General features: G+C 34.3%; 6 protein-coding genes, 1 long non-coding RNA gene and 2 pseudogenes across 12 annotated transcripts; 6 read left to right on the top strand and 3 right to left on the bottom strand.

The window, feature by feature from the left end:
• The first annotated feature begins 492 nt into the window (after positions 1-492).
• Positions 493-7,698, top strand: LOC107942996 (transcription factor ILR3). 2 transcript variants are annotated; one of them, XM_041104805.1, is made up of 5 exons: positions 493-879; positions 2,206-2,268; positions 2,778-2,855; positions 6,918-7,080; positions 7,222-7,698. In XM_041104805.1, the coding sequence occupies exons 1-5, from the start codon at positions 740-742 to the stop codon at positions 7,489-7,491; spliced, it is 714 nt and encodes a 237-aa protein (XP_040960739.1). In that variant the 5' UTR covers positions 493-739; the 3' UTR covers positions 7,492-7,698. The 2 variants fall into 2 exon arrangements, with proteins under 2 accessions (XP_040960739.1, XP_016732214.2); XM_016876725.2 differs by lacking the exon at positions 2,778-2,855 and having other exon boundaries at positions 600-879.
• On the top strand, positions 2,862-3,872 carry LOC121223402 (uncharacterized). Its single transcript, XR_005920738.1, has 2 exons — positions 2,862-3,330; positions 3,648-3,872. It is a non-coding gene; the product is annotated as an uncharacterized lncRNA (long non-coding RNA).
• A 1,448-nt stretch (positions 7,699-9,146) lies between the features above and the next one.
• On the top strand, positions 9,147-12,973 carry LOC107942993 (disease resistance protein At4g27190-like; annotated as a pseudogene).
• Positions 12,974-13,121: 148 nt separating this feature from the next.
• Positions 13,122-18,962, bottom strand: LOC107942995 (autophagy-related protein 18f). Its single transcript, XM_016876724.2, has 8 exons — positions 18,085-18,962; positions 16,943-17,398; positions 16,446-16,865; positions 15,886-16,122; positions 14,966-15,793; positions 14,548-14,714; positions 13,959-14,324; positions 13,122-13,390 (listed from the first exon to the last, which is right to left on the bottom strand). Exons 1-7 carry the CDS (start codon positions 18,280-18,282, stop codon positions 13,961-13,963), a joined length of 2,670 nt encoding a protein of 889 aa, XP_016732213.2. The 5' UTR covers positions 18,283-18,962; the 3' UTR covers positions 13,122-13,390; positions 13,959-13,960.
• An 11,136-nt stretch (positions 18,963-30,098) lies between these two features.
• On the top strand, positions 30,099-32,241 carry LOC121223401 (protein transport protein SEC13 homolog B-like; annotated as a pseudogene).
• Positions 32,242-33,342: 1,101 nt separating this feature from the next.
• On the top strand, positions 33,343-34,976 carry LOC121223400 (protein translation factor SUI1 homolog 2). Of its 2 annotated transcripts, XM_041104803.1 has the most exons (6): positions 33,343-33,699; positions 33,790-33,899; positions 33,994-34,149; positions 34,230-34,432; positions 34,524-34,577; positions 34,757-34,976. In XM_041104803.1, exons 3-6 carry the CDS (start codon positions 34,113-34,115, stop codon positions 34,796-34,798), a joined length of 336 nt encoding a protein of 111 aa, XP_040960737.1. In that variant the 5' UTR covers positions 33,343-33,699; positions 33,790-33,899; positions 33,994-34,112; the 3' UTR covers positions 34,799-34,976. The 2 variants fall into 2 exon arrangements, with proteins under 2 accessions (XP_040960737.1, XP_040960738.1); XM_041104804.1 differs by lacking the exon at positions 33,790-33,899.
• A 6,751-nt stretch (positions 34,977-41,727) lies between these two features.
• On the bottom strand, positions 41,728-43,062 carry LOC121223399 (uncharacterized). 4 transcript variants are annotated; one of them, XR_005920736.1, is made up of 4 exons: positions 42,802-43,062; positions 42,354-42,613; positions 42,174-42,257; positions 41,728-42,091 (listed from the first exon to the last, which is right to left on the bottom strand). XR_005920736.1 is itself a non-coding variant. In XM_041104802.1 (3 exons), exons 1-3 carry the CDS (start codon positions 42,624-42,626, stop codon positions 41,999-42,001), a joined length of 450 nt encoding a protein of 149 aa, XP_040960736.1. In that variant the 5' UTR covers positions 42,627-42,793; the 3' UTR covers positions 41,728-41,998. The 4 variants fall into 4 exon arrangements, 1 of the variants encoding a protein (XP_040960736.1); XR_005920737.1 differs by having other exon boundaries at positions 42,386-42,613; positions 42,802-43,050; XR_005920735.1 differs by having other exon boundaries at positions 42,174-42,613; positions 42,802-43,037.
• A 443-nt stretch (positions 43,063-43,505) lies between these two features.
• LOC107939859 (protein translation factor SUI1 homolog 2) lies at positions 43,506-45,264 on the top strand. The gene is made up of 5 exons (XM_016873241.2): positions 43,506-43,786; positions 44,385-44,465; positions 44,557-44,762; positions 44,856-44,909; positions 44,995-45,264. Exons 2-5 carry the CDS (start codon positions 44,429-44,431, stop codon positions 45,037-45,039), a joined length of 342 nt encoding a protein of 113 aa, XP_016728730.1. The 5' UTR covers positions 43,506-43,786; positions 44,385-44,428; the 3' UTR covers positions 45,040-45,264.
• A 4,319-nt stretch (positions 45,265-49,583) lies between these two features.
• Positions 49,584-50,388, bottom strand: LOC107939876 (dirigent protein 22). The gene has a single exon (XM_041104801.1). It carries the CDS (start codon positions 50,302-50,304, stop codon positions 49,744-49,746), a length of 561 nt encoding a protein of 186 aa, XP_040960735.1. The 5' UTR covers positions 50,305-50,388; the 3' UTR covers positions 49,584-49,743.
• Positions 50,389-54,121: the final 3,733 nt, after the last annotated feature.

The following is a 54,121-nucleotide window of genomic DNA, read 5'->3' as shown; positions in this document are numbered from 1 at the left end:
AAATTAAATAATAACATATGAAATATGTACGATGTTAAAAATTAAAAGAGATAGATTAAATTGCGAGTAAAACATAATTCAAATACGTAAATACATCATATTAAGAATACTAAATGCACTACAATTGTTTATCATAGTGTTGTCATCAATTTTGAGTTATGTTGAGTTAACTTATGGCACCAACTCAATCCACAATATTTTCAATATATACAATTGATGCAGATAATAAAGTGTATATAATAAAATTAAAATGTATAAAAAATATCAAAATAAAACTTTAGTTAAGTGATACATAGGTCCAAATACCACTATATGTATATTTTTATCTGTTTTTTAAATAAAAAAATTATAATATCCTCAAATAATATAATTTAAAATAAATACGATAAGATATAAATATAATATCTCTAACTGAGTTAGTGTTAATGTCGACCGACACGTGACACCAACTCAATCATAGTATAGCTACTGAATGGAATATGCATAATGTGTGTGAGATATACATCCGGATTTGATACTCCATACCCGAAGGAACTTCAGACTTGGTCTAAGTTGCCAACTGGGCTTTTAAAGCCCAAAAAAGGGTTCCAAGGTGCTAATGCCCATCCCCTCCCACCAATCCTCTATGTCCCGCCCTTTGTTTTTAGTTTTCTCTCTTGCCAAACAGAAACTCCATTTTCTTTGCCAAAAGCCGGAAATCAAACCAAACCCTTCCGCCTAAAAGCAAATTCAGTGGAGAATGGTATCACCTGAAAACACCAATTATTGGTCTAGCTTCGATTATGCAACCTTGATCAACGATATCCCTGCCCCTGACGGACCTTATTCCGGATTTTCTTGGCCCACTCGGCCAATCAATGCATCTTCTAATGTTTTCAGGTATGACCAAAAAAATCCCTCTTTTACTCTCTTTTTTTTCCCTAATTCAGTTAGGGTTTTGAAAAGTTTATTTGAATCTTTGATCGATTGCCGTTGTTTTTATATTATTTTGATCATCTAGTGTGATTTCATTTTGTTCAACCTGATTTGGGTTTCTTCGAAATTGTGATCAAGTTTTTTTTTTTAATTTTCCACCGTTTCTTTCTCGTTAAAGTTATTGCTTGTAAAATGAAGTGAGGGTTTCATTAAAAAAAATCGTATAGTTTTATTTTTCTTAGGGTATATGATTGTTTAGGTTAGCTCGGTGTAGTTAAAATAAGGTTATTAGCTTATTTTTCTGTATATTTAGTGTCCTGAGAATTGATTTTAAGTATAGGTTGTAAAGTTCATCAATTTTTCATCTTAACTGAAGGTTGTTAGTGTTTTTAATCTAGACAAGGAGACGGTATGTGTTTCAAACAACCTATTAATTTGGGCATTTGGTTAAGTTATGGTGCTTGTTATGCCATCCAATTTGACAGTACGCGGCTCGAGTGCTCAAGTTGTCATGGGTTTTATGGCGTTGTGATCTCTGTAGTTGTAATTAATGACCATTCATGCTCTCTTGGGTCGTAGTTCATACATTCTACCTCATGTTATTTTTCAAAGTATGTTGTGTTTTACACCCAACCTCTGAAACAAAATTATCATGAACTTGTGTTATTTTTATGCTTCTCAGAGGATTCTTTGGAAAACAAAGCAACGTTATGAAATTCATATTTGAACAAAGCTGCTTGTGGAAGCATCCTTTTATAAATTTCTTCCAAACTGGTATGATGAGGATGCTGTAGGGTGCCCCTTTGGAGTGTTTTGCCATGTGCAGTAACATTTGTTGCTTTATTACGCATGCTTTTTACCTAATATGGGATTTGCTTCACGAAACCTTGAGATGTTTACCAAATAAGAATTTAGGTCCATTTAGAGGGTAGGGGCATATCTGGATAAACCTTTTAAGTGCTAGCAGGAGCCTAATTAAATTCTTAATGCTTGTTCACCACTGCCATGTTCACCATTAATTTGGTCCTTTATCCACCTTGCCTTGAAATTTTTATTGAAAGAAAAACCTTGTTTCTGAATTTTTTTATTTTTGTTGAGCAGAAGTTTTCATTTGGAAGATTTATAACTTCCATTCTAGTGTAGATCTGTAGTTCATTGTTTATTTGCAAACAAAATTCTCTCTTTTTTTTTCTCAATAGTAGTGGCTCAGATGTCTTCAGTTGGATATTTTGTTTCTTTTGTTTGTCCTGACTCTTATTTTCTTTCTTGTGTGGTATGATCTGCTTCTAGTGTGGAAATTGACGGCTCGTTTGAGGATTCAGATGGCCTTAAGGAATCTGGTTCAAAGAAGAGGTACTTTCTTTCTTTTCATGATCTCTATGATTTATTAGAGGGGGAAAATTGATTTTAGAAACTACCATTAGTTTCACTTTCGTGATGAGCTAGTCTTCACTGTTTATTTCCTCGTGTGTTTATGAAAGTTTTAAGAACTTATTTAATTGGTGTACTTAAGTGAGTATAGAATACCTAAAGGAATCATATAAAAATATCCAAAACATTTTAAGGCTGAGGCATAGTTCTGGCAAGTAGATAAAAGGTAATAATATATAGGGGCATTATTTTTGCGGAGCTAAAGCATTTTAGTTTGTGTTAGTTTTGCAATACCAAATAGATTCTCAACTAAACTGAGATTATTGCCATTCTAGCAGCATTGATAAGATGATTCCGATGTGGCATGATCTTGACATTCTTGTTGAATATTCCTTTTGTATTTCTCATTTATGTAATAGACTCGGTTGCTAGTGCTACAAATGTATCAATTCTGTTAACAAGAAACTGACAAGACACAAGTGTTAATGCAGAGTTAGATCTGAGTCTTGCAATGTTTCAAGCTCCAAAGCATGCAGGGAGAAGTTGCGTAGGGATAAGCTAAATGAGAAGTACTCCCATCTCTCTTCTTGTGCCTTTTCTTTGCTTTTTTTCCTTTCCATGCCAAGCAGGAATGTTCATGTAGGAATATTCTGTAAATATTTTAGGAATATTTTGTAGATATTTTCTTTATTAAAATCCCTTATTTTAAGGGATCATATCTCCTATTTAGTATCTTTCCTAACTTAGAGTTTCCTAAAGTAGTGTCATAGGTTGTATATAAAAACTCTGATTTATGTTCTATTTAGTATAAAAAATACTCTGATTTCTACATGGTATCAGCTTAGGTTACGATTTCTTTTTCAACCTAGACCATGTCCGAAACTCCTTCTCCTACTTCGGAGATTACTTCAAATCCAGAAAATTTTTCTGGTTCCGATGCTCCATCAGATTCGTCTGGTCTGACTATCACCTGCCATTGATTGAATGGCAACAATTTTCTTGAAGGGTCTTGTGAAGGTAATCTGGTCATAAAAGATCCAGAAGGTAACCTTTCTTCTACTGCATTTTTCTCCTCCCAGTTGACTCCTAATTGGATCCTCGATTCTGGTGCTACGGATCATATGACTAGTAACAAGGCATTGTTTCACAATTTTTTCCATACATTTGGTAAAGCTGTCAAAACGGCTGATGGTACCTTGTGCAAAATAGAGGGACATGGCACTGTTATTCTCAATGAACAGATTGCACTTAAAAATGTTCTCTTTGTACCAAATCTGGCGTGCAATCTCATCTCTGTTAGTAAATTGTCCACAGACTTGCACTGCTCTGTAATTTTTAATGATCGTGATTGTACTTTGCAGGCACTGAACTCGAAGAAGATGATTGGTAAGGCCAGCTTGCATAATGGTCTCTACATCCTCCCTACCTCTCCTAAAATCGAGATCTCCAAGTCATTTACCGCTTTAGGAAAAGTTGATACTGTTATGTTATGGCACTTTCGTTTAGGCCATCCTAGTTTCCAATACCTTGCAAAATTGTTTCCTGCTCTATTCATTAATAAAAGGCCTAATTCTTTTTCTTGCAAAGTTTGCTCTCTTGCTAAACATACTAAATCATCTTATTTTCCTTCTACATACAAGCCTTCTTACCCTTTTGCTTTGATCCATAGTGATATTTGGGGCCCTTCTCGGGTGAAGAATGCTGATAATTGTAAGTGGTTTATCACTTTTATTGATGATCACAGTAGGATAACTTGGACTTATTTGCTGAAAGATAAATCTGAAACTGCTAGTGTTTTTGTGCAATTTTATAACATGGTTCTCACTCAATTTGGGTCTAAAATCCAGCTCTTTAAATCTGATAATGGCAGTGAATTTTTTGCTAGGTCTTTAGGTGATTTTTTTAAGGAAAAGGGCATAGTTCAGATTAGTTCTTGTGTTGGAACCCCACAGCAAAACGGCGTTACCGAAAGAAAAAATAGGCACCTTCTTGAAGTTACTCGTTCTCTTCTATTTACCACTAATGTTCCTAAATATTTGTGGGGGAAGCCTTATTAACTGCCACATATTTAATCAACCGGATGCCTAGTAAGGTTTTAAAATTTCAAACGCCTCAATCTATATTTTTGCAGCACTTTCCTCATTTTAAGCCTATCTCCTCCATTCTGCCACTTAAAATTTTTGGCTGCACTGTTTTTATCCAAAATATTGCTCCTAATAAGTCCAAGTTAGATCCTAAGTCTTTAAAATGTGTATTGGTTGGGTATTCTTCACTTAAGAAGGGTTATAAATGCTATCATCCTCCTTCTAAACGATTTTTCACCACTATGGATATAACATTTTATGAGCAGGATTCCTATTTCACTCAGGCTGAAATTCAGGGGGAAACATGGAGTGATTTTCAGCCACAACAGGTATCTCCTTCTAATCTTCATTCTCAACCTTCAGAATTGCCATCTTGTTCGCCATTACCTGCAGATCTGTCACCTGTGAATGCTCCCATTGATTCTCCTGTAGTACCTATGACTAATTCACCTACACCCACTTTAAACACTCTTCCTGAAAATACACCTACTCCAATTGACAGTCTTCAAAAAACACCATCACCCAAACAGCTTCGTGTCTACACAAGAAAAAGAAGACATATCCCTGAGACTGTTTTGCAATCTGATTCTTGCCGAGAATTGGATTTGGGTCCAGCTGCCGAAATGGAAGAAGAAATCAGTAAGTCCACTACTCTAGATGACTTTCCTATTGCTATTAGAAAAGGGGTTAGACAGTGCACCAAGCATCCTATTGAAAAATTTACTGGTTATAATTCATTGATGCCGTCTTTTCAAGCATTTACAGCAACTTTGGATAAAGAACAGGTTCCCACAAGCATAGCTGAAGCTCTAAAGGATCCAAAATGGAGAAGGGCTGTTGAAGAGGAAATTTGTGCACTAGAGAAAAATGCTACTTGGACCATTACAGACCTTCCTCAAGGAAAAAAGGTTGTCGGCTGTAAATGGATCTTTGCTGTAAAGTATAACTCCAATGGCAGTATCCAACGATACAAAGCTAGACTAGTGGCCAGAGGTTTCACGCAAACATATGGGATAGACTTCACAGAAACTTTTGCACCTGTGGCAAAGCTTAACACTATTCGAGTACTCCTAAGTTTGGCTGTAAATTGCGATTGGAAATTACACCAACTTGATGTAAAAAACGCATTTCTTAATGGCAAGCTTGAGGAAGAAGTCTATATGCAATTGCCACCTGGCTCAAAGTCTATTGAAGGTAGCAACAAGGTTTGCAAGCTCAACAAGTCTCTATACGGGTTAAAACAATCACCCAGAGCTTGGTTCGAGAGGTTCACTAAAGTCATTCTTCAAAATGGCTACAAGCAGTCCCTTGCCGATCATACGCTTTTCATCAAGGTAACTTCTACAAATAAGAAAGCTATCCTAATTGTGTATGTGGATGACATCATTCTTACTGGAGATGATGAGGAAGAGATTAGCAATTTGAAGAAGTTGTTAAACAGGGAATTCGAAACCAAGGACTTGGGAAAGCTAAGGTATTTCCTAGGAATGGAGGTGGCAAGATCAAAAGAAGGACTTGTGATCAACCAGAGAAAGTATGTACTTGATTTACTCAAAGAAACTGGTTTTCTTGGCTGTAAGCCGGCTGATACACCAATGGAGGCAAACTTGAGATTCAATAAAGAAGATGAGTCCTTAGTAGACAGAGAGAAATTTCAAAGGTTAGTTGGGAAACTAATCTACTTATCCTTGACAAGGCCAGATATAGCTTTTCCCGTAAATGTGATAAGTCAACACATGACTAATCCTACTGAAGAGCATATGGCAGCAGCAAATAGAATTCTCAAGTACTTGAAGAAAACTCCAGGACACGGCTTAATGTTTAAGAAGACACAAAACAGAACTGTTAAGATTTTTACAGACTCTAGTTGGGCTGGAGATCTCACTGAAAGAAGATCCACTAGTGGGTACTGCACTTTTGTTTGGGGTAACCTTACAACTTGGAGAAGTAAGAAACAATCTGTTGTTTCAAGAAGTAGTGCTGAAGCTGAATTTAGAGCACTAGCTTTGGGGATATGCGAAGGAATTTGGCTACTTAAATTACTAAAAGAACTTGGCACAAATCAGGAGGATCACTTTGAAGTTTTGTGTGATAATCAATCTGCCATTCAGATTGCCAAGAACCCAGTTCAACATGACCGAACAAAGCATGTTGAAATTGATAGGCATTTTATTGCTGATCAAGTCAACAAAAAGACAGCCACTCTTTCTTACATTCCTTCAGAAGGACAGATTGCAGACATTCTTACCAAGGCTTTGCCAAAACCTGTGTTCAATAAATTCCTATTCAAGCTGGGATTATACAATGTATATTCTCCAGCTTGAGGGGGAGTGTAGGAATATTCTGTAAATATTTTAGGAATATTTTGTAGATATTTTCTTTATTAAAATCCCTTATTTTAAGGGATCATATCTCCTATTTAATATCTTTCCTAACTTAGAGTTTCCTAAAGTAGTGTCATAGGTTGTATATAAAAACTCTGATTTATGTTCTATTTAGTATAAAAAATACTCTGATTTCTACAGTTCAACATTTTGTAAATAACAGGTTTATGGAGCTGAGTTCTATTTTGGAACCTGAAAAGCCTCCCAAGACAGACAAGGCTGCTATTTTGGTTGATGCTGTCCGAATGGTAACCCAGTTACGAGGTGAAGCCCAGAAATTGAAGGATTCAATTTCAAGTCTCCATGACAGGATTAAAGAATTGAAGGTGAGGATGCCTTGACGTTCATTTATGGTAATATCATAACTTTGGGAAGCTATTTTCTATTCGGGAGCTGCCAGTATCTCGGAAATGATTTAAGAAACATATGCATTTCACCAGATTAAGCTGTATTTCCTCATTTTTTAGGCTGAAAAGAATGAACTTCGTGATGAAAAGCAAAGGCTGAAGGCCGAGAAGGAAAAGCTGGAGCAACAGCTGAAGGCCATGAATTCACAACCCAGCTTCATGCCTCCTGCACCTGCATTCCCTGCTGCATTTGCTACTGCCCAAGGTCAAGTTCCAGGAAACAAGTTGGTTCCTTTCTTTGGTTATCCTGGAGTTGCCATGTGGCAGTTTATGCCGCCTGCGTCGTTAGACACCTCAGAGGATCATGTACTCCGCCCTCCGGTTGCCTAAGGTGGCAACCTACAATGATTTGGGTTTGCATTTTGATACAAAGAAGTGTATGCAGTTGGTCATTATTCTCAGATGTTCTAGTTTTAACTGAAGAAACTAACTGGATTTATTGGGTGACTCAATTGTAATGTAATGATTTGAAGCTGGTAAATCACTTGTAAATTTTTAGTAATTTCATCTGCTAATACATGTATCCCTCTTCAATTATATGCTTCCATGCAGAGATGCTGTAGGCCTTTTCCACTTCATGTATGGAAATAGGAGCTAAATGCAGTCATTGTTAACACAAAATACTACAATTTCTACACTTTTGATAGAATTAATGACCTTTAAAATGAGTCATATTTTTATTATTGTTATTATTTTGAAACAATTATAATAACTTATTTTGTGAGGAAAATTATTTACAGTTGTTGAGTGTAAATTCTAATTTTTTTCCCTTTAATTTTTATGTTTTCAAGAATGTCAAAATTACTTAAAAATTAAAAATACAATTATACTCCTTGCTGCGTGTAGCATTATTTCTATTTTTTCTTTAATTTTGTCAAAAATTATATAATTTGAAAATGTTTATAAATCTTAACTTTGAATTTTATTTGAACATATTTTTTTTATAAAATTACATGTTAAATTCTAGGTGTTATTTTGTAAAAAATTTTCATTTAAAAAATTTTAAATTTATTTTATTTTATAACCATATAAAAAACTTGTAAAATTTTAGCATATAACTTTATAAAAATTAAAATTCTTACATTTATAAATTGTTATACTTTTACGCTTGAGTAATTTCTATGTTTCCTATACATGAGCATTCCACATCATAATGGAAAAGACATCATCGCGATGTCATTTAAAATAGTCACTACATTAAATCTAAACTCATTAATATTTTTATCTTTCTAAGCTCATCAATCTTAAATATGGTCACATTCGAACCATACTCTAATCTGAGTTTAGGCTGGACTCTACCCAAGAAGTACCTTTCTTGATCTATAAATACCCTTTCTTCTAAGAGGAGAAAAAAGAGTGAAAATATAATGCCCACACTTTCTCAAATATGACCTCAACATTCTAAAACCACCATTCTTAATAACTCTTCGCACCATCCACAATTGAATCACCCTCACTTTAGTGGCTCTCCACACTCTTATCATGTAAACTACCATTATTATATTACTTTATATTTGATGTAACTTAAATTTTTAAGAAAATTGTTTGAGTTATTAAATATTTTTTCTTTCACTAATAAAACAGAAGTTACATTTCATAAAGTAAAACCTTACTTAACAATAAACTAATTAGTAGTTAGTACTTATATTATTATAGCTATTTCAAGTAAAGGAGGTACTAGGTTTTAGACATGATTCCTTGTTATATACACTACATTAGCTAACCTCATTTTCTTGGATTATCTGATTGAACGGCACGATTGGCATTATTAGTCTGGTTCTATATTATCAAAGTTAGTGATGAGTTTCTCCAAGTTATACATAGATTGCTAGGTTAAACAAAGTGAAGGTCAAACACATACACCAAACAAGAAAAGCCAAATTTCGACCTGCATGGAAATTTCTTTAATTTGGAGAGCGAATAACCTCAATGATACCAGCATCATATGAACTAGATTCTTTTTATACAATTAAGCCGCACTCTGAAAAAAAAAACACACTCGCAGATATTGAATTTCGAACTTTCGAGCTCGCATATGTGATTGTTAATTATAATGTGTAAAAAAGGACAGATGAATGCATTTGTGTCGTGCTTGTGCCGTGTTTTCACGTCCCAACTTACCCTATCTAAAGAAAACCTCATGACTTTGGTGCAATACCAATGGGAAGCAACAAACAGCATTGCTTAGAAAATGGTAGAAACATAGAAAAGACAATCCGTAATCATAGAGTACAAGGTACAAGAAGAGAATATACATATATTTATTCGCCTAGAAGTTTCGTAAGGGTGGTGACAAATATCTATTTCAATTTTTGTGCCTTGGTTGAACCTATGAATTTGGCGCTTTGTCGACATCTACCACTATAAATCATCATGTAAACACAGCTTTACGACTCCTCCAGCCATGGATCCCTTGGGTTCAGTCATTGTTGAAACTGGTAGATGTATTTTCAGCTTTTTCTTTACAAGCATTGCCACCGTTATAAAACTCCAACATAACACCGGACGGCTGCGGAAAGAGTTCGAGAAACTCGAGGACCGGAAGAATGGGATCGAAGAGGATGTGAGATTAGCTGAAACTGAAGGGAAATGTGCTACTGAACAAGTCAAAGGATGGATCTGGAAGGTCGAAGAGATCGAACAAGAAGTGCAGCCAATGCTTGAAAAGGCTGACAGGCTTGCTGTTCAAGGATGTGGTCCTTGCTGCAACATTCTTCCACGGTATAGGCTCTGCAGACGTATGGCCAAGAAGCAACTTGAGGTGCAGCAGCTGATTAATTCGTGCTGTTTCGATAATGTTGTTACGGACAAGAAGTCTCCGGTGCGAGCTGTCGAGAAACAACAAGGACCGTCTCTAGCCGGTCAGAGAGAAGCTGAGGAGATGATAGAAAAACTAATGGAATTGTTGAAAGGGGACGAAAACAAGAGGATAGCTGTGTGGGGAATGGGCGGAGTGGGGAAGACTACATTGGTCCGGAACCTGAACAACGAGCTGGAGTCATCTTCGTTGATGGAATCAATAGATATTGTCATTTGGATCACAGTGTCCAAGGACTTGGATTTGAAAAAGGTTCAATCTCAGATAGCCAAGAGATTGAACTTGGAATTGGATCCCAATGAGGTCATAGAAGAAAGGGCTAAGATGCTGCTTAAAAGATTGATGATGAAAAAGTTCCTTCTGATTCTGGATGATGTTTGGGAGCATATTGATTTGGACATTGTGGGAGTTCCACAAACTGATGATCAAGCCAACCGTAAGATTCTCTTGACAACTCGATCGCTCGATGTCTGCCGAGCAATGATGACAGATGAAGAGATCAAGTTAGATGTTCTAAAACAAGAAGCTGCTTGGAATTTGTTTGCTCAAAATGCTGGTGATGTGGTTGAAGTACCAAGCATTAATCCACTAGCAAGGGCAGTTGCAAAAGAATGCGGCGGTTTGCCATTAGCTCTCAAAACGGTTGGGAAGTCAATGAGGAACAAAAGAAGGATTGAGTTGTGGAAACACGCACTTCACCATTTGCAGCATTCAGACCCTCACGTCAAAAACATCGAGGACGAAGTCTATCGTCGTTTAAAGTTGAGTTACGACTCATTGCCAAGTAAGATCCTGCAGTCATGCTTTCTCTTTTGTTCTTTATATCCAGAAAACTATTCGATCAGAACAGATGAATTGATTCAATGCTGGATAGCTGATAGATTAATCAATGAACACCAGCCTTTGGAAGATTGTTTCAATGATGGGATAGCATTGATTGAAACTCTGAAGGACTCTTGCTTATTAGAACAGGGTGATTGTGCTGGAACTGTGAAATTACATGATGTGGTCAGGGATGTAGCCATATGGATATCAACAAAACAAGGCTCAGAGAAACCTTGTGCAAGTATTTTGTTTACCAACATCACAAAGCCACCGAAGCAATTCTCGGGTTTCTCCGAGCTAACCGTGATAATCCTTGTGGGTAATCCTATTAACAAAATCCATGACAATCTCTTTGCAGGACTTAGAAAGTTGAGAGTCCTTAATTTGAGCCAGTCTCATATAGTTACCCTGCCACCTTCTCTTAGTCAGCTCCAAGAGCTTCGAGCTCTTCTACTAAGAGACTGTTGTTATCTAGAGAAACTCCCTTCACTTGGAGCTCTACGTAAACTCCTGGTGATGGATCTCTCAGGAACTCGATTGAGAGAACTACCAAACGGGACGAGCAAGCTAAAGAAGCTACAAGAACTACATTTATTCCGAACACACCATCTAGAAACCATTGAAGCTGGTACAATTTCAGGGTTGCAAAGCCTGGAATTATTAGACATGTCATTCAGTGCATACAAGTGGGATACCAGATGTAATGTAGATTATGGTAAGGCTTCATTCAATGAAATACTCACTCTGGATCGGCTTTCAATAGTTAAACTAAGACTAGACAAGGTTGATTCTGTTACCCTGGATTCTGCTTGGTTGATGAAACTGAGAGAGTTCAACATTCAAATTAGCCCCGGAAGTTGTGATTCAAACAATCTAGCCACTCAACATGATGAAAAAAGAGCCATTCTCAGAGGGGTTGACCTCATGGGAATCAAAGGACTCAATGGTTTGTTAGACACTGCAAGTGCCTTGGACCTGGTTATATGTGGAGGCATAAGTGCCTTATCTGAACTCTCAATCAGCCATAGATTGTCAAGTCTGGAAAGCGTAAAATCACTTTCTATCTCAAAGTGTGATTGCATCACTAGTTTGATAAGTGGAGACAACATTTCAGGAACCATCTTACCAAACTTGGAGCATTTAAGCCTCAATCGATTAGAAAATTTGGGTGCAATTCTGGGTGGCATGGTTCCAAGAAAAGGATGCCTCAAATGGTTAAAAACCATTGAAGTGGTGGACTGTAAGAAGCTGAGGGCCCTCATATCCTTTGCATTACTTCAACAAGTCAAAAACCTTGAACAAATCAAGGTAAAAAACTGTAGCAAAATGAAATATATCATTGGAGGAGAAGTGTCAGCAGAAATGATCCCAAAACTAAGGGTCATAGAATTGAGTGATTTGCCTATGTTAAAGACCATTTGTTCAAGACTACCTGCTTGGCCTGCATTGGAGATGATTGAAGTCAGAAACTGTCCCATGCTAACAAAGCTTCCTTTTGCAACAAGCAATGGAGTAGCAGCCACTCTTAAAGAAATAAGAGGGAGTTGCAATGGTGGAATCGCCTTATTTACAGCAATGATGAGATAAAATCCAGTCTTCAGCAACGATTTCAACCACTGAAACCCCTACGCTGAAACATAGAATGATAGATGGTAAGAACAATTCTCCCCATGTCATAAATAGCAAATTCCAAAATAATGCATTTGTGTGTATATATACCTAGGGCTTGAAAAAAGGTTGACTATGTATATATTTCTCAAAAATATAATGACGGTGCTTGTGTTGAATGCAAACAAACTTGGGGATTGGATTACTGAAAAAGAATTCATGAAATGCATGTTTTATGTATATGTGTCACATGTCCTTACTTTCTTCCTTAAAAAATGTCTTCTTACGAAATTCATTTAAGTAAGGCTATTTTTTATACAATTTACAAAAAAATAATTATATTTCAAAAGGAATGTTCATTAAGATGTATAGTGCAACCATCCACATCGAATCTAATACATACGAACATCCTGCACGCCCAAGGAGAAAACACAGGTTCAAATTTGGGGTTAACATTATTGGAAACAACCACCCCAAACATAGACAATAAAACAAACATGGAAGATTAAAAAAAATCCCCCAATCATCCAAATCTAAATAATATAAACTCCAAATAGGGAAAAAGAGAAACTTGCAATTCTGTACTTGGATAATTGCAACTTGATCACTCATCCAAATCTCTAAACAATATAAACTCCAATTAGGGAAAAAGAGAAGCTTGCAAATTGTTTACTAGGATAATTGCAACTTGACCAAAACCCAAGTAGAATGGTAACAAATAAACTTTTTAAATTAATAGAATAGAAGAGTTGGAGTTAATAAGGTAATTCTATTATTTACATATCACAACTAAATATTGGGAAATTCATTGTCTATAATTTACAAAGTTAACATATGAAAAACCCAACAACACAGAACTAAACAATTCACTTCACAGTCGAAGCATCCATTCTGTCTCTTGTTTACATTGCCACCCCCATAAGTATTAAACACTGTTAATCAGACTCTCTGGAGAATCAAAAGAATAAAATTCCACACCTGTAATAGGAGATTAAGGCCAAACTTCAGTTCATGATCATGATCAGAATACAATAAGCTTGTATTCTAATCAAATTTAGCTAGAAGCATAACAAGGAAAAAGAAGGATCAAGATGATATACGTAAAGTAATCGATATTTAGCAGGTGGAATCCCGAAAAACGGCTTCGTCTCAAATGACATAACAATGGGTACAACACCATGTTCAAGCATACAAGTTCATAATCTAAAAATCTTTGTTAGTTCATATGGAAACAGTTTGTCACAGCAGTGTGTCCACCAAGTCCTATGTGCAGAGCTTTATCAAGCCATTAAATAAAACTATAAGGAAAGTAATGACGCTTTACAATGACAAGTGACAACAAAATCCGCCAAGTGAGGAAGATGGCATCATATCATCATACATCACAAGGAATAATGAACATCTAGGTGCAGGTGAAACTTGTGATCTTTATATTAACTATCACTTTTCAGTTTTATGCAAGCTTGTGCCGGCAAAGATGATTAGTTTGGACACATGTACTGTTAACATTAAACAAAATAATTTTAACTAGAAATAATAAGATTACCTCTAATCATACTCATCACCTTCATCTCCAAAAAGATTCCCCATATTGAGGTCTTCACTGTTATTATTTACAAACTTGAGTTGAGCTTCCATTCTTGAGTTCTCACTATTATTTACAATCTCAAGCCGAGTGTTGGTTTTAGGGCTGTCACTTCTATTTACAAAGCCCTTAGTTCCTAAAGGCATCTGATGACCATTCAATCTAGTTTCTTCTATGCCATTTTGAAGTTCATCAACTGCATCACCATTTTTGGTCATGCAATTAAGAGAGCCAGAAATACTTCTACATGAAAGCCGGCCATTTTCAGACAGACCTGACCTCTGATGCATCAGGCATCCATTGTTATTGTTATCTACAGTTGAAACCCTGTAAACCAGATGATAAGAGTTAATAACATATCCATGGATGTTCATAAGCAAACCAAACAGTTGAAAGAAATGCCAATTGATAATAAAACGAAGAAAAGCCAAGGATGATACAATGAACCAAAAACCTCCAAGTACCAGGACTTGTATGCAAGTACAAAAAGAATTGACATGCACCCTTAGAATCAGAAAAAACAGATTAACATAAATAGCTTTCAGCACACCTTGCTTGCTGGAATTTAAAGCTTTGAAGGTAATCAAAAACTGGAACTAAGCTTTTTTTCCGTGTTCCGGTCATGCGAGTTAGCAACATTTCAATTTCTATTTCCCCAACAAAAGCATTTTCATCAGCCATGTTGATGTCATCCATCACCATTGATTGAAAGTATATCTGCAAATAAAAACAAGAAGAATGATAGGTCTCTTCAAAAAAAGAAAATATTTGGACTAAAAGAACAGGGGATGACCCCTCCCACCCCCCGGGCCAACCCTTCTTTATCTCAACAACCTCCTCCAACACCCATGTGTGCACAGACACAGAATACCCAGTGAAACTGAGATTTGATCCCAAGTCCTAGGCATAACCACCAAAGGACTATCTCCACAACCAAACACCTGACGAACCTAACAACAGAATAATACCTCTGGTTTTGCCCACAATGGTGTCTGAGCTTGATGCATCTGCAGTTCAGCTTCCGAAATATACAAATTATGTTTTTCCTGAGGGTTGGTATTTGATTTGTCAACAGTGGATGGATCAGTGGATGTAGTTCCCTCTTTGATTTCTTCAGGATATACTTTACCAGTGTCAGATGTTCCATTCTCGCCATATATGTCTGCATTATCTTCTCTCTCTCTTCGGGTTTGTTTCTGACAAATAGTCCACTTCTGCATTGCCTCGACTATTAACCTTCCATCAGATTCTGTAGTTGATTCATATGCTGCTTTTAATCCAGAAACAACTGGTGTCAGATCATGGTCAGGGGACAGTCGCAAAGCATACTGTATCATACATCCAGAAGGAGAGAAAACCAGAAGGTGATATTTTGTCTTCAAATAGTTGCTCTCGGTAAACAAAAGATTATTGCCTTTGCAGTTATGGAAAGAAGAAGCAATGGCCCCTGAAAGAGAACCCATCCTGCCTGTTGCAGCCGCTGCAGCACCACTTACAGTGCCTCTCCAACCATTATTTCCATTCCTTATTCTGCTAACAACAGATAGTGTCACCGGAGGGCCAGAAACACAAAAGCTTGTTTGAGTAGGTGTTTGCGCTCCTATATTAGGTGGCCAATGAACTTGTGGCTTAGTCATAACACCCAAACTGCTACTTCTAGGAGCAAAACCAGCATCAGCAGACTGAAAACTTACAGATCCACCCATTGAATTGATAGCAAATAGATGGCTTGTCCCTCTTGAAGAACTAATCATAATCCAGTTGCTATCATCACTGAAACTAATATCCTGTATTACCTGAAACCTCAAATGAAAGGGAAACAGATTAAGAAAAAAAGCAAGACACTAAGAACAGGCAACAATTATACTGACATTAATGCTAGACTCACAGCATTTGTAAAACCACGCTGCAGTCGGTAGAGATGTGAATGTGATGCTGGTACATCACAAGCAGAAGTGCTTCCTTGAAGTCCAGGCAAAATCTTGAACACGTTGATATTATGACCCTGAACTGAAGCTGTCACAAGAAGTGTGCCGCTGGGATCAAAGCATAATGCTGAAATAGGGCTCTTGTGTGTCCTAAACTGAGCAATAACAACCTTACTGACAATATCTCTGACAATAACCTGATAAGCCAATGGAAAAGGTAATAAGTCATATGTAAAAAAGGTTTGCTTGCATTTTTTTTTTCCAATAAGAGAGCACATCTTAAAAGTCATTTTGAAATATTCATTGAAGATGCAAGCCTCAGATTAAAAGATATGTACTAAATACATAACATATTTAACAGAATTTTTCATACAGGTCTTAACTACAAACATAGCAATTTGCAGATGTTAAATTAAAGACTATGCAATGGGCCAAATGTGTACAAGAGAATGAAAAAGGAGGCCCTGGAAAATACAAATCTAAGTTGCAGGTGTAATCAGCTTGGGGAGAAAATATGTACCATTCCAATGTTATCAGTATCGAGAAAATGACCATTAGCATTTCCATTTCCTTTCCAGCCAGGACTTCCTGATTGCACAGAGTTATATGAGTCCGGCAAGTATCTTGACAGTTTCTTATATCCAATGTCTCCTAGGGTCACAATCCCAGAAGCAAGTTGCTTGCTTGATTCTTTTGCATAGTGTGCTACCAGGCTCCCATTTGAAGTAAAACCAGGGAAACTTGCAGAAGGCATAAGATGCTGTGGACTGACACGTCCACAATTAGAACCTACAACTGGACTACCACTGTAAGCCAGCCATCTAGGACCAACTGCCAAGGGTCCATAACCTACACCTCCAGAACCAGGGGAGGCTGTAATTATAGGATTCGTAAGAATAGTATATTCCCTTTCTAATGTGGTGGCATCAAAACAATGTATCTGCAAAATATAGAACTTAAGTCAATACCTGATTAGATGTAAGGATGCCCAAAAAATATATGCACAAGGTAACATACCTGAGTTGCTAGTGCTATAGCAACAATTCGAGAACTGCACCTTACGGAATAAACAACTGACCTAAAGTTTAGCTTGTGTATATAAGATTGAGATCTCAAGGAATAAAACTGGACAATGGCAGAAACAATGCTACCATTCCCCGAATAATTGTTGCGTGGTATGCTTCCATTGCAAGAATGATCCTGAATACGAGCACCCACGGAGAGGGACCCATCAGAACAGACCACCAAAAGGGGACGGCTGTTTGCAAACTTGTCTCCTGATCTCTTTGCTGCTACTGGTTTTGGTAGCATTTGCATAAATGAAACAGGGCCATCACGTCTTGAAACCAAGTCACAGACATTATCAGCATCTTCAACATCCCAAACCTGAAAACCAGACCGATAACCAAGCAGGAGAACTTGTCGAATGACACCTTTCTCATCTTCTAACTTGTCAAAGCCAGCCCAATTAACCTTTACATCAACAAAAGTCACAGAGGACTATGATATTAGTCATATTTGCTCTATGCTCTTCATCTTAAAGCATATTTAGGAAAGGCTAACCTAAAAGTATACCTCCTACATGCATCAATTATTAACCGGTCAAAGTAAGTTAAACTCACAACCAAAAATCACACCACATGTCACAATCTCCCCTTCCCAAAACAGAAATAAAAGGAACATGCAAATGCGCTAACATTTTTTTTCAAAGCTTGAATAAAAAAGGCACCTAAAAGTATTAAGTTCTAGGACAAATGGTAAACTCAAAATCTTCAAAATGAGTAATAGCAAATTTAAAGCTCAAACTAATAACTACACCATACTAAACCTAAAATCATACACCCTATAACCAAAACAACACCTATGTTTCTCTTTCATTTCAAGAAAAGAAACTCAACATAGGCATATTAAAGTTCTCCAATTAAAGAAAAAACGACTTCCTCTTATGAACATTTCAACCCATTAAGAAATTCCAATTCCATATAACAAAACTCAACGTGTGCATACTAAGAATACTGAAACATTTCCCTTTTTAGGACACATTAAATTGAACTCCAATAAGCTTTCCAACTCTATAACAAATTCCGCATGGAAATTAAAAAGAAAAGAAAAAATTCATAAAAAAATTAAAAGAAAACTCCTATTTTCTTACTTATTACCTGATCATACCCAGAATCGTCTTCCCTGTCCACAATCGATGATGCTACGGAAACCGCCGACCGTGCCACAGTGGAAGCCCCGGAAGAAACAATCCTGAAGTAACTGGAAATTGCACGTAATGAACTCCGAGCTGACTTGGAAACGACACCACCACCTTGCGTTTTAGATTGCCCTTGTCCATCTCCACTGTTCCTCATAATCCCAAACACCCGATTAAGAAACCCAAAATTGAAACAATCCAGTAAATTCAAATTTATCTCCGATAATTCCCCCAATTTCTCCTTTTAACATAACACTAAAGGTTGTTCCTTAAAAAAATTAAACCAATAGCTGGGATTTTTCTTTTCAAAGGGAGAAATTAAGAGGAATTGATGAAAACCCAGAAAGAAACAACCTCTTAATTGAAGAAATTTTCGGGTTACAAGTGTCTCAATTGGAAATAAAACATAGAAAATATTTTTCACAAAAAATAATAATATAGGAAAACTAGAAAGAAACACACTTCCAATCCAAACAGAAAATTTTATTTTATTATTAAAAAATAGTAAACTAAACTTTTCTCAAAGCACTTAATTGGAATTAAACGAAAAAATCAAAAAATATTACTCAGAAAATAAAGAAACAATTTTTTTGAGGTTCGGGAAGTAAATGAAATTTTGAAGGAATAAAATTGGGAAATTAAAATAAAAAGGGATTGAGATTAAAAGGGAGTAGATTTTAGGGTTTTTGGATCGGAACTTGGGAAACAATCCGAAGAAAGAGAGGGAAAAGAGTGAAGCAATATGAAGGATTTTAGAGAGAGAAAGAGATAAGAAGTTGAATTTTATTATAATTTTAGTTGAAAGGGTTCTCTCTGGCTTTTGCAATTCCTCTTTCTAAACGATTGATTGATTAATCGTCTCTTTTAATTACGTTCATTTTCCCTTTTCTTGGTAAAAACACTTTTTCAGTCCTCTGAATTTTAATATTAAGTAAATTAATCCCCCCTAAGAAAATGAAGCAATATAATTCTTGTAAATTTTCAAAATCAACAATTAAATATGTCAATATATTTCGACAAAAGAAAAAACCATAAATATGTCAATAAATTGGCTTATATTCTCATTAGGGTAACTTTATTACATGTAAACCATACGAATAAGATGTTATTTCCAATAATAATCTTTCGTATATCATAAAGAAGAGGGCATTAAGATGAGATGTCGGAGGTAAGTCTATTGACTTGAGTTGGATCTGCCCCTCTCCTATAGCTCTTGTAAATGTTTAAATCATGTGTTGAATAATAGCGTTAGGGTCAAAATTTAAATGCATGGATCAATGAAAACTCAACAAGTGGATTCTTTAGTATTACTATACTTATCTACTCTCTTTTTTTGTTTTGTCAGAGAGGATGAATGGACAGAAAGCATTTACCTATTATTAATTTTTCTTAATTAGTCACTTTACAAATCGATAGAGACTTAATCCTTCTATTTTTTAGTAAGATTAATTTGTTTAATAATGAAATTGAGAAAATAAATTTCATAAAAGAAAATTGCAAAATGTTCTAGAAGAAAATACATTTTTATTACTTAAGTAATTATTTTATTATTTAATATAAATATAATATAATGTATCATTTGATATTTAAGTTTAACACTTTTGTTTTAATATGGTACATGTGTTATTTTTTTGTGTTCAATTTGATACTTATATTTGACAAAAGTTATATGTTTTAGTATTCAAAAGTAACGGTGTTAACTTTTTTAGAAAATAGAATAAATTTAGTGTTAATTATGAATTTGTTTAATTTTGCGTTTAATTTGTCAAATGCAATTCAATGATCTTATTTAATTCGGGTTTTAGGGTTGAGTTGATGAAAATTAATTGTTAATATTATTAGCTAATTATGTATTTTCATTAAATCAGTTCTAAAACCCAAATTAAATATTAAAAAGTTGACGTCCTTACTTTTGAGTACTAAAATATATAACTTTTGTCAAATACAAATATCATGTTAGACCAAAAATAACACAGGTACCACATTAAAAAAATGTCAAGTACCAAATTATGTATTAAGCCAATAATTATAAAATTTAAACTTAATATAATAAAAAAATTCATTAAAGCTTATATAAAATAAAACAGTAATGCATTTAAATTTGATTTTTACTATTATAATATTGTATTTTTTAAAAAAATCTTAGAATAAGTTTTTTAAGGGATACCTCAACACTCGTGAATGTACCAATTCATAAATTTCTTATGAAATCCGTGTCTTTAGCTATTAGAAGAAGTGTTGATGTAGTCTTTTGTGTGTGTTTAAATTTCTTAAGTTTAATTTATTTGAATTAGACTTAACAAAATCACTCTATAAATATATCAAACGTTAGAAAAAATGAATAATAAAATTTTATTGATACCGCATTTAAATATACACAAAAAAAATAACATAACCTATTTTTTTTTTTAACTTAGAGCTCTATAGCTTCGGAGTCTATTGCTAAAATGTTGACTTCCACTTCATTTACAAAGCATTTGATGTTCATTATTTCTATTCCATGGATGTGTTGGTTCAAATCACATTATATTAGCTTCTAATATATCATCTAAGGCATCAAAAGCCTGACACGTTTCTTTAATCCCTAACTGTGTATCTGACGACTTTTGATGGTCCTTATAGTTGAAGAAACTCACCAAATGTTATAACATGTTACCCTAAACTCTAAATCTTTAGTTTATGTTTTTTCAACATCATTTCACCAAAAAATATTGTTGTTATCTCAAAGCATTAATAACCATAAACAGTTTTCCTAATCCCTAACATTTGACAACCAAGAAACTTCTCTTGGCCTTGTAATTAAACAAATTGATAACACTCTAGAATAACGTATTTTTATGTATTAATTATGTATTTATTCTGAGTATGATCCTTCTAATTTGAGTTATTTATGATCTTTTATCTCATAGGGACTAAATTTGAGGCAAAAGCAAAATTAAGGCCCAAAAGCATGAATTTAGAGATAAAATGGGCCAATGTGCACAAGGAAAAGTTGGTGCCAAAAGTGCAAGCATGGAGGACACAAGGGTTGAAATGCAAAAAGAAGAGATTTTATTCTATTAAACTCTATTTTAATTATATTAGGATAATTAGTATTGAGATAATTATTAAGGATTATTTTTAGGGTTTTATTTTATCTTTATTTATCTTCAATTAAATGTATTTATCTTTTAGGAATTTAAGTAGGATTAGACTATCTCCCCTAGCACTATAAATAGGGGGTGAAGTGACTCAAAAGGGGATCCATCTTTTTCTGTAAACACTCTCTCCCCTAAAGTCTAGGCTTTTGTTCTTCTCATATTTCTTTTCAATAAAATTTCCATTTTTATTTTACTTATTTTCTTTTCTACCCCAACCATGAGCCACTAAACCCATCTAGCCGAAGGTTGTCAAAAATCTCCAAAAGTGTTCTTGAGGCTTAGAATTCGTACTTAGCTTTCTCAACGAGTATTCATCGTTTCTCCACACTACGGGGCTGACGCTTCCGTCCATGTCCCTTAAGAAGTAAGCTTTTCAACGTATGTAAAGGCGGCTGCTTTGTATGTTTTGGGAAGGTTGCACAGTCGGTTCGTTAGCTTATTGCGTCAGAGGTTGGCGAGCCTAAGAGATAAAATGGCGTGGGATTCGCCATTGAGAAGCGTTGATCTAGCACAAGACGATCCCACAGAAGCGATTGTTGGCTGGAGTCAGGTTCCACCAAATCGTAAGTCTAAATCATTGGAGCTGGTGGTTGTAGGCGTCCTCTTCCACTATAACTGGCTTATTCGGTTTGGGAAGAATCACCTAAAAGCCGATGATTGAACCCAAAGCGGAATGAGACAACTGGAGGCTGGAATCTCCCATAAGAATTTCCTTTCTCTCAACTCTATTTTTAATTTCTCTAATTTTCGATTCAATATTCTTAATTCTGTTTTTATTTTATTTTTTGTTTCCATATCCAACCCTTGAATTCTGTTATTGTTTTTATTGTTTGATAAATTATAAAAATGATCATATATTAGGTTACAAAACACAAAGTCAAACCATTTAAAAATGATTTGGTACAAGAATCACACAAAAAGATAGTCTAAAGGTCTCAAAAAGTCTAGTCAAAATTTTCATTAGCGTCTTAAATGGTGAAGGAAAGGCGTTTGCTTAATTGAATTCTTAACCAACATGGAACGTGGATGCAGCCAGATAGTTCACAAGGGCAAACAATGCCAATATGACTTATGTGGAAGCTTTGACATATGGCTCTAAGTCAAAATGTTGCATAAGTGGTTTAGACTCCAGCTCTTTGGTATGTGTTGCTTCTTCATATGTAGATATTCCTCTTTCACATATAAATGCAGTTGACCTATCTACCTAAACCATTGAATATATACATGAAAAGGATGAAAATTACAATATTAGATAATGATTCCATTGATGGAATGCTCACGTTAGTCCTAAAAATATATATACTGTTCTCTGTGGGACAATACTAATTATGCCTACTCAATCATGAGCGTAACTAGGGAGGCTGGCAGGGGCCCTGACCCCCTAAAATGGAAAGTTTTCCATTTAGGCCCTTTAAAATTTTAAATTAGTAAAAGTAAAATTGTGCTGTCCCCCTAAAAATGATAAAATTTTGATTCAATTCTTTAAAAATTACAAAGATGTAGGCTATTAACATGGTGAAATCGCATTTTTACTATCGTAAAAATTATAATTTAATTTCGACCCCCCTAAAATAATACGGAAACAAATCAACATGCATGACCTCCACACCACAAAGTGCTAGTACACTATCATTGATAAAAAATTAATAATTGCATTCTCTATGTATGACCTCCACACAAACTGCAAACATTTACAATAATGCATCGTTTAGTTAATATTGTAATAGTATGAATAACACATTTATTTATTACATATGTATTACAATAGTTAGACATTAAATAAAAAATAGTTAGTACAAATTTAAACTTGAAATTAGAAAGATAAATAATAACTCTTGTAAAAAATAAGACCTCTTCAAAATAAGCAAAAATTTTCGTTCTTTTGCTAAAAATAAATCATGGGAGTGACTAAATATTACTATTGAATTAGTTTGTTGCTATCACATATACTAAAACATGTGTAAAAAGTAATACTCCTACCAAACGTAGCAAAAATAAAATTATATTCATAAACACTTTTAATTACTTTAATTGAGTATGAATATAACATCAACATGCCTTCGGATCGGCTAATCGATCAATTTCCCATCACTCTAAGTCAAGTCTTTTGTATGACTGATATGATCCAAGTGACCTCTAAATCTGTTCAAATATTAGATGCAAATGACATTATAATTATTCATCATTTAATACATTTTAAGATATTCAATAGGATTATTTTTTTACCTTTGCATAAGATAACTCCCATGGCTAGAAAGAGATGGACGATAGCTATGGCATCCATATCCATGCCCAAGTATGCAAAAGTAGACAACAATATTTATTTTGTCAATTTCAAGTCATCTTACAAAGTGCCCTGTACAGATACACTCAAGCCATTGTCCCCCAACTAGAATGTACCAACCAAATCAAAATTTGACAATATACCTAAATACATGCCATGAAGTTTTATTTCTAGACTTGTCAGGAAACAACATACCTCCCATCATCCAAAGCATCAAAGCTTTGGCATATTGTTGTAGCTGTTTCAATATCGCATTATACAGAGGGGCCAATTCGACAAATATTTTCTACCCTTTAAATTTCACTTGTTTCTCATCTGTTCATTTTACTCCTTATTCAACACCACACCCAACAATAAATAATATAGCATCTTCAAGTCGCTTCAGTTATCACATGTCTATCGATTGGAAGACCAATTATTAAAACATCTTTTAGCAATATAACGCTTTTCCATATGGAAAATTATATGTATATGTTTCCAACCTTTGTCTTTCCATTAAAGCGCCAAACAACTCCAACGCTATTTTAAATGTTATTGTTCTAAATGCCACAAGTAAACCAGCCCTTTTAAGTCATTTGTGATATGTTCATTTGATACCATAAACCATAAATTATGTGGGACATGAATAGATCAATATTTTTCCTATTTAAAATATCACAAAATAAATACTTAATTTAGTAAAATCTAAAAAGAATTTGCAATGATAAAAATTGTAACAAAATCTAATATGAACAAAATTAAAAAAATCAAGTCAATAATTTGACTATGTTTATAACATGATAAGTTATGTGTTTTACATGAAACCTTTAAACAAAAATTCTTTTGAGAAGATAAGTAGAAAATTTAGGGATTTATTTTCAAGTCGGGAGAGTTTTATGTTTTTTTATAAATAAGATTTAGGTAAAAACATAAGAGAATGGAAATATCAAGGGACCTCGACACGACATCTATGAGTGTTTAAGTCTTTTATTTAAATAGATAGGTTGGGCCTACAAATAATAAATACTACATCAATGTTGACTAATTGAACATTGATATTGTAAGTTTTAAAATAACCCTAAAAGTTATATATTCTGAAAAAATGACTTTAAAAAAACTATTTTAAAAATTAATATTTAACTAAAAAAACCCTTATAAATTTTGTACTTAATTAAAGCATGAAGAGGAGAAATTCAAATTAATTTCAATTTTGACGTCACCCACTTTGACCAACCATTGTTTTATTTCTAAACTTTTTAAAGGATTAAATATAAAATTAGTATCTGAATTTATCCACTTCTCTCGGATTGGTATTTAAGGTTTTTTTTTATCCCATATTGGTATTCGAACTTTTTTGCCATCAACTAGTTTGATACTTTTTTTTAACAACATTAAGTCTGGGACAGATGTCAGTACCAAACAATAACGCGTTTCATTAATGAGATCATGATTACGTCATAATTTAAAATATATATTAAAAATCAATAAAAAATTTAAATATCATAATTTAATTTTTTTTTAAAATAATATCTAAAATATATATAAAAAATGATAAATTAAAAAGAAATCTTTCTCAAATTTTTTGAATATCTTCATAAATTTGTTCCATTTCCCTTTGCAATGTCTTTCATCTATTGCTTCATTTCTTTGTCTTACAAAAGCTTTTATTATTTGTTTTCTATTTGAGTTGGTTGTGTTCAACTTGGGTTTTTATTGATTTTATTTCCACCGAGGGTTTCTTTTTCACGTTAAAGGAGAGCATACTTTAAGAATTTATTAGATTTTGAGCATGTTCTATGAATTTATGAGATTTTGCAAATAAATTTGAAGTAAATTAAAGAACATTCATCAATAACCCACTAATATCTTGATTCAAGATAACAAACAGACATGCAAACAAGTAAAATAATTAAATGAATACTTGAAATGGATATTTAACAAAACCAATTAAAATATCAAGAAACAAAAAAAAACTCAAATTTGAAATTGTGAAAAAAAAAACCCCCAAATCTTAAATAATTTTATTTGCAATAATAGACAAGCCGTGTAACACACTGTGGTTGTGTGGACCTAATTATAAAATTTTGCAAACATTCACACGACCATGTGACTGGGTTGTGTGAGAGACTGAGACCATGTCAATAATCCTGCATCTAAATTACCAATGGCACACGGTCGTGTCAACAAACCGTGTATGACACACAATTGTGTGGTAAACCATGTGATACAAAAAATGGCCACTTTTGCAACTCATATAATCCAAACCCTTAAGCATTACCAAACGCATGTTTATTTTCATCAAAATCTTACCTAAAACACCTCAAGGATTCAATCTAAATCATGATGCCAAAACAACCTAAAGTTCCTAACCAACATGCCTTTTTCGCACCATCACAAACAAACCATAAATCATTACCAAAACATTCAACAATTATAATACCAACATGATTCATTCAAACAATGTATCTCAAAATGAAATGGTACATTCTTGCCATGATAAACATACCAAACCTTACCTTTTAAACAAACATAAGACATGCTATACACTTATCAATGTTGACCGTATAAGTCTCAAGCCAACAACTAACCTTATATCATATATCTAATAATCAACCATTCATCAACCATTATCAATTCATAATCTACCATGTTTCAAGGACAAGCACACCTCAACTACACATGTTTATACCATTTATTCCATCAAACATGCCAAATAGTCTTTAGAAACAACATTACATAATAAGTCCAAACTTTGCAACTTTCAAAACTTAACTTCAAAACTCATGATTCAAAAACATAACTTATATTCATAACATAATACCATTCAAAACACAAACTACAATAAAGAATCAAAGTACCGACATTCAAAATTGACCAAAAATAAATGCCTATATACATGCCACAAAACCAAGTTTTAAACAATAGAAAAACTACTGAATCAATAACGGGATAGTGTAAGGTTCGAACGATTCCCTAATGTGTTCTGCAAGTTAGCAATCTAAAAGGAAAAGGAAAACAAACGAGATAAACATATACAATGCTTAGTAAGTTCAAAGGTATAAAACTAAGTAACTTACCTCAAGTTATAATAATACACTACATGCTACTTAGCTAGGTAAAGTTTGCCTATCATGGCAAATCAAATATAAAAAAAGTGAGTTCAATATTTATCATACCATATAGTAACTCAATCATATAGCATTTCATTATCATTCACAAAAAAAAAAAAACAATCATTTAATCAATTCACTATCTTAATCATATCATACAATCTATTTACCCGCAATACATCCCATTTCAAATTAATGCAAAAAATTGTTTTCATTTCATAATTTGAATTCTCAATCAAATTCATATTAAATCATATGAACTTCATTCTCAAATTAAATTGATTCATCTTTATACCAAATATATATCAATTTCCAATTTAATGTCAATTACCACTTCGTTTCATAATACAAATTTTGATTCACATTCATCGATTTGTCATGTTTCCATATTGGCCCCTTGGGCTTGTATAACCAATTCTTAATATGTATATGCATCATTCGATCATCGTATCAAATAAATCTAAATATCATTTATTCTATTTATATTATACATGTCCCTATTAACCTGATTCGGACAGATATACGGATCCAATCAACCACACCAATTTGGCACCTAGTGCCTATCAAATAAATCCAAAATAATAAGTTGCGTCCAACGCTAGTCAGTAAAACCAACAAATAGATGTGCCTAGCACTGGTCGGTATAACCGAAGAATGAGTGTGCCCAACATTGGCCCTACACATAGTTGCATAACCCTGAACTCTTTCTATCCTATGGCATGCCAACTATATCCGACTCTGCCCAAATAGTTAATAGGGTAACAATTTCTCAATTTCCATTATATGCCAATTTCTTAGTTTAATGTCGTCATTCATAAACCAGTTATCAATTTGTATGCATAACATCATAATTCATCTTATCATAAAGATAATTTTATAATTACAACAACATACAATATTTCCAAATCTATTAAATTTACTCCTCTATTTCGATGATCAAACATAATCATATCAATTTGATTCAATTCAACTAATAAATCTCAAATGTCAATTCATTATATTCAATTTATCAGTCAATTTATCATTTCTTTATGATTTAATCCATATCTCACATTTTTGTACCAAATTGTAAACAATCAAAATTTTAATTAAACATATTTACCATTATAATTTTAAAAATATAACAATTTAACAAAAACATACCATATGAACTTACCTGGTCAAGACATGAAAAAAACAACTCTCTAAGGACTAATAAACAATTTTTGTCATTTTCTCAATTTTTTTCAATTTGATCCAATTTTCAATCATGCAAGCACCTTAAGCTTGGTCGAATGTAAGCCTTCAAAAATGGCTTCCTTGGTGCTTTAGTTTCAGTTTGAGAAGGAAGAAATGAAAATGGATGGTGATGACACTTATTTGTTTTACTTAATTATAATTTTTACTTTATAATTAATTATTTTTAACAAAAATTACAATTTTTCCAAGTCACAATCATTCACTTCAAATAAAAATGGTCAATTTTCCACTTAAACCCTCAAAAATTGATTAATTTAGCCTTTTAACAAATAAAAACTAATACCAATTAACTTTTACAATTTTTTACGATTTAGTCCTTATACTTAAATTAACTATCCAATCACTAAAATTTTCGGACCAAACTTCAATTCACTTATAATATAGCTCCATAAATATTCCATGGAAATATTTACGAGCTTTATTTTCAAAAATAAGGTCCCAATACCTTATTTTCTAAAATTATTGACTTTTACTACGAACCACTTGTACCTTGACTAACGACCAATTAATTAAATTGACCAAATCACAATTCACAACGACACCATATTTAAATTGTAAATAATAATTAATAAGATTTACAAACTCACTCATCATAACTATGGTCCCGAAACCATTGTTTCCGACACCATTGAAAATTAGATTATTACACTAAGGGCCTCAAACCCCATGGCTGCAGAAAATGATTCGACAAAGGGCCAAATACCGACCACCATGACTGTAACAACCAATCCATTCGCAGTCAGATATTTAGATCAACATTAGAGAAGTTCAAAAGTTGAAGGCATTTTTGTGGCTTTTAGGAAATTTTCCAAGAAATCTAATCAGAGCATTCAAAAGAGGGAATGAAGAGCAACAATTAGGTGCCACTTTCGGGCCAAAAAAGTGGCCAATAATGGTGGCATAGGCTAGGTGCTGGCTAGGGTTTAGAGGAGGAGGAAGGAGAAAATAAGAAGATGAGGAGAAATGGGGGAAATTAAAGAAAAGAAGCGGGGCAATATATGTTTATTATTTTTGTATATATTTTTAAAATTATTAATAATTTTTAATTTAACTTTTAGATGATGGCATCATCATGATGTCACTAATAACATGTGTCGTTGTCTAGTATTGCCACCTACCCTACACTTAACGATGTTAAAAAAAAGTACCAACTTAGTTGACAAAAAAAAAATTGGGTACCAATTTGGGACAAAAAAAACCCTTAAGTACCAATCTGAAAGAAGTGGACAAGTTCAAATACCAAATTTATATTTAACTCTTTTTTTAATGGCCTGGCAGATACAATCTTTTTACTATAATTTAATATTTTTTATTTTTTGAGATGCGCATACTTTTAGTATTAACATAATTCTTTTTGTTAATTTTTTCAAATAGTCAATTATATTAAACTAAATTGGAACAATTGGTTGAGTTAGTTGAATCAAGAATTGATGATCTGACCGGTTCTGTAATATTGGATATAAAAGCAGAGCTAGGGGTGGCAGGTGTTCCAACCCCCTAAAATGAAAAAATTTCCCTTTTAAATAATTTATAATTTATAAAATTTTAAATTAGTACTGGTAAAATTGTACTTTGCCCAAAAAATGATAAAATTTTGATTTAATCCTCTAAGAAATTATAAAGATATAGGCTAGTAAAATGGTGAAATTGCATTTTTAATATTATAAAAATATAAAAATTAATTCCAACCCTCTAAAAAGATTTTTTGGTTTCACCCTGATTGAAAATAAAACAAGTTATTGTGAATCATTAAAAAAATTAAAAACCAGGAAAAAAATAATGGTGAATCGGTTTATTTTTTTATTTATTATTATTTAATTGACGGTTAAGTCGAGTGAATTGAAATTGATGATTTGACCTATTCGATCAACGATCCAATATTTACAATATTGCAAATAATTTGGCATGACTTTTCTTAAATTTCTTAAAAATATACATTGAGGTGTCATATACACCACAGCACTTTTCTACATATCTTGAAAAATGTTGTCATATTTTTATCAAGGTATAAATATTATATTATCATATATTGAAAAAATAAATGACATCATGAAATTAACCGAAAAAACATGACCTGATTTTAAAAAGTAAAGACTAAAAGATATCAAATTATAATAAGAACATTAAATTCACCAAAAGTTCATAGTATAAGGACCTTTTATTAAAATTTACCTTTTCTCCTCAAGCCCTTTCTCGTCATTTAACGTCTTGCTTGACCTTATAAAACAAGGTTACCGTACCGATTCGAGCCCTAGGCCCTAACTATTTCCATCCCCAAAATCGATATCTTCAGATTACTTGATCCATCAAAGCCCTCTCCGAAAATCCCTACTTTCAAGGTGAATTTTCTCTAATTTCTTTTCTTTTGTTATTTTTTTTAATTTCTATATTTCGGTTCTATTAGATCTAACTATGATTCTTTTTTGTTGTAACCTCAACCAGTTTCGATCCGATCGACGCTGCTGTTGTTCCTTCTGCCGATTACTGGTAGGATCGCAGCCTGATTTCATGCTATTTGTACTCACATTTTCCATTGATATCCTATATTGTGGAGTACCTGTAGATTTGCTTCGAAACTGTCAATAACCATCGTGTATTGAGATCCAAAGTAGGAAAGCTGAGATGCCTCATTACATCATAATTGGTTTTCAAATTATTAGATCTGTTGGTCTGATCCTTTATAGTGATGAGATGAATTTCATATCCTGGGAATAGAATAGAATGGTGATAGTTAATATTTAATACATCGGGCATATAATGAAAATTCAGGCCTAAAACCTTGGCATGTCAAGAAATTTCAATTTCACAAACCTTTGGAAATAAGAGAAAGAACACTGGAGAGAATAGAAGATTTTTGGCCTTGATGGCCCGAGAATATGATCCGATTGCTGGTGGAGCTTTATCAGTTGTCACTGCCTCCTTTTCTCCCTATTAGTCAAGACATAGTCACAAACCTAAGGCATCAAATGAAACCAAGGCCGATAAGAAAGATAAGTCTTAATGAAACATAGACTTTACTGAAGTCATATGATTATTAATGTTTGCCTTTGGTGTTGTAGTTCCTTTGATTTTGTTCTTCTTTATGCCTCATTGCCTTTTTCGTGTTGTGGTTTCTTAGATTTTTTCCTTAGATGATTTAGTTCTTAATTTTTTGTGTGATTTATATGTCTTGCAGTCCTTAAAAAGCTCTTTTTTCTTTTATGGAATTATTTTTTAATTCAAAATTCCAGCTCCTATTTTTTATACTGAAACTGAATTCACAGATAAAGGAGAAATGCCATCGCAGAAGATTGAAACTGGCCACCAGGACACGGTCCATGATGTGGCCATGGATTTTTATGGTAAGCGTATTGCTACCGCCTCATCAGACAGCACAATTAAGATAGTTGGGGTGAGCAACAACACACATCAGCATTTAGCGACTCTGACAGGTCACCAGGGACCAGTATGGCAGGTGGCTTGGGCTCATCCAAAGTTTGGCTCTTTACTTGCTTCTTGTTGTTATGATGGACGTGTGATTATTTGGAAGGAAGGCAATCAGAATGAATGGGCTCAGGCTCATGTATTTGATGACCATAAGTCATCTGTTAATTCAATTGCTTGGGCTCCTCATGAACTGGGACTTTGTTTGGCATGTGGTTCTTCTGATGGAAATATATCAGTTTTCACAGCAAGGGCAGACGGGGCTGGGATGTATCAAGGATTGATCAGGCTCACCCAGTGGGGGTAACATCTGTTTCATGGGCTCCATCAACAGCACCCGGTGCTCTTGTTGGTTCGGGTTTGCTGGACCCTGTTCAGAAACTTTGTTCTGGTGGGTGTGATAACACTGTAAAGGTGTGGAAACTCTACAATGGAATCTGGAAGATGGACTGCTTTCCGGCTCTCCAAATGCATACTGATTGGGTACGGGATGTTGCTTGGGCACCCAATTTGGGGCTACCAAAATCGACCATTGCAAGCGCTTCCCAGGATGGGAAAGTAATTATATGGACAGTGGCCAAGGAAGGGATCAGTGGGAAGGTAAAGTATTGCATGATTTCGGTACCCCTGTGTGGAGGGTGTCGTGGTCATTGACTGGAAACATATTGGCTGTGGCTGATGGGAACAACAATGTGACGTTGTGGAAAGAAGCTGTAGATGGGGAATGGCAACAGGTGACTGTTGTTGAGCCATAATCTTCTAATTTTTTTTATTGTAATATTTGCAATGTTTTATACAGCTGCATGGTTGAATCGTTTATGCCTGGAAATTCTAGAACCGAATTTTTCAACTTGAACTTTTTATTGGATGTAGTTTGCAGACCCATCATGTTGTTGTTAAAGAAAATTATGAGCTACTTGAAAGAGTTAATCTTTTACTTATTATGATCTTAATATCTAACATTTTTTTTGTTAATGTTATGTTTGCTATATGATTGATTTTATCTTCCAAGGGTTTGATATGAATGAGTTTTCTGACATCTTTTCCAGTGAATGGTTATATGATATTTTAAGTTTTTATATCTTCTCATTTCTTTTACTGTTTATTTGCAACTTTTTGGGTAAAAAAATGGAAATCAACAAAACTAACGATATTTGATATTTGAAATTTTGAATAGGATTTGACTATGTTCTCTGTTCAATCATAAAGAAAACTTAAATATATAATTTAGAAAAATCTTAATTTTGTTGTTAAAAAATTGGTTTATTTTAATTTTTGATTTTTTTATTGATTTTTGTTGGTTCTCTACTAAATGGTTGGCGGTTATTGAGTATTAACTGGTATTGTTTTTAATGGTAGAGGAGCTTTGAGTGTTGAAGTGTTATGTTATTATTTAAGGCTCATGGGTAGTTTTAAACCTGGAATAAAAAAAATATAAATTTAATTATGATTTTAATATTTAATCAAAATTGAGAGTTAATTATTATACTTTAATTTTGAAATAAATTCATCCTTTATTTTATTTTAATCTTAGTTAGATCAAATAGTTAATATTACTAATTATTTTGGTTTAAAAAATTGACATGATTTTTTAAAAAAAAAATTATATTTAAAAATTAATTTTAACATAACGAGTTGAATGAATATTTTAAAAAAATTATCGAATTAAAAAATAATTAATAGTATTAATTGTTTAAATTAATTAATGATCATTTAAAATGATGCAAACTTTATCAAATTTAAAATATCATGGCATAATCTTATATTTAAATAATAGAGAGATTAGAAATAAATTTAATAATTATTGTATTATTTTATTTGAAAAGTGATTTATTTAGATCGAAAAACTCTGAATAAGAATCATATATAATGAAATTTAAATCGAGATAAATATAAATAAAACTTACATATAATAAAAAATCGAATTTAAATATTTAAAATTCAAACAAAATAACGTAAATGAAAAACCAACGATTTTAGATTTTGGAAGGCATCATAGGAGTTAGAAAAAGGCACGTGCCATTTCAGAGAAAAACTAAGACGGTGTTGTTTTTGTAGTCTAATCTATCTTTGTACGGACAATTCTACCCTCTCTCTCACTTCCAAACTAACTCATTCTCTACACAAACAATCAAACTCGCCTTAATCATCGTACATGTGTGGATCAAACTGATCATCGGTTAAGATACCCCCCACATTGCCGACTCACTTACTGAACCTGGCCTAATCCAGAAAAACTGACAGATAAATCATTTTCTCTCTCCCCCCCCCCCAAAACCCAAAAGTCAGAACTCAGGTAGAGAAAAAGAGAATCAGCTCAGACTTCGATCATCACCTTTAGGATTTCTAAATTTCATAATCAGATTCTTAGTTATTCGAAACCCTAATATTCAGATCAGGTACGTATTAACCGCTTCTTTATGATTTTCTCCCAAAACAATTGTTTTTATTTTGATATAATTTAGGGCTTATGCTCGAATTCTTTTTAGGACCAAATCACGTGTGCCCCCTCCTTAGATCAGATCAGTATAACGAGTTTCCCTTTTGCTAAAATTCCGATATGAGTTCGTGGCTTATGCTTGTAACTGCTGAAATCTATGTATGGTTTTATGGTGCTTTCTCATCTTTTTTTTTTTTACCAAGAATACTAAATTTGTGTTTTTGATGAAATTTATTTGCTATGTTACCCCCAGGGTGACCGGTTAGTGTTTGCAGAAAATGATTTTGCTTGAAAGGTAGGAAGTTCCGAACTGAATTGATCTAGTATACGAAATATCTGATCAAGATTTGACCTTTCCGTCAGCTAAGTTTCATGTCTGATCTTGACATCCAAATTCCTACTGCCTTTGGTAAGCATTGCACCTTTCTTATCGATTAAATTGGATCACCCATGGAAAATGAACTCATATGCTTTGCGGTTTTACGCTAGATCCGTTTGCTGATGCAAATGCTGAGGACTCTGGTGCTGGTACCAAGGAGTACGTGTACATTCGTATCCAACAACGGAATGGTAGGAAAAGCTTGACTACTGTCCAAGGGTTGAAGAAAGAATTTAGCTATAACAAAATTCTCAAGGACCTCAAGGAGTTCTGTTGCAATGGCACTGTTGTCCAGGACCCTGAGTTAGGGCAGGTGCACGTCTAACCTCCTAATAAAGTCACCTTCGCCACCACTGTCTTTGTTCTTCATTTTTAAGTTTATTTTGTACTCGGTTTATGTGTAGGTTATTCAACTTCAAGGTGATCAAAGGAAGAACGTCTCCACTTTTCTTGTTCAGGTTATTGTCATTATCATTTGGTTTTCTTATATATATTCTTAAAGCTGGTATATGCGTCCGACATAAATGTAGATATGCTGTGCGAATATGATTCTATTGAACATACATGTGTTGACACTCGCTCTCTGGTCTCGGTCAGGTTGTACAAGTTCTTAATTTTGTATGTTCTTTATGAACAGGCTGGTATTGTGAAGGACAACATCAAAATCCATGGTTTTTAAGTTGCAGGTTCCTAGTTTTCTGGGAATCTAGCCTCTACGTTTAATAGCTGAAAATCTTACCCACTGATGAACTTGTTTTGCTATAAGTATCCCCATGTTGATTTGATTGATGTATTGTTCTACTCTTGGCCTATGTGATGTTGAATGCCAATGGAACTATTATCCTCTGTTTCTAGCATGTTTTTGCTATTACATGCTAGCCTGGCTCTGAAATAAGGTCAGATATAGATATGTATAGGAGTGAGCAGAACTCGATACGATTTGAAAAATTAAATTTTTTTTGAATTTCGAGTTAATTAAATCGAGTTATTCGACTTATTCGAGTCAACTCAAATAAGTAATTCAAATTCAAGTTAAATTTTAAAATTCGAATAACTGGAATAATTCGAATAACAGATTGGTGTAAATACTCTTTTAGTCTCTATCAAGTTTGAAAATGAGCAAATTGGCCTCTCTCAATAAAAATTACAAAATAATTCAAAATATTTATAAAAATTATAAAAATCATATTTTTAAAAAATTCAAAAAGATATATAAAAAAAGTAAAAAAATTAAATCTTTTTTAGAATAATAACTTTGGGACTTAAATTAATTAACGATTCTAGTTTATCATATTAAGGTATTTATTATTACCATTATGCTTTGAAAAAACTTTCAAATAGGTATGGTTTCACAACTCTAACATGGTATCAATTACATTGCAATAAGATTTTAATTTAACATGTTTAATTTTTTAATTTAGCTCGAACAATTTTACTTGATTAGACTTAATTCGAATTTTATTTTACTTGATTTGATTCGAAAAAAATTCAAATCGAGTTAGGATGATAAAACAGGACTTGTTAACTCAATTAATTCTAAATTTTTTCACTCAATTTGATTGCACGCTCGCTCCTAAATACGTGTCTTGTCTTGTATATGTAAAAATAATTGTATTTTGTCTAACCCTAAAATTGGTGTGTCTAAAAGGTCAAGAGTACTATCTCTTAGTGTCCTAGAGAAATAGTACTTGCTATGGTTGGGTTGGAGTAGGGTGGTGACTTTTTCCCAGTATGGCAGGGGATGAAATCTCCCTCTTAGCAGAAGATCTGGTACAATTAACGGTGAAGAATTCTTTGGTTGTACCAAATGGTAATTTGTCGTTATTATGCTCTGTGTAGATGAGAAAATAATATAACTCAGATAGTTTTCGTGCACAATTGAAGAGTATATGGAAGACTAGGAGAAAATTTGAGATCCAAGTGGTCAGGCAAAACCTGTTTCAGATCTCATTTGAGGATGAGGATGACTTGAAGACGATCATGGATGGGAGACTGTAGCTATTCAGAAGACAATTGATTATATTTGATAAATAGAAGGAGGCGACATAAAGGAGAGATATTAAATTGGTTTTCTCACCGTTCTGGCTTAAAATTGGTCCTTGATCGCCATAGTGTGAAAAGAAAGATTTGATACATGCCATAGGTTCCACTTTTGGAGGAGTAATGCGATCGGAGATAAAAAATGATGTTTGTCGATTAAAAGTCCAGCTAGATGTCCAATGTCCAAAAACCGTTATAGAGGGGAATTTTTATTACATCTGGCAATCAAGAGAAAGTTTGGCTTCCTTTTTAAGTATGAAAACCTATCGAATTTTTACTTTAGTTGTGGTCGTGTGGGTCATGCTGTGAAAGATTGTATTGAGATCCCAAATCTGGGGGAAGAGAAGTTGGAAGAGGACTTCCCTTACTCATTGGCGCTAAAAGTTGAATCTAATTTAGTCGGTAAAGAGATTCTGCAGTTTGGTTTTTCAGTAAAAAATTTCATGAAGTAATGCTTATATATTGGGGAGAATGAAGGGGTGGATACATCGGAGGTCAAATATAAAAAAGACACCACTCGTAATAAGATGCCGATAGCGATTCATCATGGGAAAGAGATTCTGTATAAGGTGTATTTTTTGACAGATCTGCAACCTGCAGATTTGTTCCGTAATTTTAAGGAAATTAGGGCATCTAGTCAATGTTGTCCTACAAAAATTGAATCTAAAAATGTTGATTTTCATGTATGAAATTTGGGGATTATGCAGTCTCGGGGGAAAGATAAGAATGTAAATAGGGTGGATGTAGCAACAATAGAAAAAATTGAAAAGCCTAAAAAAATGAGCTGAAAGAGATTGGAAAGGACTATGTAGATTGATTATGTCCAAATGGAAATCGTGACAAGTAAGAAGAAGGGTTTTTTAGTTACAAAGGATGAATTTGAGAACTCTTCTGTTAGTGAGGATAATCATAAGATTTGATGACGATGGTCTTGATTACCAGTTTCAGAAGATCATTCAAGAACAAATGGTTGTTTTTTCTCAAATAGGACTGACGGTTGCCCATAAGCAAGCCAACCGAATTCAATGAAAACCATAAGTTGGAATGGCCGTGGATTGGGGAGTCCTCGGGCAATAAGAAGGCTTCGATTCACGCTAAAGTAACATAATCCTCAAATTGTATTCTTTATGGAGACGAAGGTTGATAGCAGACGTATGGAGAGGGTTAGGAGAAGTTGTGGATTTACTGATGGGTTTAATGTTGAGGTAGAAGGTTCGCGGGGTGGGCTTTCATTGGCATGAAGGTGTTCTTGTTACAATTACTAGCTATTCTAAAAATTATATTGATGCTCTGGTTAAGGAAAATTAAGTTGATAGAGAATGTCACTTCACGGGGTTTTATGGGGCACCTATTGTGATACGAGCCAAGAAGGTGACACTCAATGGGTTGTTTTTCCTAGTGGTCCAATCACTCGAAGCAAGGCACGACAATTAAAATCAAAGATGAATGCTTTTGTCCAAGACTTTGTTGCTACAAATTTAATTCATCATGTTCGTGACGTTGACAAATACGAGAATGCAATTCACTGGACCAATCTTGGAATAGTGAAAACCCATAAATTGGTGAATTAATCTTTTATGTATATTATTATTTACTTAATTCTCATTGGTTGGGACACATCACTTATAAGTTTTAAGTAATTTTATTGGTTAGGTTATTATTTTCTTAGATAATTTTAAAGAGTTTTATTAGGGTTCAATTACTCTTGTATTTTGCCTATAAATAGGCTTGCTTTCTACACATTGAGGGGGATAAAAAAAAGAGTTTTTCTTCCAAATTTGTGTGAGGCAAATTTTTGAGAGTAGAGTGATTCTTCTCTTGCTATTTAATTTAGAGTTTGTTACTTTCGAGGGTATGTCGGAGTACAAATATTCAAATTTCTTTCCCGTTCATCGGTGTTTCTAGAGGTTCTTCTTCTAGGGATTTCATAGGGAGCCGCTCAATCATTGGCGTTTTTGGTTACAAGTTAACCAAGGGTTCCATAGGGCAAATCTATTCTTTTTTTTCTTATTATTATTTAACTAATTTTATTTATTCTCGTTTTTATTTCTAATTTGTGCTTCTTTTGTGTCTAGATCCGGGATTCCGCATCAGTTGGTATCAGTTTCAGGCCATTCAGTGTTATTTTTGAAGCTAAAATCATATCCGAAACGAGTCAAAATACCAAAAACACTTTTCATCGGTTTCGTCAATTTTTTTCTCCTCTTATTCTTAAAAAAAAAGCAAAAAGCGCAAAAAAAAGTTAAAAAAAAACACAAGAGAAACATGACACAAGAATAAATAAAAACGAGAATAAATAAAATTAGTTAAATAATAATAATAAAAAAGAAAAAAAAGATAAATTTACCCTATAGAACCCTTGGTTAACTTGTAACCAAAAAGGCCAATGATTGAGCGGCTCCCTACGAAACTCCTAAAAGAAGAACCTCTAGAAACACCGATGAACGGGAAAGAAATTTGAATATTTGTACTCCGACATACCCTCGAAAGTAACAAACTTCAAACTAAATAGCAAGAGAAGAATCACTCTACTCTCAAAAATTTGCCTCACACAAATTTAGAAGAAAACAAACTCTTTTTTTATCCCCCTCAATGTGTAAAAAGCAAGCCTATTTATAGGAAAAATACAAGAGTAATTGAACCCTAATAAAACTCTTTAAAATTATCTAAGAAAATAAATAAATAATAACCTAACCAATAAAATTACTTAAAACTCATAAGTGATGTGTCCCAACCAATGAGAATTAAGTAAATAATAATAAGATACATAAAAGATTAATCCACCAATTTATGGGCTTTCACTATTCCAAGATTGGTCCAGTGAATTGCATTCCCGTATTTGTCAACGTCACGAACATGATGAATTAAATTTGTAGCAACAAAGTCTTGGACAAAATCATTGATCTTTGATTTTAATTGTCGTGCCTTGCTTCGAGTGATTGGACTACTAGGAAAAATAACCCCTTGGCTCGTATCATATTGTTACTAAAATATGTAGTTCTTGAAATTTACTTCAAAAATTGAGAAGGACTCAAACTCATCATTGGCTAGTTTGTGGGGATTTTAATGAAATATTGTACTCATTTAAAAAGAAGGGAGGGGTGCCAAAAGATAAGAAAAGAATCGAGGCTTTTTGAACAGTTCTTGACGAGTGTCGACTCTTGGATATAGGATTCTCTGGGTTGTGGTTCACATGGGAAAGAGGAAATTTACTAGAAACAAACATATGGGAAATGCTAGAAAGGGGGTTGCAAACACATAATGGTTTTCAATTTTCCCACATACTTGTATTCAACACTTACCCAACCCACATTTGGATCATTATCCTTTGCTCATTCATACAGAGTAAGGGCATAGGGAGATAAAGAAGGCTCCCTTTCCGTTTAAGGCATGGTGGCTATTAGAAGAAACATTTGAGAGGTCGGTTAATGATATTTAGGGATCATCTTCGGGGACGGTAATGGGTAAACTAGAAAGCTTAATACATGGATTGATTCAATGGGCGATTAAAATTTGTAAAAGAAGGGTGGGGCTAAAAAAAGATCTAAGCATAAAATTGGAAAGTTTGTTAGAAGAAGATAGGAACGATGAAAATTTGACCGAAATAATTGACACAAAGTTACATATCAATTTGGAAATTGATAAAGATGAGGTCTATTAGGAGCAAAGAACGCGTGCTAATTGGCTTAAATTGGAGGATAAAAACACATTTTTTTCATAATTATGCTACTCAACGTAATAGATCTAATACTATAAGAAGCTTGTGGAACAAGGATGGGGAAGAAGTCAATGACGTGGAAGAGATGGAGAATATAGCCAATTGCTTTTTTCATGAGTTGTTTACAACTGGATGGGTGAGCAATATGGAATCAATCTTGCAAAGAATTGAGCATTGCATTTCTGAGGAAGCAAATTTGCAACTTACAATGAAGTGCACTGCTGAAGATATTTGGGTACCATTGAAAGGAATGGGCCTTACAAAAGCTCCCGATGATGACAACTTTCCAGCAATTTTCTTTTAGAAGTGTTGGTACATTGTAGGTACAGAGGTAACTTGTTTCTGTTTGGAAATCTTAAACAAGGGTAGAGATTTGGAGCTCGTAAATGTCACTAACATTGTGTTGATACCCAAAACCTCACATCCTACGAAAATGACAAATTTTAGACCCATTAGTCTATACAATGTTCTTTATAAGGTGATAGCAAAAGTGGTGGCTAATAGATTTCAGCATGTTCTAGATGCATGCATTGATAGTGCACAGAGTGCCTTTGTACTAGGACGTTTAATCACTGATAATGTACTCGTAGCCTGTGAAATAATGCATACATTAAAGAATAAACGAATTGGAATAAAAGGACAAATGGCACTTAAGCTTGAAATAAGCAAAACATATGATAGGGTGGAATGGGATTTCTTAAAGCTAATGATGGAGCGAATGGGTTTTGTGCAATCTTGGGTGGATTTCGTTATGAAGTGTCTTATTTCGGTCTTCCATTCGATCATCTTAAATGGGGCAAAGGAGAACGTTTTAAACTAATCATAGGGCTTCGTCAAGGGGATCTGCTCTACTCCTTTTTTGATTTGCAGTGAAGGACTTTCATCCCTTATGTGTTCGACATTGAGGAGGGAGATTAAAGAGGCCAAAGTAAGCAAGAGAGGCCCACAGATTTCTCATCTCCTCTTTGTGAATGATTGCATTTTATTTGGTGAGGCAACTATCTTGGGAACTCAAAAGATAAAGGGAATTCTGAATACATATGAGTTGTGTTCTGGCTAGTGTGTGAACTTTGAAAAATCTATAGTATTTTTTAATACCAATACTTTGGAGGCTGACAGACATTTTGTTACGGGATTGTTGGGGGTGAGGAGCTCGAATGATGTTGAGAAGTATCTTGGTCTCCCTAATTTGGTAGGTAAGAAAAAGAAAATATCCTTTCAAAGTTCAAAGGATCGAATTCAGCTAAATATTAATAGATGGAGTTTATGGTTCTTGTCACAAGGGGGTAAGAAAGTCTTTATTAAATCAATTTTGCAAGAGATCCTTACTTATTCTATGATTTTCTTTCTTTTACCAAAAGCTTTATATGAAGAAATGGAAGCTATAATTGCTAGGTATTGGTGACAAAAAGGGCATGAGCGTAAAGGAATTCATTAGTGTAGCTGGGATAAAATGTACAAATTAAAACTAAACAGTGGGTTGGGTTTTAGGAATTTAGCGAAATTTAATGTGGCCTTACTTGCTAAGCAATGATGGTGTCTTATTGATCAGCCTGACTCATTATTAGCGCAGGTTTTAAAAGCCAAATACTATCCCTCTATCAGTTTCTTACAGGCATAGCTAGGGTGCACACCATCGTATATGTGAAAAAGTATTTTGGCGGCAAAAGATCTCCTTAACGACGATCTGGGTTGAAGGGTTTGTATATGGGAAAGCATATTAATCTACGAGGATGCGTAGTTGCCCAGGACAACAAATTACAGATTACATAATCGAATTAACAATGCAAACTTATCTACTGTTGCGTGTTTAATTGATAGTGCTAATAAAGTTTGGAAGGAGGAGATTATTCGCAATACCTTTGAGATGAATGATACGGACAGAATCCTGCAGATTCCATTTGTGAGGGATGAGCATGCTGACATGGTAATATGGTGCGGTGAGCCCTCAGGTATGTTCTCGGTAAGAAAAGCTTATAAACTATTATAGATTCAGAGCATTACCCCTAATTTTAATGATTTACAGATTACAACAAAACAATTCTACAAACAATTGTGGGATTTACAACTGCCTAATAAAATTAAGATAATGATATGGAGAGTGTTTCATACCCACGATGGTCAACTTATATGCCAAAAGATTGACTCAAAGCAACAACTGCCCCTGATATAAGGTGGGAATTGAGACTTCATGGCATGTTTTTGGTGAATGTCCTATTTCAGTAGAAATATGGCAAATTTTAAACTTTGAATGGATAATTCTATGGCAACAGACGGATTGTTTTGAATGGCTTACCTGGGTATTTGGAAGTTGCAGGGAGTCCCAATGGCGCTTGTTTGGTTGTAGCTTGTGGTCAATTTGGTTAGACAAAAATAGGAACTTGCATGAAGGGAAAACGCATTCAGGAATAAGAGTAGCTAATTTCACCAAAAACTACATTCGTGAACTTGGTTGTTTCACAGATAAAAAGACTACCTTTGTTGGTGAGAAAGAGAACTGGAAATCACCTGAAGAGCAGATTATTAAAATCAATTTTGATGCCTCATTCAACTGCCAAGGTTTTAAGTCGGCTTCAGGGATTGTGGTACGAAATGCGAAAGGAGAAGTTCTGGTCTCTAAGTCCCGTTTGCACACGGTAGTTGGCACGACATTTGATATAGAAGCCCTCGCCTGTTTCGAAGTCGTGCTTACAGGGATCGAGTTGGGTTTAACAGATGTAATAATGGAAGGGGATTCTAGATCCATCATTAACAAATACAAAACAAGATTAGTGGATAAACCAAAAATTAACGCTTACATCAAAAACATTTAGAAGGAAAATGAAAGTTTTCGATCATTAGTTTTTCATTTTGCTCTCAGGTCAGCTAATCAGTTAGCCTATAACCTAGCCACGATGAGTCTAAAAAAGAGAGAAACGATTTACCTGGTGGGTTGTGTTCTTAAATATGTTCAACGACCAAGAGAACCAAATTGATTAAAGTAGGGTTTGAAATGGGAGTTGAGAGGTCCCATTACTTTGATTTGGTCACAATACTCTCGGGCTTTTGGATCCGACAAGTCAAAAGGAAATATTGAAAAGAGAAAGTTGAGGACAGATCATTAATGATATACTAGGGTTTTCTAGGCATTTATTTTGTTTTTTTAATATGTTTCTAGATTTTTCTTTTCTGGCTTTTTGATGTTTGGGCTTCGGTGTTGGTTTTTGGGTCGGTGGTCTTTGACTCTGTTAGGCTTTTTCCTTTGTTTGGTTTTGTTTTACTGCAATAATAATATCCCAGTTTGATTTTAAAAAAATTTATTGTATTTTATGTTTATATATAGAATTCATTATAATGTTATATTTTTAGTTACGTTATTATTAATTAAATATTTTTATTTCAAAATGTAATAAAAATAAATGGAAAAGTAAAAAAAATTATGAAAATAAAATATAAAAAATAATTTTAAATTTGTGAATAATGCAATTACTTATAACGTGTTTTAATCTTATTCAGAAATATATTTAATTAAGACAATAATCCCACGTGCTCTTTCTTTAGACCTCAAAGCGCCGTCGTTTTCTAAACTAACCTTGTCTTTCGAAAAACACTTTTCAACCTCCGTTGACAAATTGTTCATCTCCGACTCAACGACTCTCTCCTTCATCACTTTCCCATCAATCGCCACGTGTCCGTATGAAACCATCACCAAGCTTTTTCTAGCGAGTACAAATTGCAATACCGTAATCGCTTTGCCTCAATTCGCGTAAATGCCCCCAACTAACAAAATATTTTTTAATAAAATAATTTCTCAACCTTTCCTTTTAATACCATCTCCACCCAAACCAAAAGCTTTATCCGATCTTTAGGGTTTTCTTCTTATTTATCTTCTTGAATTCTCTCAAGAAAGCCCTAAATACCTCGGATCAGGTAACTTTTCCCCCATTTTTCTTGTTAAAGATGAACTTTTTATCGTCATCCGGTTGATCTAAAACATTTGTTTCTGGGTTTTGTTTATATCGTCAAATTTTCTTTTAATTTCCGTGCTAATTGTTTATAATTACTTCAGTTTAGGAAAAGCTTCTGCTTGAATAAAAGGAACAAAATTTAGGATTCAAAGTTAATTTCTTTTTGGAGTGTATTATTTATTTATTTAACTGTGTTGTTTTCTTTGAGGAAGTCGAAGATTGATAGGGAATTCGAACCTTAGACTTTAATCTTACTTTGGAGTGGTGATGCACCTTAAGTCGAGTCTGGGTTATTGGCTTTTTGCTAACAAATAATGCTTGTTTTCGAATTAGCCTATGGTTTTGATTTTATAATGATTATATACATTTAGTTTCAATTTTCCTTTTGAGGGGTTTCTAAGGCTTTTGTTTGTTCTTTTCAATCTATTGATGGAAAAATTTTGATAATCTTTGTATTGGTTGCCTTAAATCATAATAGAATTTGCCATTAACTATTCTTATTCTTGGTGGTATAATTATATGAAGCCGAATCTGATGTGGGTATCGTGTTACATGTTTAGGTCTCAGCTTGTGGTTGTTAAGCCTATTTGATCAACTAAGTTTCATGTCTGATCTCGACGTCCAGATTCCTACTGCCTTTGGTATGCTTGGATCCTAACTTCCTCACTTATGCTATTTATCTATCTGTCATCATTTTTGGGTTTAACTTGTTTTATGTAATTATTGTGCTAGATCCCTTTGCTGATGCAAATGCTGAGGACTCAGGTGCTGGTGCAAAGGAGTATGTGCACATTCGTATTCAGCAACGCAACGGTAGGAAAAGCTTGACGACTGTCCAAGGGTTGAAGAAAGAATTCAGCTACAACAAGATACTCAAAGACCTCAAGAAGGAGTTTTGCTGCAATGGTACTGTCGTCCAGGACCCTGAATTAGGGCAGGTATGTGTATAATCCCCTAGATATTGTTAACCTCATCGATATCCATTATTGGTGACTGGTGGTTAAGAATGTTATGTTGCTCTTTATATCTAGGTTATTCAACTGCAAGGTGACCAGCGCAAGAATGTGTCAACCTTCCTTGTTCAGGTAATTGTTAGTGCTTTCTAATGAACATCTAATCTGTTTTAGTGTTCGAGATCCTAATCTTCGTTGCCTTTGTTTTTCCGACCAGGCTGGCATTGTGAAGAAGGAAAACATCAAAATCCATGGTTTCTAAATTGCAACTGCTTATGGTTTTCTGCTAAGTCACCTGTGCCTCGTGTCGAAGCAGGAAACACAACTTGATTACAATTTGATTAGAGTATAATCTATATAGTGTTATGTCTTCTTTATGTTGGTTTAATAAAAAACAAATGCAACTCTTATTTATTGTGTTTTTCAGTTCATTGGATGCTGTATTGTTGGATGATTATGAAATTTATGGAAGTTTGGTTCTTTATAATTCACAGTTAAAACAAGTGTTGTTTTAGACATCGAATTATTTTTCGCCATTTAGTTTAGGGTTAATTTGATTACATGTGAAGAAGCTTCAAGATTATTTGAGTACTTGGTGTTATGGATGTTTGAGAGTGATTTCTCTTCTTTTATTATTACATAAAAGAATGGTCAACAAAGTGACCAATTTTACTCTCACCTCTCTCAGTATGAACTCACTCCTTCAAACGGTTCCCCTCTATTGGAGAACTGTAAAACACTCACATAACTCACACGTAATTCAAGTATTTACAAAATGTTCCTAATCATGAACAAAAATTGTGCTTACTTGATGTCAACTACGGAGTGTATAGTGCAGTGAGCTGATGATCAGTACTTGCCTTCCCTTTCAAGGACGGTGTCTGTTGAGGTCCACTAATATCTGTATAGACCAACAGTAGCTTTTTTGTTGCCTTCCAAGTTGATTCTTTTGGAAAAGGGAGTCTTGTTTGCTTACTATATCGGCAGACTATATACACAGGAAGCTCTTCTTCTAAGTGAGGAAGTCCAACAAAAATTTGGTTCATTTTCATATAGAGCACATCACTATGATGGAAATGCTCAAGCCGTTTGTGCCAGGGCACTGTATCGCTCTCTTGTTGTGGCAACTCACTCACCTTCCCCATCTCAACCAATTGTCCAATACTCAGGCACAAATAAAACATAAAAATGAACTTTAAACCATTTACCATTTTGGTTTTCCATGGCTACTATTCTTTTGCCTTTCACTAGAAGATACTGACGGTTTCCAATTCTTGATCATTTATCATGCGGTTTGTACAACCACTATCCACCAGCCAACTCTCAAAGGTGCTTCTGCTTGCAAAACATGCTGCAACAAACAGTTGCCCCTCCGGGTATTGCTCAGCTGCTGCACTAGTCGGATAGGATCGATTTTTTTGGTTTTTGCTGTTGTTAGTCTTTTTAACCTTTTTCTTGTTCTTCTTTCTGTTTCCTGAGTAATCAAAAGACTAACAACAGCAACTACCAAAGAAATGGATCCTATTCAACAAATTGTTGAAGAGATTTTGATTACGTTTCCAGAAAGACATGAAGCTACAATTTCGTCCTTGGAGAATTTTAAAGATTTGTCGAGCAGAGCTACACTGAAGAAACTGTTGGTAGAAAGAAACACTCAGGTAACAAGAGAATTCTATAAAGTTTGAAATGAAATTTTGTTGCAACAGCATATCTTAGGCGTGACAAATGTTAGTCTTAGTGGTAACAATTTCATCACCTTACCTTTGTCAATTACTCGACTTTCCGAGCTTAAATATCTTAAGGTTGTGCTTCACTTGAAGCAGTTGCATATCCATCAAAAGTATGCAATGCAGTGTATTGGGCAAGTATTAGTGGTATTCACTGCTACAAATTGGCTGAGAACATCAATGCACTTAAGGTTGGTTAGTATCGCTTGTCTGCATCACAAAATCCGATACTAGATTATTGATGGTGTTAGTTACTAAACAACCTGAGTATTCTTTTGCAGGTATTTAAAAAAGTAAGACTAAAGTTTGATGTTATGGTACCTGGAAGTGAAATCCCGGAATGGTTTAGTCACCAAGCAGTTGACTCTTCAATCAAGGTACAACTTCCTCACAATATTCATAATGATAGTCAATGGATGGGAGTTGCTTTATGCTGCATTTTCGTCAATGACAATGATTCGAGGGATGAAGACATTGAGTGTCAAGCTAGAAATTCAGGAAACCTGGTTGGGATGGAGCTGTTTTTCAAGGAAGAATTCTTCGACGTGTGGATTATAGTGGATTTGATTTAGATGAATATAACAAGATCATAATCAAGGACCCCTGATATGTTATATCCATCTTCCTTGGAGGATAAATGCGGTGAAGAAATGTTCCTTCTCCAAAACAAGTTTCAAATGATGTGTGCTTCTTCAATGCTTTTGTTGGTAACCTGTTTAGCAGAAATACTGCTATATTTACAGCTTCAACCCAGAAAATCTTTAGCGACGTTTCTCTTGCAAAAGACATCTTGTCATCTCCATTAGTGTTATGTTTTGTTCTCTCTACGATCCCATTTTGCCTTGGAGTGTATAGTGCAGTGAGCTGATGATCAGTACTTGCAGTCCCTTTCAAGGACGGTGTCTGTTGAGGTCCACTAATATCTGTATAGACCAACAGTAGCTTTTTTGTTGCCTTCCAAGTTGATTCTTTTGGAAAAAGGAGTCTTGTTTGCTTCGTATATCGGCAGACTATATACACAGGATGCTTTTTTTCTAAGTGAGGAAGTCCAACAACAATTTGGTTCTTTTTCATATAGAGCACATCACTATGATGGAAATGCTCAAGCCGTTTGTGCCAGGGCACTGTATCGCTCTCTTGTTGTGGCAACTCACTCATCTTCCCCTTCTCAACCAATTGTCCAATACTCAGGGACAAATACAACGTAAAAAATGAGCTTTAAACCATTTACCGTTTTGGTTTTCCATGGCTACTATTCTTTTGCCTTTCACTAGAAGATACTGACGGTTTCCAATTCTTGATCATTTGTCATGTTGTTTGTACAACCACTATCCACCAGCCAACTCTCAAAGGTGCTTCTGCTTGCAAAACATGCTGCAACAAACAGTTGCCCCTCCGGGTATTGCTCAGCTGCTGCACAAGTCGGATAGGATCGATTTTTTTGGTTTTTGCTGTTGTTAGTCTTTTTAACCTTTTTCTTGTTCTTCTTTATGTTTCCTGAGTAATCAAAAGACTAACAACAGCAACTACCAAAGAAATGGATCCTATTCAACAAATTGTTGAAGAGATTTTGATTACGTTTCCAGAAAGACATGAAGCTACAATTTCATCCTTGGAGAATTTTAAAGATTTGTCGAGCAGAGCTACTAACCGAAGAAACTGTTGGTAGAAAGAAACACTCAGGTAACAAGAGAATTCTATAAAGTTTGAAATGAAATTTTGTTGCAACAGCATATCTTAGGCGTGACAAATGTTAGTCTTAGTGGTAACAATTTCATCACCTTACCTTCGTCAATTAGTCGACTTTCCAAGCTTAAATATCTTAAGGTTGTGCTTCACTTGAAGCAGTTGCATATCCATCAAAAGTATGCAATGCAGTGTATTGGGCTAGTATTAGTGGTATTCACTGCTGCAAATTGGCTGAGAACATCAATGCATTTAAGGTTGGTTAGTATCTCTTGTCTCCATCACAAAATCCAATACTAGATTATTTATGGTGTTTGTTACTAAACAACCTGAGTTTTCTTTTGCAGGTATTTACAAAAGTAAGACTAAAGTTTGATGTTATGGTAACTGGAAGTGTAATCCCAGAATGGTTTAGTCACCAAGCAGTTGACTCTTCAATCAAGGTACAACTTCCTCACAATGTTCACAATGATAGTCAATGGATGGGAGTTGCTTTATGCTGCATTTTTGTCAATGACGATGATTCGAGGGATGAAGACATTGAGTGTCAAGCTAGAAATTCTGGAAACCTGGTTGTGATGGAGCTGTTTTTCACGGAAGAATTCTTTGACGTGTGGATTATAGTGGATTTGATTTAGGTGAATATAACCAGATCATAATCAAGGACCCCTGATATGTTATATCCATCTTCCTTGGAGGATAAATGCGGTGTTGAAAGTTGGCAACATTTCAGCAGCATGCAAGCGTCCAAGCCACAATGCAGCAGCATGCTAATGTCCATGGTGTATTTCGGTCATTTAACTTTTGTAACATGTGACATATGTTTGATTTGATTGTAACTTTTTGATTGGCTGAGGTTCAGCCATGTACTTAGCAGTTTTAGTAGGTTTTAGGTTATCATTAAGCTGATTTTACAGTTTGGTTACTTGTACAACCAAGATTTATTTTCTTCCAATGTAATAGAACTATATACGTACATGTTATTTTGCGTAATGAAGTAATGAGATAAGTCAACTTCTTTTCTCCTTCAACATCCGGATTTTTGCTTCTGTTTTTCATCTTTCAACACAAATTTTAGTTGTTTTTGATTCTTGGCTGTTTTTAAACTCAACATGCGGTGAAGAAATGTTCCTTCTCCAATCAATGTTGTGTTTGGATTGAGAGATCCAACATGGCTACTATTTCTAAACTACTTACTACTCTTATGTCTTGTTCCTATCAGGCGAACCAACCTTGGATCAACATAAGTTGAGCCCACCATGCAAAGATTACCGTAGTTCTACACCAGAAACCACGATAACCAATTCTCCTGAATGTGAATACAATGTCCCATCATACAACAAACTCTGTTCATAGTCATGTGTTCGAATGAAAAGTTGAGGTTAATATCTCTTTCAATCCCAAGTTTCTCATATTCATCCTCACAAAAAGTATAAATGACAATAACATCAATTGTCTTTTTTAGTCAATAGGAGAAACAATCTAAAGCAAGAAGAAAACCAACCAATGCATACATAATCGAATTACATCACATGCATGCATGTACCAATTGTTCACAAGTGAAAAACAGTCACATTATATTCAACTATGGCATCCCCATTCTTATTAAGCCAAACTGTCTTTGCCAAAGCATAACCACGAGCGAACCGAAAAATTCCGCTACCTCCGACAATCGGCATTTCCCTCACGGCATCAAGGACTGCATTCCGGCCAAGAATGCTGATTGCACTTCCATTGTAGATTCCCTCTGAGAAAGCAAAATTCATGACCATAAGCAACCCAAAATCACTTTGAGAAGCGAAAGCATAAATCCCTTGAGCTCTTCCCACAAGTTTTGAAGTAGGCTTAGGCTTCTCTGTCAATGGATCATCCACCATGAAAGTGGTACCAAATGATGTAGCTGTCTTGTTTGGTAGCCTGATAATTTGCATGGCTGTAGGGTGTTTTCCATCTACAATATCATGGAAGTAAAAATGCAGACGGGTGATTTTCTCCATGCGTTTTGTGGACATGTTAATGGATTGCCTCGAGAACTCTCCATTGATTTTAATGAAGAATGCTGAGAAGAGGGTGAAGAACAATATGAAGAGAGTTTGAGCAGCGAAGGAAGCCATTTCTGTTTAAAATCTCAGCTGAAATGCAAGATGAATTTCCCAACCAGGGCATTTATAGGGTAAGGAAATGAAGATATAATATGTAAAATATAGTTAAATTTGTCTCCTTTGTTTCTAATTTTGTTTTCTTATTGTTTTTGTGAAGAAATGATTACTTGTTGCCGGCCTTGACAGTTCATTTACATGAATCCAGAGGAACAAATGCGAGCAATGATCATCATTATTGTGGTAGCCGTTTATTGAAGCAAGCAACAATTAATTGGTAAAAAGATCTCTCCAGTCCCTTTCAATTCCAAAATTGAGCAAATTGGTCCCTCTTGAAAAATCAAAGCAATTTGATCCCGTCAATTTCGAAGGTAAGCAACTAAGGATAATTAACCACAATGTTAATATTCTCCATCAATTGTACATGATTTTGATTAGTATAATAATAAATTTAGCCCTCAAAGTTTACACATTTGAGCTGTTGTCTTAATTTATCAAATTTGTCCCGCACAATTTGTGTAAATGTGTAAATGCTGAGGCTGAATTTGTTGAATTTTTTTAGAATTAGTGCCGAAATGGAAAAATATGTAAACATTAAAGGCTAAATTTGTTACTATACCCATCAAAATTATGTACAATTGATGGAACCCATGATGAATTGTCCTTAGCTGCTCACTTTCGAAATTGACAAGGGCTAAATTATTCCAAATTTTTTAAGAAGACCAATTGCTCAATTTTGAAATTGAGAGGGACTGAATTAATCTTTTTCCCTAATTAAGAAGAAGCATAAAAAAAGGTGATAAAAAAGCAAATAATGATGCACTTTGATCTTAATTAACCAATTATTTGATCTTCAACATTGTATTATATATAATATATAGTGTTTAAGTGAGTCTAGTGATAGTTAAATCATTATATGCTAGAAACAAAACAACTACAATTACTTTAAGCTGCAGGGACTTGGATTCAAAGTCTTCATTTTGGTAATAATTTATATGCTTTTCTACTTTCTGTTTCTGAGAAGGGCTTTCATTGATTTTAGAATGTGGTTTTCATATTCATATACATATACCATGCTTGCTTCCATCACAAGCAAAGGCCTCCAACTTTACTAATCTATATAATAATCATGACACAGCAGCTTTCTTTGCGTTTCTCTCACATTTTCCATGTTAGCTGCACAAACTTGAATTTTCTGTTATATACATATTCCATGGCTGAATCCCATGCTACTTAAGGTTAAGCTTGGAATAGAGAAATTTTGAAAGCATTCCTGTCTCAGCTTCTATTGCTTTTACCTTCTTCATATGGTCTTGAAAGGAATACATACAATTTCTTTTTGTTTATTCCTATGTTGCTCAGATTCTTCATTTCTCTTCAACTATCGGTGTCCAACAAATATGTCCGATACATAAATATGACAGTATGACCTCCAAAAATATTGAAAAATTTGAAAAAAATCCAACTATATCCTTATCGGATGCATACCCATTGTAGAAGCCCAAATTTGCCCAGGCCCTACCAGCAAAATAACACCAACCCACAAGCCCAATTACAACCCAAACCCGAGGCCCAAATTCGGAGCCCAATTTCCCAAAAAAAACGCCAACTAGGGTTTCAGAAAAATGAAACCCTAGCCAAGCCTAGTGCCACACCCATCCCTCTGCCGTTTGCCTTGTCCCATCGCCACCCACCGTGCCTAGCTTCATCAACACCTGCAAAAACAGAGCAGACACGCAAAAAGCAGCAACAAATAATAGAAATATAGAAATAGATGAGATATAAAAGCAAAAAAATATGATCTTTGTAACAACAACAACAACTGAAATAAAAAAACAAAAAAGGTTGACTCCATTTTCTTTCTCTGTTCTTGCATTCTTCTTATTTTATTTTATTTTTATTTATTATTTTTACTCATTTGTAACGAAAATAAAAAAGAGACGAGGAGAAGAGGCCTTACCTGCGCCGTGCCGGACGGAGAGGAAACGAACGGTCTCCCTTCGTTTTTCTCGGGTACGGTGCTCATCTCATGGGATTCGGCCTCGAATCCATGTCCGAGAGACGACCGGCTCCAAAGGGGACCAAAAATGGCCCATTTTGTGCCTCCAACCACCGTGTGCGGTGGCCGACGGACGTCGGCCCGATGACCGGAGGCGGTCAGATTTGAGGATTTGAGAGAGAGCTCCAAAGCTCTCTGATTTTTTTTATTTTTTTAAAAGAAGGATTTGAATCTGTTTTTTTTAAGGTTTTTTTGTATTTATACTAAATGCTAAACAGCGCCGTTTTGAAACCCCTGACCCACGCGGTGACCCGACCCGAGGGGAGGATCCGCGCGTTTTCTAAAAGGGGGATAATTTCGCGTCTAGCCCTCCGACTCTGCAGCGCGCTTCAATTCGGCCCATCTTCACTATCTTCTTTTATTTTTTATTTTAGCCCCGTAATTTCATTTTTGTTACAATATGATCCATTTCGACGCTGCGTTTTGGGGCTTTTTGTTTATTTTCAGTTTTGGTCCCCCTCTTTTCGCGCGTGTCGCATTTTAGTCCCTTTCGTCCTTTTTATTTTATTTCGAATTTGCCCAGCATATTTGTTTTTATTTTGATTTAGTCTCAATTTTTAGCAATTTTATTACCTTGCTCATTATTTTTATTATTTTTAGCATTATATTCATGCTATTATTATTAGTATTATTACCAATATTATTATTACTATACAATTGCTTACATATATACGTATATATATATATATTTCAACTTATTTGATATAAATACACAAACACTTTTTATATATCCATATATGTATATCTATATACTTTCCATTTTTTTCTCACGAATACATGTATACACACACTCTTATATTTTAGACATTCCATTTTTTTATACATACACATATACATATATATACATCATTACACATATTTTTATATTTGATAATTTTAAAATATGTATACGTACATATATTTTTTACATTCTCATAATTTTATGTACACACATATATCATTTTACTTTTTTATATTCGTATTCATTTAGTTATTTATTTCATTTCCGTTATTGACTTGAATGAATGCTTTAATTTTATTTGCTTGTATACATTGCTATTTCGTGTGTTATTTATTCATACTTTGTATTTATCTTTTTCGTTGCAATTGTTCGTATTATTTTGCACTATTGTATTCAATATCATCTTGTTATGAGTATTAACATCGTGTTTTATTATTTCATGTTAGATTAATTTATTTCAATGCATAAATTACAATTTTTGAATAAGCAAAATCTCGTGTTTAGATTTGAGAATGTCGTACCCTAACTTACTGGGTTTTGATTTTCACGATAAATCTAAATGCACGAATCTTTTTAAACTCAAATTTTAAATGATCTCGAGATTAAAAGATCGTGTCCTAACTTACTGGTCGCGATCTATTTTTTAATCCAAGATAGTTAAATATTTTTTAATAAGCATTTTTTCATTCGCGTATCGGGAATTCGAGACATTGTGTCCTAACTTACTGAATATAATTCTCTTTCTCGAATAACGTGAAATATCCCATTTTTCCTGAAAATTTTTAACGTTTTAATAAAAGGATCGTATTTTTAAAATTCTTCAAGGTTTTCAATTTTCGACATTAAGACATTAAGTAATCAACTAGGTACCAATTTTGGGCGTATCGAGGGTGCTAATCCTTCCTCGTGCGTAACCGACTACCGAACCCGTTTTTCTGAATTTCGTAGACCAAAAGCGTTGTTTTAATAAAAATTAAATCGTTTATTAAAAACAACCACTTTTCGAGGTGACCCGATCACACCTCATCAAAAAAGATTGGTGGCGACTCCCA

The sequence above is a fragment of the Gossypium hirsutum genome, chromosome D11, assembly GCF_007990345.1.
Source record: "Gossypium hirsutum isolate 1008001.06 chromosome D11, Gossypium_hirsutum_v2.1, whole genome shotgun sequence".
NCBI lineage: Eukaryota > Viridiplantae > Streptophyta > Magnoliopsida > Malvales > Malvaceae > Gossypium > Gossypium hirsutum.
The sequence above is the reverse complement of the archived record's forward strand: the minus strand, read 5'-3'. Positions and strand labels throughout refer to the sequence as shown.

What these genes read in the sequence shown, in the direction of transcription:
- LOC107942996 (XM_041104805.1), top strand. Translation starts at nt 740, where the DNA reads ATGGTATCACCTGAAAACACCAATTATTGGTCTAGCTTCGATTATGCA. An exon ending in GAATCTGGTTCAAAGAAGAG is followed by an intron (nt 2,269 to 2,777) that starts GTACTTTCTTTC and finishes GTGTTAATGCAG; the next exon opens with AGTTAGATCTGAGTCTTGCA. An exon ending in ACAGGATTAAAGAATTGAAG is followed by an intron (nt 7,081 to 7,221) that starts GTGAGGATGCCT and finishes CTCATTTTTTAG; the next exon opens with GCTGAAAAGAATGAACTTCG.
- LOC107942995 (XM_016876724.2), bottom strand. Translation starts at nt 18,282, where the DNA reads ATGAGGAACAGTGGAGATGGACAAGGGCAATCTAAAACGCAAGGTGGT. An exon ending in ATACTGATAACATTGGAATG is followed by an intron (nt 16,123 to 16,445) that starts GTACATATTTTC and finishes TTGGCTTATCAG; the next exon opens with GTTATTGTCAGAGATATTGT. An exon ending in TTTAAATTCCAGCAAGCAAG is followed by an intron (nt 14,325 to 14,547) that starts GTGTGCTGAAAG and finishes TCTGGTTTACAG; the next exon opens with GGTTTCAACTGTAGATAACA.
- LOC121223400 (XM_041104804.1), top strand. Translation starts at nt 34,113, where the DNA reads ATGTCTGATCTTGACATCCAAATTCCTACTGCCTTTG. An exon ending in CCAAATTCCTACTGCCTTTG is followed by an intron (nt 34,150 to 34,229) that starts GTAAGCATTGCA and finishes GTTTTACGCTAG; the next exon opens with ATCCGTTTGCTGATGCAAAT. An exon ending in TCTCCACTTTTCTTGTTCAG is followed by an intron (nt 34,578 to 34,756) that starts GTTATTGTCATT and finishes CTTTATGAACAG; the next exon opens with GCTGGTATTGTGAAGGACAA.
- LOC121223399 (XM_041104802.1), bottom strand. Translation starts at nt 42,626, where the DNA reads ATGATGGATCTAGAATCCCCTTCCATTATTACATCTGTTAAACCCAAC. An exon ending in TCTCTTTCTCACCAACAAAG is followed by an intron (nt 42,258 to 42,353) that starts GTAGTCTTTTTA and finishes CCTTCATGCAAG; the next exon opens with TTCCTATTTTTGTCTAACCA. An exon ending in TGCAACTTCCAAATACCCAG is followed by an intron (nt 42,092 to 42,173) that starts GTAAGCCATTCA and finishes CTACTGAAATAG; the next exon opens with GACATTCACCAAAAACATGC.
- LOC107939859 (XM_016873241.2), top strand. Translation starts at nt 44,429, where the DNA reads ATGTCTGATCTCGACGTCCAGATTCCTACTGCCTTTG. An exon ending in CCAGATTCCTACTGCCTTTG is followed by an intron (nt 44,466 to 44,556) that starts GTATGCTTGGAT and finishes TTATTGTGCTAG; the next exon opens with ATCCCTTTGCTGATGCAAAT. An exon ending in AGGACCCTGAATTAGGGCAG is followed by an intron (nt 44,763 to 44,855) that starts GTATGTGTATAA and finishes CTTTATATCTAG; the next exon opens with GTTATTCAACTGCAAGGTGA.
- LOC107939876 (XM_041104801.1), bottom strand. Translation starts at nt 50,304, where the DNA reads ATGGCTTCCTTCGCTGCTCAAACTCTCTTCATATTGTTCTTCACCCTC.